Raw genomic sequence first — 72,089 nt, forward strand, 5'->3', positions numbered from 1 at the left:
TCCTTTCTTCTTTTGCCATTGGTATTTCTTGTTTAATGACTGCGCGACGATATGGAGGAGAAACTTCAATCTTAAATTTTACACTCTCTGCAGTGATTATATTATCGCCATTGAGATTTAGATGTTCGTAAACTTATATATTTCATCAAATAAGACAATTGCAGTGATTAATTGGGAGGCCAATTTTTAAGAGATCTCATATTTCATAACTGCGACAATCTACGTCCCAACTGTCGAACTATGGAAAGATAGTCATTTTTACAAGGTTTCGATACGTTTGAATATATTATGAATTTGTCAAAATGCAAAAGAGACCAAGTTATTATTATATTTGGCAGGGAATTTTACTTACGGAGAATGAGAATTTGTAAGATTACAATGAATCTCGATAGAACGAAGAGTCATTTCATATCCGAATAAAATCCATCGATCAATCTATAATTAACCAAATGTGTGCAATTAATTATACGATATTCTATTAAAACATGACTATTATAAGAACAAAATTATCATATTGTTATTTATCAAATTATATCCCATATAAGAAGAACAATCTGTCAAACATATCTGAAATCGAATATTCTACTACTTCGTCTGGCTTAATATTTAATTGAGTCTTTAAAGAGAAGTTTAATGTATTTTTATTAGCACCACTACATTTTTCATACATAGTTGCTGTGAAGAAAAAATAAATTTTATAACCAAAAATAGTTTATACTTATCAAGAAATAACTGCCAACTATTAATGGTTGAATACACTATAAATTATAAAAACTAGTAAAATAATATCTGACAATGAAACATTATATTTTCACTATTTTTTATATACGTATGTATATAAATAATTATTATTTTATTTATTGTTATTATTATTATTTTTTTTTTTATTATTATTATTTCACTGTATATCTCAAATCCTCTTTTAAATTAGAAAACTTAATCAACTGAGTAATAACAGTTTTTTTATACATACATAGGACGGGGCGAGATTAATTTCTAAAAGGAAATATTTTGATGAAATGCTGGCCGCAAACACGGTTATGTTACTACAAATATTAAATAACAAACAAGATCAATGATATTATACATGTTACATGAAATTGTAAACAAAAAATGAAACTTCAGTCACTGATTGAATTATGATTAAATCTATTCTGAAATATTAATTAACATAATGAAAAATTAATTAAAATATACCTAATATCGTGCAATAAAAAATTTGCATCAATTACAAACAAAAATATCAAAGTTATCGATGTTATCAAAGTATAAATGTATAAGCATTTCAGATGAATGTAATGGAAAAGATGAAAAATATAAAAAATACATGAACATTTATTTTGAAAATAGTTGTAATTTCATATTGTTAGTTAACAATATATATATATATATATATATGTGTGTATACGAAAAAGCAACAATTCACAAATAAATAACAAAATTAATCGATATTCTTTAAAATCAATAATATTAAATTTTCTATATCATTATTTAAATAATGCCTCAAAGTTAACAATACATAATACGTAATTTAATTTTTATAATTGTATATTTTTTAATTTCATATGATATTAATAATTTTCAAATTAACAGAAAAAGTACAGAAAAAAGTATTTTTATTTATATTTAATAAACTGAACAAATGTAAGTTGTCAATTTCATTATCAGAATTATAATAACTCATCCTTTATACGAATAAACTCCGAAGCTATCATATTTATATTAATATTTAAGTATTTGAAATAATGAAGTGATATGATTTTATTAGCGATAACTAGAAATATAAGACGTGCGAGTCTTGCTAACGAAGAAATAAGAAATAAATAAAGAATTGAAAACTTTCACATTATCGATTTTGCCATTAAATTTGTAATTTAAAAGAATATAAAATATTTTTTAGAAAATATTAATTTAATGTAAAATATTTAACCTACCTATATTTCTTCTAATCTCCCTTGTTTAAGCACGCGCGTGCGCAATACCAATAATTAATGACTATCTAACGTAATTTACTCTTATAAATATATTCACGCCGAAGTTTGCTAGTCGGTCTTCTTTCACTCTTTGCCGCGCACTCGTACCATGAAACGTTAAATCATAAACCCCGGGAGAGGATCCTTAATTTCACAACATCACAAGCCCGCACAGCCACCCTAGCCAAAGTCCTCGCCACTGCCTAGCCTACAAATCACTGCTCCACTGCTCCAATACAAGTGCCAATATCATATCAATACTCGCGCGCCTTGAAAATAACGATACCTACCGACACTACAAACCCCGGCCAATCAATTGTCGTGATGCTGCATCGCAGACGCCACCTGCAGCAACAGCTCATTCAAACAGCAGGATTATAAAAAGGACAGCACCGTAACAAGCGCCACACCACCTTATACTCGAGCGTAAGCAATTAATCGAGGCGAATTAGCTCGCCGTCCACGTAGACCATTTCCGCGCTTTAGAAACGAGCCCACAGAAGAGACGTTATCCGATATTCTCAACGCGCGTGCTGTCCGTCATCGGCATCTGTGCGCGACGCCTGCACGAGTCACGAACCCTTTCCGCCTGTCTAATGTACGCCTCAAAGGCTTTATTTACCTTAGTTCCTCAGCCGCATCTCGACCTCGACTACGCCACCCCACCCCATGCCACGACCTATGCCTGCGCCAGCCCCTATCACCCGGTAAAACAATGCACGCGTGGGCGCCCGATCTCCATTATCGCCCGAGAACCTGCGAGCTCAAAATTTGATTAGATAAAGCGGGAGTAGCACAACGTTAGCGTGGCGGCTTCGTTTGCCAGGAATAAGGGAGAACCAGGAAGAAGATGAGAACCTCGTCTCGGCAACGCCTAGGCTAAACAACCCGTCCACTTCAACTTCACTTCAGTCAGTACATTTGCTTTTCTTACACATTTTACTGGAATTCAGTTTAGATAAATTCTACTGCTAATACCTGCGCATTCAACATTGATTCTCTATCGATAAAAGTGTTCCCTGATCACGGAACTCACGGATGAGATTTTCCATTATCCTTATGCTTTATCGATATTAATGACCAAAGGAGTAGTGCGACAATATGTTTACAGCAAAAATTAACAAATTTTCATGCACGAGATGTTGCTTTTTCAAGTTAGCAATAGCAACAAGCAAGAGCCTCGGCAGTAGTTAATCGATGTAAGCGATAGAATTAGCACAACAAACACCTGATTGTGCGAGCTAGGCAAAACGTTGCCAGATGCACGTCTAACTTACACAAGCATAAGCACAATTGTGAAATCCCCTTAAAACTGTCTCTCCCGTCTGACGCGTCTAGTACTCGACCAGCCACCCACTCCCCCTTCCCACCGGTTTGTTAGTTCGCGGTCCCCCTTGGCTGAAGACCCGTCGTGTATAAGCGCATAGCTACGTGATTCGAGTACTATAACTTCCCTACTATATCCACTCCATGCTATACTGGTCCGTGCGTATGGGGGTATTATGCACACTCGTGTACAGAGAACAAACGTGTGCACTTCAAATTCAAAGCGTGTTAAAATACTTTCTTCTGCCTCGAAAAAAAAAAGGAAAAAAAAAAGAAAAAGAAAAAAAAGAAAAACCTACTTCACTCTTATGTAAAGTATTGCACGTTTCGCACGCGTTCGTCAATGTACGTGTGTTACTTAACTTTGTTATTCGGTTAATGAACGCAATTATTTCTGATATCGTTGAGATTCGGTTTGATTTATTTGATGATGAGAATGTTAAGTGGATCCTCTGATGATATTGCCCTTCAAACATATTGATTCATAGATAACAACGAAAAGAAAACCAAAGGAGAAAAAAAAGATTTATTCTTTTATATATGAGAATATTTTTCTAGCGATGAGACGAGTGTAAACACATTGAAGTACATTCATAAGCCAACAATAAGCGATAATTAACTTTATGGTCAAATAATATAATTGTCATTAAAGCTGACGTTCGGCAGCAACAATTTTGTATTAAAACTCCACGTTCCACGGCAATTATTACAACTTGGATACAACTAATGTTTCAACATTTCTTTCGATAAGCATTAAAGGCTTTTCCCTACCACGGGCATTCGCAAAACTTTAGGCGATGAATTTTTAATTTTCAGCGAACCAAGCACTACGTTCGAGTAGCACTCTTGAATATTTTACTAGACGTTGACTTTTTACGAGCCTTCGCGCAACAGTAATATTCCGAAAGCGACAGATAATATTCATATATATATATATATATATATATATATGTATATATATATATATATATATATAATACTGTCGAGTTCAGACTCACTCTTTCATTGATAGAATTGTAGTACAAAATGAGGGTATATTAGGAGACACTAAATTATTATATAAATACGATCATCAATGCGAGATTTGATTAACATTGAAAGTTTATTAATAATAATCAATCATACCAATAAAAATGCGTTCTCTATCTGTATTATAAAGAGCGTATTAATTCATATTGTAACAAACTTACGTACGTATCGTAATTTTATAGAAAAAAAGCACTGACTGAAAAAACTCATATGCACGTAAAATACAAGCATTTGTAATGAATTGGTAATAATATTTAAATCATTTCGTGAAATAAATTTATATTGCATTTGAAGGAATTTAATATTAAATAAAAAATATAACAAAAGCATATAATAAAACGCAAATATGTTGCTTTTACGTATTACTGTTCGGATAAACTAGAATGATGTTTACCTTTTTCCTATTCTATATTTTAATATTCCATTTCTAATATCAAATCTTTCAGCTAACAAATACTTAAAATTCAATTAAATGTAACAATAAAACATCGTTGTAATTACTCATACGTGTACAATACTACGATTAATTTTGAATTCTTTATTAAATAATGTCTGATACGAAAAACATGCTAGTTTATTTGCTTAGCATAGTTTGAAATAAAATTTAATATTTTGAGAATTAGAATATTTAACGGCATATAAAAATAAAGAAAAATGTCTTGAATAAATATATGATATTTATGTTTATATTCTTATATCTCAAAACATTTATAAATTTTAAAGCTTGTCATATAAAATTGTTTATATAATAGTTTATAATAATTTCAATTAATTTATTGACATATACACGATAATTTTCCAATAATCTAAACAAATATATCACCACTAGACATTATGTATTTAAAAAGTAATTATATTTTGTCGAAAGTCTCTGTAAGAAGTCTATAATTTAAAAATATTTTTGCATAACTCTCTATGGATTTTTATCTAACTACTGAATTCTCACTTCACTATTAGCGAGGTGAAGGTTATATACAGAAGGTTTACATAAACAAATTTTATTATGATTGTTTCTGATATAAGAAAAACCTGCATTTACATGATAAGATCATATAATCAAATTGTACAAGCATTACTAATATTCATTCCAATATAATAATCATATAATTTTTTTCTTTGTCAGATCTTCGATAAAACTCTAATTTATAAAAGTTGTGCTAAAATAATAAAATCTCGTGATTAAGTAATATAAATTAAATATAATTATGGAACTAGATAATCGATTCTAAAATGTAATTGACAATATCACCTTGACAAGTTTAATACAATTATTTATAACTATTTTCTAAACGAAAAAATTAACAAAAAGAACTTAATCAAAAGAAATTAATCGCGTTACGTTGTCATAGATTTCAAAATTACATAGTATATAATTTAATCATACTTTGTATTCATTTTATTGTTATGTTACAATATAATATGTTCAATTATTTGCTTCGTACAATTTTATTGTGTTCATAAATTGTTTTTTCTCTCTCTTTTTTTTTTCATAAAAATGATAAATCTATACACAATTATATATAATTCCCAGTATATGACAAACACACGTATTAACGCACAGACACATACATATATTAACAAAAGCACATACGTACAAACAAATATCTATAAGATTACAAACAAGAGATTTAGTAATTTCATATAGCATTCCAATAATTATACAACACTAATATTTTCTACAAAATTAAGTATGATACACAACACATGAAAATTTAAATGAAATATAGAAAATATATATAAAAAACAATCAATATAATACTGTATTTTAGAATTTAACGAAAAAAGAAAAAACATTATGACTAAATTAATATAATTCCCATAAAATAATATCTTTCTTAATTAAGAAAGCAATACAATAACTATTACTTAATTAATACCAGAGAATTTAATTAATCAATTCAATTAGAGTTAAAAATATTTTAGCAATGGCTAACAACGATTAAATATAGAATTTAGTTGATGGAATACGAAGAAAGAAAGATAGCCAACAGAGTTCTTAAATCATCGTTATTCGCGTTTTCATAAATTTTGCGCCCTTGCGACCCCTCTTTAACTAATTTTTTCGGTAAATAATCCCGCGACTTCGCCCTATTCTTATTCAAACTATGAGGATTATCACGTAACTTTGAAATTCTATCTTCATGGATCGAATTCTCTAAACAACAAATCTCATACTTTGATAATGGCAAATATAAGTAAGCCAATGCAATCACGAACGTGATACATTGGCGCAGATGTCGACAAAAATTGAAATGAATACATTGCTAAGAGGGGATCAATGTATACATAGTCTTTCTTTTCTTTTCTTTTTTTTTTATCACGCAATTTTCCTTTATATAAAATTTCTATTCTGATAGTTCACATTTCTCGCAATTACAATACTTCACTATTACACTTATATTATAATGTGAGATAGTAAAGAATATATTCATAAAAAGATGTTTCTATTATAAGTTAATCTCATTCATATTATCATTATCATCTTATTTTATATAAATTCTATAGGTAATAATACTGTTATATATATATATATATATAAATTTCGATTTTTAAGTAATGTGTAATAGGACGTATATTGAAAATCTAAAGATTAAAAAAATATTTAATTATACAATAGAACTACGAGAAAAATTATTATATTAATATTGAAATATATAGATAATTTTGTTTAATGAAATATAACTGTTGTTAAAAAAAAAAAAAAAAAAAAAAAAAAAAAAAAAAAAAAAAAAAAAACCTGACATGAAATATAACGTTAGTTAAGAATAATCCGCGACGAGATATTAAATAGAGGCTGTACGTTCATAGCAGCAGGGTCCGTCCGAATCGCCAGTAAAGCTCTTGAGGATTGATCCATGCATATTACGAAAGTGTATTCGTCCTTGGATATTACTAAGCTCCCTCCTTTCATACCACTTACAAGAGCATCGAGTATAAATCTAAAATAACGCGCAACAGCATAGTCACCTGGCAAGTCTGCCCCCATACTCTTTCCTAGGTTGCATGCACCGCCTCCTCGGATGAATACTGCCAACCTGGAAAATCTATCCGAGCCATCTATTCCTTGGCACCTGTAGTAGTACCTGATTACAAAGCCTTTCCACATGCACGACCTCGACACTTCTGGGGCTTCTGGTCAATCGCCAGACGACCTTTTCGTCTTTGCCTTTGTTTCTTTGAATGTCCCATCTCTGTCGTGCGCACGCCACTTTCCTCTGCTTCATTTTCATTGCAAATCTTGCCTTTCCCCTCTGCTTGGCAACCCCTTACTAAGCCCGCATCCCCAGCAAGTATCGACATCATTTTCCACCAACAACGCTTTTCCTTAAATCATTATAAAGAACAAAGTAATAGATCCAGGCTCCCGCAGGAACAGCCAATTACAGCGAGAAATTAAATATTTCAATGGGAATGGTAATTATAAGGAATTTTCCTTCTAAAATCAAATGGCCAAACAGAATGCTTAACTAAGCAAATTATCAAAAATTGTCCAAACTCATGGAGAATCATAGTGCTACGCATCATAAGTATGCGATTCATGAAATATTCAACGTTGATAAATCAATGCGCAAGAATTCTATTATAATTATAAACATTTACACATTCAGGTCTGTACATTTATATACAGAAATGCTTACACACACACACACACACACACACACAGGCATATATATATATATATATATATATATATATATATAAGGAAATAACAAAGAAAGCTTGAAAAGTTAAGTGGATATGTATTGATAAAACTCGGGAAGCGCCGTGATTAATTAAGTATATCGCATTAGGATATGTGATCGTTGCGAGAAAAATATAGGCAAAAGCACACGTTTAAACAAAGTAACTGGAAAATTTACAATGACGTGTCGCAGCTCCGAACAATAATTGTACAGCCGAATAATAAATGCCGATATAAATCATGGCAAAACACAACGTATTAATATAATCAATAGAATAAATCTAGTCGCCGCGCCAAAATCCCATCCCATCCGCACCGCGCACCACCGCCGCACAACCATCCGACGAGTTAAATTCTGCGACTATCAACTCTCGCATTATAGAGAAAGCGCGAGAGCATCGGACATGAGTTTTATTTTTCGGCGGCCATATAACAAAGCTACACCGCTTCCCTTTCTGCCCCAGAGTCATATTACAACTCCGACGGCGGCGGCACGGTGGAAGGCGAGCGTTGGAGGGGTGGAGGGGCGGAGGGGCAAGCCCGCGCATGTTCCACCAGTGCAAATTGCTATCATTTCGATCAGCCGGCTTAGCCGCCCACGCGTCACCCAGGTAGAAGCCTGTCACTGGCTAACCGCACACCTTCCCAATTGCAGTCGAGCCCTCCATCAACTGCCATGCCCATTGGACGCATCGCTTTTCACGCAACTCTGCATTTCCATTGCCTCGGTACTTTCATTTCAGCATTCAATTTTACGCTTAGGCTCAACACTCGTGTCTTCCGACTGCCTACGTGACTCGGGAAATTCCGCCGATGATTCGTAAATATGTTGAAAATCCCCGCTCTAACCCCACCCCATACTCCCATCGCATTCCGCTTGCCCCTGCTTGGAACAAAAATCAGAGCTGCAAGCGGTACATGGCCAGCGAGCATTTATATACATATAAACGATGAAGTGATTTTGTCGGTAATTGTGCTAAGCCGATTAAGCATTTTTCTATTCTTCAACAAATCCACCTGCTCTCGATAAATTAATGCTTAATTACGTGTCGCCCCCTTTTTCATTATTAATCTAATTTAATTTCAATACTATTTAGAATTAAATGCTAAAGGCACAAAGGCTTTATTAATCCAAGTTAATGTATGTAATGTATGTAATGTGATAGTGTGTACATTATTTCACAGGTCGGAATGAGCTTAGTAAATTGTAGAATCGAGGTTTCAGTCAAAAGGAGAAAAGTTGGAATTTTTTACAATGTTATTCTCATTGTGTTTTTTATAATTGGTAATATTGTGCCTCGATGCTTTATAAAACTGGCAATTAATGGGATTAATGGAAGCTCGACTAATCATAGCATCACATATATTATGAATAAAATTTAATCCATCAAAGTTATGTCCAACTAAATATATTTACGGAAAATACTTCAAGCAAAAAGCCTATTTTATCCGCGATAGGAATCTTTTTGCGCGTGGATAAAGTTTTTTCAGCTTTTTATCAGTGAAGGCGATATTTCAATGAAGTAAATGATGTCGTGGATGTTTAAATAAGTTTTTAAAAAATATAAAATAAAAAGGAAAAAAATACTTAATCGAGTGCCTAGGTAAAAGGAATTTCATTGCTCGGTTTTATTAACAAATTGTGAAATTATTTAACGAAAAGAGGTGGCAGCGGATAATCGAGAGCTTTTTCGAATATCAAGGCGATACGTAACTACGCCTTTCACCTTCAACGACATTTCAAATACTGAGACGGCGTCGCTTACTCTCTTGGCAATACGAAAGCATTACTTGCATTTCGCAATCTCTCCGCTTTGAGTAGCGGTAATTGTCTAAAAAATATACCCTACGTAAATACCACGGCATTGTCGAACTTTTTCCCTTACTATCCTCGCTAACAAACAAACAACTTTTTCAAACTATTCGAGAATTCCAGACCGTCATCTAGCCAACCCCGTGGCTTAATCTCCCGACATTGACGAGCGACGAAGAGCGAACAACGATGCTCCTATTGTTTCCATTTCGTAAGGACGCGTGCCCGAGTCTGGGCAAACACTGGCCAAACTACTCAAGCCTACCATCTAATGCGTCTATCGGAATATTTCGGCGCTTTATCGCACCGAGGCAGCCGGAAATAAAAACGTATCCCCGGCTTTAAAGCCTCGCAGACGTCCCCCTCCCCCTCACGCTCTACCAAAGACAAGAGCAGGGTAAGGCCATTCGAGGAATGACGAGGGGCCGGCACGAAGCGGGTAATTAAACAATTCCCCGCCCTTCTCGCGTGTAGGCTGGCATCGGTAGGGGTAAAACCTCCTTGGTGGCGACTTCAATCAGAGTCGGGGGAGAGAGAGAGAGAGAGAGAGAGAGAGAGAGAGAGAGAGAGAGAGAGTCGAGCTACGTGAGCACACTCGGGCGGAACGACCTTGCAGCACTGGCCCTAAGGAATCGCGGTCCTCGGGATTCCGGGAGCATTCGATGTATAGCGAGTAGTCGGTTCGTAATACCCGCGCAGCCTCAAACGAGCAGTAGCTCCGTGCTCTCGCTAATTCCAAGACGTCAGCGAGCTAGTTCGGCTAGAATGGAGCCGACGAGCAGCGAACCCGAGCTGCTGTCTCGGAGAAAAGCTGATGTAGCGTCGCCAGAAGGGATAGGACAGGATGGGAAACTCGAGTCGAATGCCAAAGAAAGGCCCTCGAGGGCACGCGCGCCCAAACACTGCACGTAAGGTGTATAAAAGTCCGACGCTCGTCTTTATTTACGAGAGAGAGAGAGAGAGAGAGAAGGATGCGGGCGCTCCTTCGACCGCTCGATTTAAGCCAGCAACGGCCACTAATTCCGAAAATTTATGTTGAAGCCGGAAAAGTAGGTAGCGGCATTGATCGCCTTACTTCTCCATTTATCATCCAGTAGTTTGATGGCGAGTTCCATTAATGCAAATGCTAGAGCATTTTGAAATTTTGAAAATTTTCATGCCCCAATGAGACGAGTCTGGTGCATAATATTTGTTATTTGACATCCTGCGTTCCTTGGGCTATTTAAAGTTACGCGATTCGTAATAAGTATGGGCTCCCGTAGCTTCTTAATTTAACTTTGCCACTTGATCGAAAATTTAAAAAAAGAAAAAAAGAAAGTAAATAAATGTCTTGGTGCATACAATGTGCCTCACTAACGAAACGCTTTCGTTTTATCTGTAATTTATAGCTGAGTAAAATATTAACAATTTCTACAAATCAGATTTATAGATTGAAAATCTTAATGTGATAAATTTAATGCCATAGCTTTGAGACAAATTCATACACGTGACTGTTGTTCAAGCAGACTTACAGGTGTTAATGCATCAAAATCTGTCATATCCACATACATATACATCTGTTTCGATATATCCGGGCATTGTCAATGAATAATTTAATACTCTTTATCATCTTTAAATCAATTCGATTCAATGAAATATGTAGCATCAGTTTATTAGTCGAATTCAATTTATTAGTCGAATCTACATGTTTATAATGCAAGGAATTAGAAATGGCTTATATTTTCCAAAAATTCCAAATCAATGCCGCGCGTATGTGATGGAGTGTTGGTGGTTAGGAGGAGGGTGGAGGATGAATGAAGGGGAAGAGATATTTTTAAATGAATAATATAATCTAAGCTTTATTCAAGTGTGCTTAAGCAATGCGGATGGGAGATTTATTATCGAATGCAAAACGCTCGCAAATACTTGATGGAATAATAAAAAAGTATTCGATAACAATCGTTTAATGATTATTCGGCTAACCGAATCGAGCCTCTGAATTTACATTAACCACGTCCATTAATATTATCTTCCCACGACTGGCCGAATAATCGATGTTAAAAATATATTCTAATCAAATTATGTATTTTCCGCAATAAGCAGCTTTGACATGCTCTTATAAATACAATGTACATTGAACGGCCAAGTACTCCTTCCTTCTCACATTAATAATACAATTCGCTCTCTCTCTCTCTCTCTCTCTCTCTCTCTCTCTCTCTCGTTGCACTTACCATGCGATCCCGCGTTACACAATCTCTCTCACTATGTGCATAGAGATAGATGCTTAGGTCTTAGGTTTGGCCCGGACGTAATACTCTCGACTGACGTGAAAAACGAGCGTGACAATGTACTTTTGTCCGCTTTGCCAGAGAAAGCGATTATTATCGTAAACAGGGAGGCAAATAATGCGACGAGTATCGTACGTCTTTTATTCCCTTAAAGGGTAGTTATATCAATTTTAAAAAGACTTACGCCTTCGATCCATTCAATTCTTTCTTATTATCTATAGCACACGTTTATCATATTCGACATTATTTTCTCACGGGGGTTCGCTATTTCAACTCGTCCTACATACTTTGACTTAAATATTCATAATATTGTTTGTATAATGTTGCAATAATTTTCCTTCTGCCACTAGCAATTGACATTGAAATTCTAATAATTATAAAATAATCTTTTATATATTTTTTTCGCTGACTATTGTATTATGCGTAAATAGAATTGTATTACGTAATAAGCGCGACAGAGATATAAGTCAGCATTCGAGTAGGTTACAACTCCAATGTGGTTTTATTTTAATATGAATATTTACTGACTTAATTATGCCACTCTCAACAGAGTTTAATTAATAAATTTATGTATTGATGTAACAAAGCAATGTGTTTAATCGTATATAATATATACGTTATATAATCGTATCCACCGACACTTCAATTAATAAATCAAAATAAAATGCATAATGTAACGACTGCAATTTAAAAATATTCTTTAATTTTTATAAATTCAATTTCCTCGATTATTATGGAAATAATTAGTTTGCCAATTTACTTTGAATGCTATCCCGAAAATTATTTAGCGTTTGGATGCATATCGTAGGTTAAAATTATTTTTGAAAAATGTTAGAATATCTTTCAATGGATAACAACCCTATTTTGAAAAATAATCACTTACTTTTATATTAATTATAAATTTCGATATTTATATTAAGCAGACGTTCGATATATTAAACAACAATAAATTATATATATAATTACATATTTAATACGCGAAACATGTAAAATTATTTGCTTATTATAAAACAATTTTTCATAAAATATAATAATAATAAAATATGTTAAAATTAATTATTTAAGATAATGTATATAGCATAATGTAATTATTTGTTTAATTATTCGTATAAAATGATTATGTCTTTCAAAAAGATAACGCAAACAGCCTCTTATATTCCAATTAGCTCTAGTTCATTAATAATTGTATATTTGTACGAAACTATAAAATCTACATTTTATCAATATTTGCTTACAATTAACAGAAGTACTTTGATGGGGACAAATTTTTAATAGCATTAAATCTATTTTAGAAAATGTCGGTTAGTAAATTTCAAGCAAAAAGATTTTATTACATAGATACTATACGCACCGCACACGCGTAAACACACGCGTACACAAACATGCACACGTAAACACACGCGTACACAAACATACACACGTAGACACGCACACGCACACGCGCACACGTACACATACATAAATTCAAAGGTCTTTGGAATATTAAAAGCAAATAACTATTCTTAAAAATATTTCAACTATTTATAATGCATTTACCAACATTTTGAAATGTAAAAGATAAAGTCTCGTAATGGTCACTTTATATGGTTTACAAGCATTCCTTTATTAATGCCAACTTTATATTTATTTACATTATTATCAATTTTAATTGTTTAGAATGCTAAATTATGAAAGACAATTAATATCAAATATTTTACATTATTTTATCGAATGAATTTCGCACGAGATCGACATTTTTAATATTACGTAACTTTTATGTTACTTATGATGCTCAAACTTTATTTAATAAATTCATCCTAACAATTGAGACAAAATTCCTTTCGTTAATTTACTTTTAACTCAATTTTGTGAAATACTAAACTTTTTATTTACTTCATATTTACATATATAACAAATTTATCTCAGTTTCAAATGCATTAATTTTATTCTACATGACTAGTAACTTTTAATATTATTAAACAAGCAAATAATATCACTGCTACACGATATATTTGCTCAACTTTTTTTATTCGTAATTTCGTAAACGTAATCCTTTAAAACTTTCTTGAAATTCACGTGAATTAACACAACGCTATTATAATGCTTGAGGAAAAAAATAAAGATAGAAACCGACTAGATAAAAACGAAATTCAAATACGTGTACATTATACGATCATTATTTATTAGTAAATGAGATTTTGAGAAAATACTCCGTGTTTTCCAAAAGTTTGTAATCGTATTGTTCGGAGAGGTGCGAGTCAACTAGTAGTAGTAGCAAATTACACTTGTAAAGCCATTGTTCTTAATTCCATAACGCCGATCTATAGAACAATACGAAGAGCCAGATTTGCCAGAGTCTCTCCACTCTTCTAACGCACCGACTAAATACGTGGGAAGCTTCAATAATCCACGGTGGTCCCTTAATAAATTTCACTATCCGGCAATATTCCGCGTCTCTACTATCAGATCATCATAGGCAAGCCAGCAGACTGCACAGAGGAATATATACAATCGAGAGTCGTGAGGGGCTGGAGGGAGGGAGGGCATTAATAATGCGCAGAGCAATTCGAGTCGAGATTCGCTGGAAAAAGTGACAGAGGGAAGAGGTACCGACGCCACGTATAAATCCATAAAAATTCTATGGAGTGCCGCGCGGAGCCAGAAAAGCCCTTTCGCTCCCGAAATTGTTGGCGGCACTCCAGATTTTGGTAAAACGTGGCCGCCGCGTCGACAGAGAGTTTGGCAACTTGGAGAGGGAGTCGAGCGCCGCGTCGCTCGATACTGAACATCGCGGCCGAATAATTGAACATTTTATAAACCATTATTGCGCGCGCGCCCTCCCCGACTTTCCTCTCCTTTTCCTCTCGGGCTAACGCAGCCGGCCGCTTTGTCTCCGCGCTCCTTCTGCCTCCCCTTATTTCTTTCAATCCTCATTTAGCGTACGCGAACACGGCGTTTGCCTGGGACTTGGTGCGCCAATCCTCTATTCTCATTAATGGATAAGCGGATAGTCGGCATAATAGCCTCGAATTTTCCCTGCGCCGACATTGTTTCCTAACCCCCGGCAGCACACTCGCAACGTCCCTCGTAATTGCTGGTCGTGCAACTGAGCTTCGAAGCAAATTGCTTCCTCGTAATATGATGCGGCCGCACTCTGATTGATTCGCAAGTGCATGAATATTCTATGGTTCGACTGATTATCCATAACGAGCAGGAGAACTTCGGGGGCGTGGGGTGGTCCGTGAGATTTAAAAAATTTAAAGCGTGCAATTGCTCGGCCGACAACAATTAACTAACTGCTGATTATTATTTCCTAACGATGCTAATTATTAGCGTCTCTGACGCAGGCCCTGAGCACCTCCTTGCCCATGCAGTCGCGAGATAAAAATCAGGCACTGACCGCTTCGTAGAATAGTTTGAAATAGCCGCGTTTAGCAATTCTCTCGCTTCCATGGCATTCCGTTTGACTATGCGCATATTTTGCCACGCTCCTGCCTTCTCACGCTAGTTACACGCATATTTGCCCTCTATCTCTCTATCTCTCCCGCATTGGAAATACCCAATGGCCGATAGGTAGCGAAATTCTAGTTCTTTGTATAGCGATAGATCAATCGGAGATCCATATACTCCATAAACATTGGATGTCGTTTTTGGAAAGATTAGGTGTTGCTCGAGTACGATCGCTAATGGAATTTATCGCTCAAATTGTGCAGTATCGCTAGAGTGGCAGAGGTAAAAAGAAATTAATTACTGTTGTACTGATAATGACATGATGAGAAAACGAGGGAAATTAACAGGAGGTGTGTAGGGAGGAGGAGAATAAGATCGATCCTGTGAAGGAAGAGTTCTAAATTCCCCGTTGCCCGCCAAGCCGAGGCACCTGCATTTTTCCTCACCTCATCCTTATTTTTCCGCACAAGTAAGGAATAACGGGCAAATTAGTATGGTAAACGTAGATAAAGGAGAATAGAAGGACTCTCAGAGAATATGTACCGATACATTCATCAAATAATGAGTGAACAAAAGATAAGATGAGGTAATCTCATGCTGATATCGATAAGTACATAATGAGATATTTATAAAAGGGTGAATTAAAAAATAATTTTTACAAAATTTATGATCAATTGATATTATGAATGAATGAAGTTCATGAAAATTTATTAATTCCAATAACGGCAAATTCGTATGGAAGTAGATTCATTTTCTAATTCACTGAATCACATTACTCACACTAGTATTGGCACGTTTTTATTCATTATACGTTTTAACGTCAAAAGTGCCTTTAAATGCATTGTAAATATTTTAGAATAAAATCGTTCGATATTATTTTAAGTAAACAAAAAGAACGATTTTATGTATTTAGTAGAATATAAAATTAATCATATATATATATATAAAAGATAAAAATTTTTTTTTGCAAAAATATTCCCTCTACAAAAACTAATCCAATCTAAAATTTCTTTGTATTTTTATTCTTATACGGTAAAATTAATAAGTTTAGATTAAATTTCACAATTCCGAGTTTTTCATTAATAAAAAATTTTAGTAATCAACATTTTTGCTTCACTTTTTTTCATTTTTAACCATTATACTCATCCATTAGCTTTAATCTTGCAATAATTCTTTTAACAAAAAAGTTGCTAATTTTATCTCTACCCTACCTTTTAAATGTTTTTTTTTTGTTTTTATTTTTTTTTTTCAAACACCTAAGATCGATGAATTTTCACCATGATTATTGCTAATCTTATAAAATTTTTATTTTATATACACTAATATAATGATCGTGATTAATAAGCTACTCGGTATTATAATCATTTAAATGAATATCATCAAAATATCCACTATAGTTGTATAAATACATAAGTTCTAATTAATAAACAATGATTAGAACATTATAATACAAATATAATACCAATTTTACTCATATCAAATCAGACTGAAATTACAATTAATTTGTTAAGTAAGCAAATCATCAAATTTGATAGATAATAATGTGCCTGGCATAAGTGATATTATATAATGAGAAATTATATTATATGCACTGACGTAAATAATTTTCACTGTCGATGTAGCTTTGTTCTCCTAGGATGAGAACAGGCCAGTTCAGAGACTACAAACAGATACAACAAACGTACAGTCATTTAACAGCTTCATCATAGTCCTATTGCAATTTCCTCGTATAATGCCCAAGCGACATTGTGGTCATTCTAATGACTTGCGACGTGAAAACGACGCAGAAATGAAGCTGCATTGCATCTCGTGAATTGCAGCTCGTGAATGAAAGACCACAATTTCAAGTTACCGACTCCACGGGCCAGGATCATCCTATCAACATGCAAACGAATAATCAGAGACACAGGGATAAGACTGGTTCTTGTGATAATTTACGTGCTGAAGAACCTGAAAGAGATTCAAAAATACGTAGATCTCGTGCTGAAAGGGGAAACTCGCTTTCTCAGAATGGATAAAGAGAAAAGTCGATGAAACATCGATGAGTGGATTTGTGCCTCGCGTCTGTAGCTTTAAAAGGAAAAGCCATCGGCTACTAATATCCATTACTAAGTCTTGTATCGGCGTAGGGGATAGGGAGGGGGGGGGAAGACAATTGCGCTGTGATAAATTAATTCTAAAGCTAATAAATAAAAAATTGTGTTAATCTAGTCCAGAACAATGTGCTGTATTATTACACAACAATAAACGATATGTTTCTGTTAACATTACAATCACTTTACAATGTCTATTTAGCTATTGAAATAATTAGTTGCAATCAACTGAAATTCAGGTGGGAAACAAATGAGAATTAAATACACCCAAGCGATAAATTGAAAGTGAAATAAAATATGTATAATTGTTAAATTCAATTAAATGAATAATCTTATATCGTAGTGATTTTATTCGAATGGTAAAAGAAATGATTATTTCCATTAATAAAACTGCTACGATAACGCTCATATTTTCCTAATTGATACGTTCACGTTAAAAAGCGCTTAAAAGAAAAAAGAAGAAGAAGAAGAAAAAAGGAAGAAAAATAAAATAGAAGATATTTAATAACGCTTAGGTAATAATTAATTTAACGAAATATAATAAGAATGTACTTGTATGAATTTTGCTTTTCCAAAGCATTTACAAGATTATTTGTAACGCTGAGAGCTGAGATGAAAATTCTCGTAATATGTTTAGCTGATTAATCAGGGAAAAATCTCCAAAGAATTTTTCTATGACAGCTAAAGCGTAAATAAATTTGCTTTTTTCGCCAGTAATCCCATGTGCACTTCACAGACCGTCAGCCGCTCGTAATCCTCGTTTTCCATAAGTCTTTTCTTGTGAACTATTCTCTCGTTTTCCATAATCTGCTACCTCGACATTTTGAGATTCGTAAAAGTATACAAAGAAGAAAAACATCTCGTATATTATCGTTTACATAAAATTCAATTGATACAACAGATGATAAAAATTAATTTGTATGATTTAATTCTTTAATCCCCTCAATAAATATTATTCGTTATTTAATGAAATTTTTATACACGCGGTAATTGCAATTATTTTTTTATTTAATAACAGCTATAAGAACGTGAATTATCCGTATATTATAATATCGATGTCATTTTACAGTAATAAAATGTATAATTTATTAACGAATTAATAAGTATTATTAATTATGAGCTTAATGATGAAACTACATTATGAATTAAACTAAGCGATATAAATTAAATAACTCGGTTAATAATTAATATCCAATAAGTGTATAAAAGATAAATATATATGATAGTGAATAAAATGCAAATATAATGTCATTATAATATTATGATTGTACAAATGAATTTAAGGATTTTCCGTATTATTTGATAATAATTCATCGAATGGGCAAGTATTAATAGAGAAAATATAAAACGATAAAAAGTAAATTTCAATGTAACGGTTAAAATCTAAAGTCTATAAACATTTATAATAATAATTCAAAAAATTATGAAAATGAAATTAGATATTAAAGAATATAATATTCGGCAACTCCATGTCAAATATCAAACTCATATTCCGCAATTTTTCTTGTAACGCCTCTTACGGAATATGTTTCTTAGAAAATCTACAATTCAGCGAATATGGAAATATAGCAAACAATATAACAATTCAAAAGCAAATAAAATAATTAGGAAAAATTCTTCCCTCGTCAAAAGATTGGTATCAGCCTCTGAACTTTGACGCTTACCTGTCAGAGGCTAGCGACAATGGAAAAATTAATGTTTTTTAATCCTCCGCCATATATATATATATATATATATTAATATCATACCCTTAAGGAAATAATGATTATTCAAAAAGTTCAATTCTTATAATATTTTGCCTCTTAATTAATTACTATTAGATTAACGATCCACTGATTTCTTAAACCTAATATATAAGATATTTATAAACGTTAAATAACCTTCAAAGAGATTATTAGTTTAATATGATATTAATTATAGACCTTTTTTTCTATAAATAAATAAATATTATACGAATATCGAAATCTTTAATAATCTCTCACGTTCAACTATTAACGAGGTTGATTATGTCAATTACATCAAAGTATTTTAATATCAAAGCAGACATTGTCAATTTCAAGCAATGAATGTGGATGGCTTGAAAACATAGTCCTAAGTACATTTTGCAAGAAGTTCATTTAGTTTAAGAGCTTCCTTATTCTACGTCTAACAACCTCAACTGAGAATATCCGTATGAAAGATAACATCGATCAAAGATCCTGAGGAAGCTATTTTTCTATTTAAAGTAAGTTAAGACGCCTTTGATAGAAATTAAGCTATAAAGATACAAAATATGAAGATAATTATTATTTCAATAGTATTTTATTGATTGGTTTATGGGCAGAGAAGCTAAAGGCCTCTTAATACAAAATACATATTTTCCATTAACATTAAAAAAAAAAAAAGGAAGTTTAATGACATTTGTAATGCTTTGTAATTTGGATTACATTTATATGTCCTCGGCTTGTCCTTAAAGATATAAAAGATGCAATGCTTGAATTAACCACGTATAGGTAATTTTCATTATCGTATCAATAGATATTCGACTAAGTGATAATAAATTTCAATCTGTTTGCGCGCATATATAAGCATCGCGTTTAGTTGATTTTGTCATCGCCATCGTGTTAGAATGAACTAAAATACGAGAATCTCCATTTGGTTTATTAACAACAGACAGATGAAATATTGAAATAAAAACTCAACAAATCTCAACTTTCTTTTTTTTTCCCCATTTTTTTTTTTTCATTTTTTTTTGTTTTGTTTTTTTGTTTTGTTTTTTTGTTTTGTTTTTTTTTTTTTTGTTTTAATGAATCATAAAATATTCTTGATAATTCATGTTCTATAAACGACATATCAATAAAAATATGAAAAAAAGAGGGCTTTTACAGTCTAATGCCATAGAAGCACATGTTGCTTTTAAAGCATTGGTAGGTAAAAAAAGGAAGAAAAAAAAAGAAAAAACCAAAATCAATAGTCTGTCCGTATTTTTTAATATCATAAGAATTTTATTGTTACTTCATGTAAATAAAAGACTATTTCACTGTTTTAGTACTAAAATATGTCCATCTAGAACGACATTTTTACACATATTTTATTCAGAAAAAATTCTCTAGCTTCTCTCGATTCAGAAAGAATCTTTTAAAATACTAAAGCCATATAATAATATTCTATGTTCTTATAATACATGATAGTTATTCTATATGCGACATCTCAATAGAAATATGAAAGAGAACTATATAACATCTCAAATAAATTATTATGGAGTAATTCCTTTTATTGCATCCTACGAATGTATTATAACGTACTTTAGGACTTCTTTAGTGCGTATATTTTTCAGGGTCAAATGCGTCAAATTTCAATTTCAAGAAATAAGTATATATATTTTATAAACCTATCACTTTCCACTTCAAGGGTCAATCAAATTGTAAAGGAAAATGAACTTTGAAAGATGCCACTAAGACATTTTCTAAAGAGATTTGAAAGACAAACTTTTCTTTTTAATTTAAATTGAATAATGCATTAAAATATATGTGTGATTCGTCAATGTATTAACCATCCTCACAACTTATATCTTCTAACGAATGACAAATCCATAATTTTAAGGATTATAATATACATGATTGACAATAATACAATTTACATTTAAATAATACCAAAATTGCAGTAGAAAATTAAAACGTAGCATACGCAACAACAATAGCGCATTATAATTTGCCTTAGAATTTTAATGTCCAAGTAAGTGAAAAAGCAGGTTAAATAAAATTCGTTGCCATTTTACTATAAAAATAGTGCGATTATATTTCAGAGTAATATGAACGCGATATTAAAAATAAGTTAAAAGAAAAAAGTTTAAAATAAAATGTATTTTAAATTTAATTGCAAAAGGGAATTAATTCATAAAAAAAAAAAAAAATTGTAAGCCCGCAAATTTAATAGAAATTTATAAATCATAGTCACTGCTGGATAATTACAATGTAAGACTTTATAATTACTAACATTATTACTATACCTAACTCCTTCCTATAAACTTACCGCTGAGTTTTTAGCCATATTACCCCTACTTTCCTACTCCGATATCAATAATTTTACAGGCATCACTTACTACATCACTTACTCATATCGGCATAAGGCTGAAACGACATTTCCGACACACCAAAGTCACCGAAAAGGACACTCGACGAGTATTCAGCAGTAAGATCAGAATAATATTCGTCGAATCAAAGCCACTTGCGTCTACCAAAAGTGCAAGAGATAATAATCATTGAAGCATCGAAAAGCGCAAACTCCCAGAATTTTCGGGTCGCTCCACAAGGGAGAATATAATATATCCGGGCCATTGGCCAAATCGTTAGTCGTTTATAGGAAACGGAATAAGATGCTGGAGCGAGAACGAGCTCGGCCGAGGCCTTATCACCGCATCGGTTCACTTTGGCTCCCGTCGCTTCTTCTCCTCATCTTCCCTGCTCCCTTAGCAGTTACCCAAGAAGCAACAGCGACCGTTCGTATCTCCGTAAGCTCCCTTTATTCCGACTATGCTGTGCTCCGAGCGCAGAGAATCAAGCGAACAGTCCTATTCCCCGTTCCCCACGTGCGATTTATTGATCCACGCACAATTCTGGCTCGCTCGTTCTCTCTCCTTCTCCCCGTCGCTTTGTCTATCTTGGTCTCCCGTCCTCTCTGCTCGCTATCCCGCCCGCCGACCCACCACCATTATCGCGCCATCACCCACCACCACCTCTCACACGCACCCACACGCACACACAATCTCTCTCTCTCTCTCTCTCTCTCTCTCTCTCTCTCTCTCTCTCTAGTCTCGTCTCGCCTCGTCTCGCTTCGTCTCGTCTCGTCTCGTCTCGTCTCGTCTCGTCTCGTCTCGTCGCGTCTCGTCTCGTCTCCGTTCCTCTCCTCTCCTCTCCTCTCGTCTCATCTACTCGTTTCTCTCACGTCCTAGAGTCGATGCTGCTTAAACTCCCGTCACTCTTCGTCTTTTACAATACCGACTTATATAATTATTTTACAAGGATTTATATTAACGAATACTTATGTACAACAAATAATCTGTCAATTACAAACATCCGGATAATATTTACTATTTAATTATTCCACGCACATATAGCATATAACATTAACTATTTATAAAATTATTCTATTGAATAATTGATAATACGTTTTTTCTTTGCACATTTAAACAGCCGAGTTCTTGCAATTATTTCCAAAATTCTGCGATGAAATTAAAAATTAAACCCAAAACAAAGTAATAATTCATGCTAATTCTATGACGATTTCGAACAATATTTATAAAAACAGCACGAGAAATTCTATGAAAAATAATTCATGTAAAATAAAATGGGGAATAAACGAAATTCGCCACAGTTAAATGAATAAATATAAAATCTACTTTGAAATATTAAGTCGGCATGGTGATTTTTTAAATCATTTACATTCTAGTTTATTCAATTAATTATATGCATACAATTATACTCGATGATTATGCCGGATAATATATTCATTATTTATTCTTTTTAATTTTGTATGAAATTTAATTTATGTTCTTATTTAAAATTCGACATTATTATAAGATTTCGTTGCTAAATCTATTTAATTAAAGTTGTAGCATATAAATTACTTGTATACAAATGAGATAATAAATTTAACATAATATGAAATCTATTGTAGTGCAACGCGTCTAATCAAGAGTATATGATTTTATTGTATATTTTCATTATAAATGACAATCATATATAAGAAAAAAAACGTTGACCTGTCAAGGAATCTCCATACATATAACAACATAAGCTAAATAAAACTGAGCTTTTTCATTCATGTCAACGATATTGTGCAACGTCAGAATCATCCAGCTCGGAATGCTCAATAGATCTGTACACACATAATCTCTATCTCTCTCTATATATATATATATCTCTCTCTCTATCACTCTCTCTCTCTCTCTCTGTGCATCTCTATCTGTCTTTCTGGTTATCTCGTTTTTCTATTTTATCAATCTCTTTACAAAACTACACATAGGCTTAGTTTAAAGATAAATCTGATCGATCTAACGCGTGGTCTAATCGGATTGGCTCTTATTTTCTCTTTTTCTGTATCATTTGTTACCTTTATTTCTCCTTACCTTTTCTCTCTAACTTACTTTCACTCTTTTATTCCCTTCTCCCCCCCCCCGCCACCACACTCATTCTGTCCTTATGACCTACCATTATCTCGAATTTTCTTATCTTTATCTTCATCTGTTCACGTATTCTCTCTCTTTTTTTAACGGAACTGCGCATGTATGCCAATGGTTCATAAAAAGGAGGAACCTATCATTGTCGCAACGATCAGATAAGAATCGCAAGCAAAGGAGTCGCGGAAACGGATCGGTCTTTGCCAGGAGAGACCTACCGTCTCTATCGCGCTAGTGATACGCAAGCGTCCCAAGACCCATTATCGATTTCTTACTCGACATACGCCCCCCCCCCTTTCCACCCAACCGCCATCACCCATCACCCATTCCCCTTCGCCCCACTACACCAACCCACCTACTCAATCTCATTTCTGTCCTTTCTTTAATGTTGATTGTATGCGCAAGGGTAATGAAATTTATACAATAGCGAAAATAGCGAAAAACCGAGTTCGGCAATGGTAATTAAGAGCGAGTACACTGAAAATTTGTCTCTATTATTAGAAAATTGTAATTAATAGCTAAGCTTGATTGTAATTTACAACTGTAATTACTAAGCGGTAATTTTAATTCCAAGTTGAAAAATAGATAATTCAGTTTATTTTTTATTTTTTTAAATTTTTTTAACAAAACGAGATAACTTCAATTACGAAACTCTACAACATACTGGAATATTGATAGAATTCATAACATCTTTTAGGTAAACAAATTGATTGATTGTTTTATACGAAGGCATGACATGTCTATAAAAAGAATTTATATAGAATGAATAGGAGAATAACAATTAATTCTAAAATTGTTATAATTTTCTTTTTTAAAATAATGCAAATATAAATGAAAAAAAAAAATAGAGAAACAGATTTATTATAAACTACTGTGCTAAGCAAACATTTTCATCAATGTAAGCATGAAGTACATACACGCAGTCGCGTTAAATTCTTATTATAAATATAGAATTTTATAATGACACATTTGAAACTGTATATTTAACTAGTAATTACGATACTTGTCGTTTGTCTCTTAAATAAAGCAGAAGCTACGCGAATAATGCAATATGGAAATGAATTTTCAAGCAAGTTTCGATTGAAGAATGCGAGATAGAGAACCTTGGTTTTAAAATAAAAGAGAGACAGATAGAGACAGAGAGAGAGAGAGAGAGAGAGAGAGAGAAGAAAAAAGAAAAAAGAAAAAATAATAAGCTCGAGGATGAAAATCGGACATGCAAGCTTACGCTCTTGGCTAAAAAATTTCAATACAAAAAATTTAAGAGCTTGGCTTATATTAAAAAAAAAAAAACAAAAGGACCTTCAGCGTCAAGTTATGGCCGAGACGAGAATGTCGGAAGGGGGGCGGTTAAAGGCCCGTCATTATTACTGTACGCACTACTCGGGTAACAAACGTCGCGTTGGAGAACGAAGACAGAGTCTGTCTGCTTTTAAAAATTCGCCAGTCTTAATGAAAGCACGATTTCCAATTTATTCAAATCTATGCTAACCAATATTGTAGCTACGGCGCTTTAAAATCTCCAACCATCGGAACCAACGGAAGCGGGGAGATGCTTCACTGTTGAAGCAATTCGCCATCTCCTCCATTATCGACCCTTTCTCTTCTTTTCGTTAATATTGCAACCTAGAAAAGGAGGAAAAGAAGCTGGTTTGGCGAATCTCATTCAACTACATATTTCTGTTTGTTTACTTTTCCTTTTTCCACGTCCGACTTGCCGTCCGTACATATACATTTACATACGTACGAATGCATATTATTCGTTGCTTCTAACTTCATCTTTTTCAATACACATGCATACGGTCTCTTGCGTAAGGTCATATAGGCGCATATATGCACGTGTGTTTATGTCTGCGTGCATGCGTGCATGCATGCATGCATGGTTGAGCGTAGACAAAAAGCAAATAAAATGAACTGTAAGTTCGTTTTAGCTTGTGTTCGTAGTAATAACATATAATGTATGTCAGTTCCTTATTGTTCACTCAACCATTACGATTTACAAATAAACCCTCTAAATTATTATTACATGTTTCCTTTCGTTTTTCTCATCATGTAAATTATATTTAAAAATTTCTAAAAAAAAACAAAAAACAAAAAAAGGATAAAAGAAACATTATGCTCTTCATTACTTGAAATTGAAATTGTAAAAAGAAAATACTTGGACTTAACCATAATTAATCTACAAAGCAGTTATAATACAAGATTATTAATATGTTGGTCGAGAAAAAAAAAACCGCGATAAAATTAAAAATAAAAAACGCGTAATAACATGCGGAATTATAGGATAATTGTTGAGAGGTGGCATTTTTTTGTATACGCTGTCCTTTCCATTCGTTATCGATAATATCGTCCATCGTCCTACTGATAATACAATATATAACTTGAAAGCCTTATGTAATAACCCGTAACTTTGTACTAAATAAAAAAACAACAACCCTTTGCCAATATCCACACTCACGAAATCGGAATTCTCGAATGGCAAAAAATGTTTTGTTTGAATCTGCGCAAATATTACATTAAAATTGTGTTATTATTTATTTGATTTATGACCCGCGCTGAAACAGTATACAAACACCGAGAGTTTATTATCGTCGCTGCGAGCGACGGTACAAAATCTTCTCATGCGTTGAGAAAACATAGCGCTTCCAGCGAAATAAGCTTATGAAAATTTCTGCAAAGCTTCGAATACTCCAATCGCTCTCTCCCTTCAATCAATGCGCCATCTAAATTCTCGGCTTAACAAAAAACAAAAAACAAAAAACAACAACAACAAACTATCAGCCCCAAATGGAGCACTCACTGGGGTACGCGTCGGGACTCAAGGACGACAACGATTCGAGCTCGAGGTCACGCTCAAGAGCCGTCCCACTTTCCAAAACATCGCCCGCTCAATCTGGCCGAATATCTCGGCAGCGGAATTATCTCCCGCGCGGTGTCCATTAAAAGACCGAACCTCGGCGCTCTCGCTCAGCCGCTAGGAAGAACTTAATCGAGATGGAGATGCGAGCACTGCGTATATTAAATGGACCTGTGGTTCAACGCTCGACGAAGCGCAACCGAGACTCCGCTGAGAACTCGGGACTCCATTACGGATTTAAATATTGATCGGTGGCTTGGGCCACGCGAAGCACGCGGCTGCATAAATAGAGCACGACTCGGGGACGACGGCGATAATGGGATGTCGAAGGTACCGAACGCTGGCGAAGAGGCCTAACGGCGACTCGCACCAACCGGATCTGCACCGGATCTGCACAGTAGCGAACCGAGCGGTCGCGCACTTGCCACGTCGATTCGCCGATCGAGGCTGCCCGGTTAAGCACCATTACCACCACCACCACCACCACCAGCCAACTTGCGCTATGAGCGAGCGACAATCCATGGCCCCGTGTGTGTCTTTATAAGCGAGGTTAGTGTGCCGAGATTAACGAGGGCTTCGTTGCTGGAAGACCGTATGTGGCGCGCGTCCCTCCTCCTGCCCCGAGACTTGAATATTTAACGCCGGAAACTTATTATATTTAAGATTCATTAATCAGGCGTGCGAATGGCCCTGCCGAGAGGTTAATGCCTTAATAATTAGTTTATGGATGTGAAATTTGCCTATGATTTGCAGTTTTCGGAAAATCGTGTGATGGATGGTGAAATCGAATGGATTATTTAACTAGAATGCGTATTAACATGGGATAAAAAAAATTCCTCGCGGGCATAAATGCCAGAATAATTTTGTGAAAAATTAATCACCGTGTGATTCGGCAATGGGTTTTCATCCTCTATGGCTTGGGCAATAATTTTTTATAGCTTTGAGCCGACACAGTTTCAACGCGTGGTAATATGCCATTGTGGAAAATTATACTTAAACTACGAGATCATTGAACAGGAGTGGATTGTGTATTGAATGGACATTGAACTTGTTGCGTGAAATTACTGCGTTATTTCTTTAAATGTAATTGTAATAAATCGTCGTTATTTTCTAAATTTTCGTTAATCAATATCTTCGCATTGTAAACGTGAATGTACGGATAACGTTATATTCGTTGGATACAGTCGAAAACGAGAAATTAATAGATTCCAATATTCTTTAAAGCGAACTCTCTATCCGTGCGATTAAAACACTTTTAATATATTACCTTTGCGTATTCACGCATAAAACAACAGATTTTTGTTATCATCGATTATCGGTAATTAAGTACAACTTTGACTACTAATACGCTGCCATTTTATGTATGACTTTCGATTTTCAAAAAGCTGATTTAGTATCGGTAAATATAAAATACATATTCCGTTCTTTGCTTCCATTAATTTTACATTTCACGCGACACGCTGCAGTGTAAAAGCTGCAATAACATATTATAACAGAGCGGATATTACACTTAAACTGTAAAGATTTTAATTCATAGAAAGCGATAAAGGCCACACGAATCAAATTTTGTGTGTACGTTTATTTTTTTTTTTTTTTTTTTTTTTTTTTTTAAAAGCACATACAATACGCTACAATACTCATTCCAGCGAATCGACAATTTAAGGTCAAAACGATCGGTTCCTGTAGACTGTAATTTTTCCCAAATGAATACCGGATGAGACTCGTCGGAAATCAGAGTTCCGTTGGGGAAATAATTATGCGAACCTCTTCTGTTCATAGGAAATGCCTAAATAACAAAAAACGAAAACAAAAGAAGGGCAGAAAAATGGGGCGGGAGGGAGGGAAACATTTCTTAGTTTAACGAACGAATGGCTCGGTTTTCTTTGTGTGCCGTCGTCGCCTCCAATCTAAACATAAGCAGAAGAATATTTCATGAAATAACCAATACAGAAGTAAATAGAGGAATATTGGAATTTTATCTTTACTTAAATTACACAAAGCTTAATATTACATTTTTGAATGAACGAAACAAAAAACTGCAGCATTAATTTCGAATAAACTACACGGAGAAACTAGTCGGTGGCGGAGCAATTTCGGTCTATAAAAAATTTGAATGCTCGCTATAAAGGAAAAATAACTTCGACATGATAAAATAAAAGATAAACCAGAGAAACTAATTTTCCACCAATTCCTTGAAAAGAAGCGAAAGTAAAACAACTAATTTCTCCATAAGCAAGTGAAATTTAATAAATGGAGTGAGAAAGACAACTGCGACGTAAAAAATACAGCTCGACTATGAGCAAACGAGTAGACGACGTTAAAACATCGAAAACAGGGCTGAGATCATTGGGGTTGGACGGTCGGGCCCGGAGGGGGGGGGGTGGAAACACGTCCTGCCAGATCGCCGGTACCTATGCCTCGATATCCTGTCAACGAGGACGATCGAAATATCGACGGCACTGGAAATCAAACTGTCGAGAAAGGGAATCGGAAGGTCGATTTGTATCGATGCCCATCAACCATGAGAGCTTGTTTTGTTTCTTTTATACATAACGAGCTCATCTCGCCAAGAGTCTCGTGTTAACACGAACGGAAAGTCCGCAATTTCCCCGAAGCAACTATCCGAGTACGTACGCGAGTGACAACTTCATGGAAAACAACAAAATGCAAATACCCAAACTACAAATGGATAAATAATAATAATACGCGTATTTGGGCTTTTTCAGCGCACAGCCTTCGAATGTATTTGTTATTGTAGCAAACACTTTTCCCTTTCTACATTTTTTCTTTCGCCCTATAAGATAGACTGAAAATGAGAAAATTTATTTAAGATCGGTAACTATATTTCGATGGTTGAGTTATTGCTTGTTTATGAGTAAGCGCAAGAAAGGCTTACTTTTCATAAATTCAGTGCATTCATCCGCGTAGATTAATTCGGCACTTCAATTCGTTAAAAAAACCTTGATATACTACCGGTATTATTAAATACGAATGAATTAGTATAATTAATTCATAGTACATAATGCAGTATAATTAAATCAATGTGAATATTTACTCTTGGCGGTCCATTGTTGCAAGAGTGAGTTGTTGCGAGTCTAATTCTTGCATTCCATCGGATATTAAACTAATATAAATTAAATTATAAACTTTAATATAATTTGAATGACAATAACCCGAATGGCGAAACAATTTTATTATTATTATTATACATATATATATATATATATATTATTGTTATTATTACACGCGATCCTATTGATCCTTGCGACAAAGATGAGACAAACGGCAACTTCCGACGAATTCAAAACCCAACCCGGTTATTTGATTCATATCTTTACAGAAGCAACAGAATATGGTCATGAATAACCACACATTGCTAAAAATAAAATGAATGTCAAGTAAACAGATTTTTATTCTTCTAAAAATCGTAAAATCCAATAGATTTATGTGCATCGCCGTTATAGAATAAATCATGTACGCGCTTCGAAGTTCTGCTCAATTCGCACCTTCCTGATTTAGAATAATTTTTTTATTTATTATTTTTGTTACTGTAAGAAAGATATGTCCATATATATATATATATATATATATATATATAGATTGTTATAAATATTCGTATTTCATTATGATTGTTTTCGTTAACTAAACTTATTTACAAAAGTAATTAATTCAATGTTTCTAATGTTTTTGCTCATTTTTCTTATTCTTTTTTTTTTAACCTTAGATAGTAGAATTTCTTTTAATCGAGCGTAATTTTATCCAAAACTGAAATATAAATAATATTTATTCCAGATCATAAATATCTTTCTGTAATATATTATTAATAAGCTTAAACATTACATTGTTTGTATATTTAGTTATATAATTTGCCTGAAAGCTTAATCGAAGATAAAACTTTCTAGTTTCATATAGTAATGGTTTCTTTCTTTAACTTTTCGACATTGAGTAAAAAAAATTTTTTACAAGAAAATAAAATGTATCTTATATTTTCTATTAATCATATTTATAACTTGCGTGTATATACTAATTCTTTATATTCGAATGTATCTAATAATTATCATTATTACTTGATATCTTATATTTTACGACGCTAGATTAAGTACCTAAAATTGATTTTATATGTAAAAAAATATTATAAGTTTAAACAAGGAAATCAATGGATAATTTAATGAGATGAACATTGTCCTACACATTTATGATATTCGCATATTACTCCTACGATCTCTTATATTATTGACGAATTTTCTTTTTACAATTTACCTTACAAATACAGTTTTACATAAATTCTCACAACCGTAGCTTTTTCGCACAACATCCCACTGGACTCTATTTCTCATTTTCAAATATTTCAATGTTTTTACCTACATATCGTCATATCATATTCAAAATCCTACTTTCTCTTCTATAAAGAAAATATTCGAATTTTCCATCGCACAGAATAAATATATCATGATATCGCAGCGACTCATGCATAGAGTATCAAATTTATCTTTAACAACTTCTCTCGTATGTATTTTCCAATTCTACAACAATCTCATGTAATTTATTTACATATTTACATACACGCACCACTAAAACTTCCATTTATTAATAAATTAATCAAAGCAACAATTTCTTTAACCTTATCCACTTTTAATTCTTAAGTTATTATCCGGCTCCTCTACTTTATTTAATAATTTTTTTTTCCTTAGTTTTCATATTATTGTATTTTAATATTAATAGCATTTTTTACTACTCCTACTATCATTCAAGATCTCATCAACTATAACTGTTATTGAATATTTACTAATTAAACACGCATAGAAATTTGCCAATCAAACATACTTATTAATTTCATTAAAATGGACATGAGAAAGTTAATTAATTCGTTAAATTTGTAATTACAAAAGAATTGATAGCATTTAATAATAGATTATGATCAAAACGAATTGTTTATGAATTTTTCATAATACAAAATAACGTGTGAATATTGAATATCAAGAGAATGACAGTAGCTCTTAATCATCATTTTAATATGAATATGAAAATATTTTAATTATAATTATATAATTAATTATAGCGAAATAATCTTAATGCACTTAAAATATATAATTTTCAATTAATTAAATCATTTCTGAAATACATTAGATTCTGTTAGTATTCTAACGATAATTTATTCACCAAACTAAGCCAAGTGATAGGTGTAGTTGACACGATATTGATGTATACATTTAACAGTAAAAATTGTCAGTTTAAATTTGCAAATAATCCGATTGCCCTTCAAATTGTAATCAATCAAACACTAAAAGTGAAATCTTGTTTATATAAAATTGAATGAGTAAAACATAGATATAACTTGAAAAATAGTCTGAATTTTCGATTATTAACACTGCATATTGTAAGAACCGATATTGTAAGAAAATATTGTACAATTTCCAAATAAAATACAATAATGTACTAAGAGATTAGATAATTGAATCAGAGAATACGATGAAATCAAAATTTAATGCGGATGAAAAGTTAAGTAAAGAACTAAATATCAAATTACGTTTTAAAAGATATTTAAAAGATGATGTGAAAAATAAATTAAAATTTTTTAAAAATTATAAAAAATACTAGTTTCTCGACCTTATTTCAACTCTTGATATCTCTATCCATTTATTTTTTTTTTTTTTTTATTTTTCAACACATTATTCATACTATTATTTTCAGGATTCCCCATGTTTTATAAACACACGTATATCACTATAAAACATTATAGAATAATATCTATTTTTCTTCATAAACTAATATTATCTTTTAGTATTATAGTAAACTATTTTTAAATAATAATAAAACTATATATTTTTAAAATATAGAATCACTTTTTCGTATTTATTTATGACTTCAATTTTATCATTGCAACTCTATATTTATTCTAGGTACTCAATTGAATTTTTTCATATTTCTTCAAATTTTGTAATAGAATAAATATATTTAAAAATGTATTTTTATTCAACCGAAATTTTTCTGTTAACAATATTTTTCACATATTTAAACAAAAAAAATTAAATATATTTCATAACGTTATGCTTCATAAAGACTTTTATAAAATAATTTAATTAATACATTTCTATCAATACTCAACTGGATTATGTTGCAACAATAAATATAATTGTTGAATACTCATGAACCCATAAAAATTATTTTTATTTATAAAAGATTCTTATTTATATTATATTTAAATTTTTATTTATATACGTTCACCTTAAGTAATAATTAAAAGTAATAAAAATATTAATAATGTTGAATAAAAATTTCCTCATATTATTATAATCAATATAACTTTTTTTTTTCTTGCGCGATAACGAATTTTTACTACCACAGAGGTACGGATCCTCTACATAATCCTGCATACAAGAAGAGTGTGAAATTTTTTAAAACGCAACGAAACTCAAAATCATACATTTAAAAAGAAAATTAGAGACGAATACGGAAAAGAAACTTATTAAAAGTACAATTGAAGCCTCCATTAAAATTGAATACTTTAATAGTAATTTAAATTGTAGGAAAATAAGTAATAAGTATCGATTTCGAACTTTAAAAGAATATCGATTCGTAATATAAAAAAAATTTTAATATAATTAAATGCGTTACATTTTTCATTAAATATATATTTACAGTAAATATATATATATATATATATATATATATGTGTGTGTCGCTCGTCCTCTCGAAAGGCTAATAATGTATAATATTAAATTTGAGAGAAAAAAATTGATCGTTCATTAATAATGCATAGATATAGACGAAAAAATAAACCGAAAAAATTTCGTTTAATTGAAATTACTTGTTTTAAAAAAAGTATCGAATGTTTTGTTACGAATAAAAAGGTTGATTTTTAAATTTAATATCCTTTATATTACACTAAGTTTGCACTAATTCTCCTAATTTGATGCATAGCAACTATTGATATGTTAACCGTCATTCATGATTTAGTAAAAAATATGTAAATTTTTTTTTAATTACTTTCCGTATAAATATATATATATGTATATATAGTCAGTAATACATGTAAATGTAATTAAAAATTAATTCAAATTTATATTACAGTTATATTTAATTATAAAACTTACGCTGCACGTGAATTCTTTCATCTATTTAAAATTATTATATTAATTTTCAATACCTTCTTACGTTTATTTGATAAAAAATTAATTTGATTAAAAATTTGATATTGAAACGCAATAACCATTTTTAATAAAACATCGTTTAATATGATATAAAAGACTTAAATTATTATATTAATTCTTTAATTAATTTACAATGGAATATTGTTAATAGTATTGTAATTTTTATCAATATTTTTTGTTGAAATTGAATCGATTATTTAATAATATTCAAACGTTAATGAGAATGAACCTATTAGATGTAAAAAAAAACGTTATGTTTAGACTAATTATTACAATGTGGAGAGTAATTTTTCAAATTCGAACAAGTAGGAAAGGAATAAAGTTAATTATAGTAAAACTGTAAGTAAATAATAGAAAAGATTTCAGATGAGAAATTAAAAAAAGTTGCTGATAGAGAATTTTCACAGCAATGAGAAAAGTAGATATTTATCAATTATTTTTTTTTTTTTTTGCATTATTATTAAGCAAAATATAATTTTAATTATATTTGACAGCTTACTATTAAGCGTATAATTTAAAAATAATTATTTTACTCTTCTGAAATAAAGTGTTTATTACACAGTACATAGTTATTAATCTATAAAATATGATTGAGTCACTTTAAAAATTATTAAAGCTACTATTATATAAATAATATTTATTACGATAGTTAAATTTAATTGTATAAATATGTATAATTTACAAATTTTTTGACAAAATTCAAATATGAAATAAATGAAAGTGAAATGTAAATGTCAATTAAATAATAAGAACATAAGAGAAAAAAAATTGTCGGCAATATAAGTATTATAAATTCACGAGAAATATTTAAAAATAAATATCTTCAGAAAAGTTCATTTTTCATTAATTTTTTACTAAAAATAATAGTATGCACTTGACAGAAAATATTTCTTGTGCTTTGCTTTGCACAAACTAATTTAAAAAGCTGCAAGATAAAAGAGCAGTAGAGGATAGATTTTAGAACGATATATTTTGCAATGTAGAAATGATATTAAATGCAAGAAATTTTAATTCCAACCCCACAAAAATGCATGTCGGCTGTATTAAATTTATTAGTGATTTATAATTATGTGACTCAACGTATTTTTTTTCTTCTTCTTTTTTTTTTATATATATATATATATATATATATTTTCTTAAAAAAAATTTCATTTTAATTCCTACGAAATTTTACGAAAAGTCAAATATTATCATTAACTATTATTAATGAAATGTTTTTCCTTTTCACATGTTTAACCAAAAAATCGTATTATAAATAAACTAACTAATTTAAGAAGCAAAAACGCATTATTTTCTGAATTAAATATTTGTCAAAATTCTGCTTAATCTTTTATGTTCGTATATATGCATATATATTTATTAATTTATCATATACCATATATTTTATAAATATTAATTGAATAATATGTGCATGAAAGCAATTAGTTTATTAAAATATAATGCATTAATGAGATTCAATACTATCGCCCAACTTATGTTATATTAAATTTAGGCAAAATTTGATTTTTACAGTTAAAATGTAACTTGTATTTGTTCGATAGTTCATTTTAATTTGCCACCCGCCCTAGCGGATGCTTGGGAAGGACTCGAGTGGAAGGACTGTAGAGATATACAGTGTGTGCATTGTCTTTATTGTGTTTATGATGAGTTGAATTTACTTCTTAAAGGAAAGTGCGCCTATGCCATGTTCAATCACAATGATGCGGATGCATTGAACCAATCCTGTGATAATCCTTGTTTATGATGACGATGTTGTTGCAGATCTTGTAAGAATCAGCAATGATTATGCACACTCGTTGGTAAGGAGTCTGGCTTATGCTATTTTTACTCACAGCAATAGAGTTGCCTTGACCTGATCCTGTGACGAATGGTTCACCATCGCGAGAGAGTCCTGTGGTATATCTTTCGTGATAAGGAGTACTTCGATACTATGTTTCTTGTAGACTAATATTTTTTTTTTTAATGGAGGAGATGGTGTCAGCACCTTTCATTGCTCGTTCATTAATACGCACGGGAGAATGATGCGTTTTCCTTCAATGATGGCCTCACACTAAGACAGAGAGAGAGAGAGAGAGAGAGAGAGAGAGAGAGAGAGAGAGAGCTTTCTCGAAGCGTGCTTGCTTTAAATATGCACGCGACAGCCTAGTTAGAGCTGGCAACAATGGATGCAATTGGTGTTGCTTAAACATTGTAAAATGTTCGAGAACTATAAAGCTTTAGAAAGCTTGGAGAATTTCGAGAATCATAAAGCTTTAGGAATTCCGAGAACCAGGAGGGTTATAAATTGCCGAGAGCCAGTAGGCATGGAAAGTTCTCGAAATCCCGAACGCCATTCTTCTACTGCAATATTTTATTTTAATTCTTAGTAGTAATTAGATTAACATTCTATAAAATTATATGCATTTTTTATAAATTAATTAATTTTCAACTTCTACAAAATCTTTGAATCAGTATATAAGGAGAATTATAAAATATTAATTGTATTGGAAATTTACATTGTGATAAATTGATGTAATAATGGAAAAATAATTTTAATATTTAAATAATCAATAATATAACTGTATTGTACGATATAATATGAATTGATCTCCCTAAAAAAAGAAGAAAAAAATTAAGCATAGATCCAGTAGAATGTTGTTATTATCTATGAATTAGAAGTCGATTCAATTAAATATTATTATAACTCTTAATTTTCCTATAATCTATTTGTTAAATCTCCTTGATACTATGAGTAATTTTGAAAATTTTCTTCTTTAAGTGATTTATTTTTAATAAAAACATATATAATGATTTATATTAATTTTATGAAAGTAATAGTGATTTATGTATAAATTAATTCATTTTATTTTATTTTAATTTAATTTAGAACTTTTACCTTCATATAATTTTTTTCATTTTTTACGGTAACGATTTCTACCTACGTTATGTCTCATCGTATTTCACATTGCAATTATATTTGAAAAATACATTAATTTACACAAAAACTTTAAGTAATATTCATGAAGCTTTTATCGCCAAAATAATATGCTTGTTTTAATATTCGATTAATAGTTTTAAACATACATTTGTTGAAAACGCTGCATTATTAGTCTTTAATTTTCAAAAAATTATCAAAACAGGACACATTGATGTTTATTAATATATTGATATCCAATAAATTTATCTATAACAATTATTAGCAACATATTATATTGATATTTCAATATGTAATTACAGATCAATCTTGAATCTGTTAAATCTATTAAAAAATATTGCAGATATAAGAGACACGAGTCAGCTGATATTAAAAATATAAGTAAAACAAAACAACCGTAAATAATAACTATTTATAAATATTGAAGAATTAATATGTAATGAGATATTTTATGTATAATATTTTTTAAATACTATGTATTTTTAAGAAATGTGCAAAATTATAGCTTATATTTTATTTCAAAAAGTTAATTTATATATAAGTGAAGAATGGAGAATAAAAAATTTTATATGAAACATACCTAAAATACAATTATTTATGCATGTAAATATGCACATGTAAGCACTTGTAGGTACATTTGAATTCTTTGTCATTATTTTCTTATCCTTTATAGTTAAAATGCTTCTAAATTTTACAGTTTAGCAAGTTATCAGAGAAAAGCAGCCATTGTATAATTGATTGCATTCGTTAGTTTACCGCACGGTAATTTCTTTTTCCTTTTTTTTTTTTTTTTTTTTTTTTTTTTTTTTTTTTTTTCATTCATTATTAATAGCCTGTACTACTTTTCCACAATGAGCTCTGTATGTAATTTAAAATGCAAGGAGAAAATGTGAAAAGAAATTCAATTTTAATTCATTTCAATTTGAGTCTATCTTCACGATCCTCACATAAATTTAATATTAATGATTGAAATAAATAGTTTGGTTGGCGGCAGATAAAATAATAAAATTCAAACTAGTGGCTCGGATATCTGCAATGAAAGAATAAATAATTTCGAACGAAGGAAGGTTTTCTTTATACATTCAATTCTTAGTTGCACTATACGCTATATTAGACCAATTGAAACATTTATTTATGAGCAGAGATATATCTAAACGATGTTTTTTTTTTTTTAAGTATACGAGTCATTATAATTGGAAAGAAATGAAATTTAATTAAATTATACTTTAATAAATTAGATATTATTAATATTTATATTATTGGATAATATTAATACTTTTTCTGGGAATTAAATGTGAAAGCATTATAAACATTATTTAATCTAAATAATTTACTAAATTATCATGAATTAACAACATTTGTATAGAAAATGATATGATATGATATATAATCTAAATATTAAAACACTAATAGGCCATATGATTGTATTATTATGCTTAAAATTTTTTGCTTTTATTAAACTTACAATTAATATTCATTGCAATATTAAAATATTATTTACGTGGATCTAAATTCATGTAAATGAACAAAAATTTTCTAAACATTGTAATCATAATGATATAAGCAAGTGTTATTAACAATTTTTAACCTTAAATATATATTGATGATAAGCTATTGAAGATTGCTTGTTTATGTATAATAAATAATATGTAATTCCAGGGTATTATTCAAGAGGAATATCTACGGAATTTGTCCCCATAATCTTTTATAGGTAAAAACTGCAACTATCAACAGTACGTTGGCTAAAGCAGGTAACACAAAATCTTTCCTTCCCAGCTAATGTTAAAGCGACAAATAATGACGAATTCAAAAGCTTTGCAGCTTACAATATTTGTATATATTGAGGGTCGACGTATAATACGGGAGATTATATGCCACCTGTAGCATTATAAATCGATGTATCGCGCGTGCCACTCACACCCCAACCCCTGCGCCCTAAATTCAACAAGACCTTAGCAAAGAAATGAGAAAATGTCTCCGTTTCTTAAAATAAATGTACCCCAAAGGACTTGCGGACGACACAGTAAAACAAAACAGCAGTAACGAATTTATTGGGCTTACGAAATCGGTAGTAGACTTTTCACTGCAATCCTTAACTCGATCCTTGACTTCAAGTCTCCGGAGACATAAAGACGTGAATGTTTCACAATGTTCGACTTTCTTAAAATGATTCGAGCAAACAATGCGTTGTACATGTTCCAACGTTTCTCCAAATTTCCAGCCTCTAGGAGTCAACGAGAACTTATAGGTGTATAATTCTCATATATCTATCTACACAATACCAATTTAGGTTCTCTTGAATTCCGACAAGTTAGAACTTTAACCATCTTTTCCACTGCATCCTGCATCAGACGAATATTTTTTCTTGCCGATATAATATGCATTTTTCCTATGAGAGATGCATAGAGTATAACCTAAAAATTCAAAGTGAATCGATGTATGAATCTTTGGTAAAATTCCCAGAAACTTATAGAACTTTCGAGTAGACAACACATCGGCAAAGTATGAAATCTTTTCACTACTTTACAATGAAATAAATGTAAGAAATAGAATATTTCCATTTATTTTTATCGATTGCGAAATATAAATATATTCACTTAATATATAAGGCTTTTATCTTGAATGTACACAACTGATCTTGGCAATTTAAAAAGTGTATTTTATAGAATAAGTTTAGAAGCTTATTTGTTAAATAATCAGGAATTCATTAAGCACACGGCATTGCAAGAGATTTTTTTTTTATAAAAAGTAGGTAATATAAATCAATGAGGGTGTGTATTAACCTATTTATATCTCTTCAACAAACTTCAGTACTTTCCTATGGATTAATTAATCTATCAAAAGAGCTTCTATAATTTTGCAATTGAATGGAAAAATAATAGAAAACTTTATATAATATAATAAAAGGATTATTTTTCGAATACACACAAACTTCATAAATAATTAAAACGAAGTCTTTATATAAATGACATAAAACAGTTTTTCTTTTAACCTATATTGTTTAATATGTTTAATATTGAATTTAACAATGACGAAGATAATGATTAAAATATCGACTACTATGCTAAAATGGCTTTCTTTAACTTTTATTTTACAGTATCGCAGCTAACAATAACATTGAGGAAATAACAATAATGTTTAAGAAAACAAAGTTTCATCATTGTAACAGAACATATATTTACGTATTACAAAGATTTTAAAAAGCTTTTTTAATTCATAATAAATTTCGTAATAAAAACTCCATTTTATTGAATACCCACTGCAATTTGCAGAAAGTAGATAAGTCTATTTTGTAAAATGCTTGCGCTATATCAGAAAAACATTGACTTTAACAATATACGAAAATATTGCTAGGAAATTAAAGCTGTCTGAGTAAACGTGAACTAAACATATCCTTATAGGGTGCCGTACAAAATGTCTGCCAGAGCCTTAGAATAGTTACCAACAAGGCATAATAAAAACAACAAAAGCTTTATAGATATTTGATGCTCATAGAATATACAGACGAGAAGCTCTTGAGTGCGTTTACGTGTGAGGAGATTTTCGCTTATCAGTAATAGAGGAAGAGGTATAGATATCACAAACACTTCTGCTGATACTCTCCCGGGATTATCAGCTTGTATGTTATCTCCCTTTATTTGGCTTTATCTCGCTTTATTATAGACCTACCAACCGATACTAAATTACCATGCACACCCACGTAAGGATGTGCACTAGATGCGCTTGATGTTTCTACTTTCTATTTTCGCCGATTCTATATAATTTCTCTCTCGCTTCTAACGCTCTGGATTTGTGAGGTTAAAGCCTGATGGAATACTTTTTAAAAATTTCTCTGCATTAATATTATTATTATTCACCACTACAATATATTTTAAAGGGGGTTGAGGGAATTTTAGCTTATGCTTTATAAACACTTAGGAGGTAGTTTTCGTTACATTCTAAACTAATATACGCGTTGACTTGTGTGTAGTAGAACATCAAAGAAACCTTGGAATAATTAAATTAAATTGATTTTTCATATTATTTGAGGGCTCTGATCGAGACCTACGAAATAGAATATTCAAGTGAATAATAAAAAATAAATAGATTGTAACATTCGAATTTGCGTTAATCGTAGGTACGCGTATGTGACGTATAAAGAGAAGAGAATTATCAGTCATATTTTTTAATTGATATATATGAAATTTTTACAGATACTATTAATAATTCATTTAAAATTTATTAAAATATTGAACATAGATTTATTCTTCGCTAACATAGTATTTCCTATGACTAATATCCTTGTGCTATTGTAATTAAATAAACCAATTGTAAATAAAAAATTTAAAAAACTATTGTATTTTAAAATATTTTTGAAATCAAAATACACAGATAAATATATATATATATATATATATATATATATATATATATATATATATATATATATATGTATTTTTTAAAATATCTATTTCCTTGATAAGTACATGAAATTTTCTTATATTATGAAAAACCTGTAAGAATTTATTAATAAATTATTAATAAAAAAAAAAATATGGATGAAATGATCATATAATAATAAATGGAATTATTTAACATCTCATATATGCAAATATATAAATTTTTAATCGTAATTTTTGTTAATTACATATTAACTTAATATTTTTTTACATAATGCCTAGTTTAATATATTATATCTGTAAATCAGAACTTTATTAAAAGATCAAACTTGTAAATATTTTTAAACTATATGATATTTTATAATTAATAAATTCAATCGTGTATATATTATTTGCAAGGTATATTTTTTTGCATTGCCTCAGTGTGTGCATGTATATTATTAAAAAGAACTAATAAAAAAAAATATATGTAATGTAAATTCGAAAATTGTAAGTATCGAAAATACCATTAATGTAGCTATTTAAACTGAATCTGATAAAATATTTTATAAACATATTAAATAAATATATAAGATTGTTAGCAAATAAGATACATTAGACAAAAATTTTATTTTATATACTTAATAGCTTTATCAAAAGTAAAACTAAAATATGTAAAAATATATATTTTAAATAGTCAAAGATCAAGAAAAGATTTTTAATTCATATATCTGATTATATAAAATAAAATATTCTGAATTTAAAAGAAAATTCAGTAAATATGAAATAATAAAAGATCGGAAATAAATGAGATTAAATTGACTTGTATTAATTAATTATTTACTCATGAATGTTGATTCGTGTTTTAAATTCAAATATTAATTTAAATATAGAATTTAATCAATGAAAAATATCTAATATTATTGTATCACGGGAACATCTATGGCGCCCAATATTTTCAAGTTAATATATATCGCAATCTACTATCATTTAAAAATGATGATATCGAAATAAAAAATTGCAAAATTTTTTGAAAATTAATGTACATATATTTTGTTGCGAACCATATGTTTGGCACAAAAAAATCATAAGGTATTTTAATGAAATGAAAAAAAAAAAAAAAAAAAGAATGATTGGGTGTAATAATAATCCTGACAGCAAAACTGCACGAAAACCTTAATTGGTGCTACACAAATGGGGAGTAGAGAAGAAATTTGCCAAAAATTGATTGAAAAGGGAGTAAAAGGGGGTCATACAAGTATAAAATAAAAAATAAATAATTGGAGATAAATTTTGTTGTAAAATATTTTATTGTAAATATTGTAAATCGGCTTATTTAAGGTGAAATTACATAATATAATTTAAATTTGAATTAATAACAATTGATTAAATTAAAGTATAGTCTAAAATTATATAAAATATTGTCAGAATAATTGTACAGTAAATATTAATCTAATAAATTGATAATTGTCAAACTTTTCATAAAAATATTTACTTAAAATAAACAAATGAAACGAATGAAACAATGAAACTTATAATACAAACAAATTAAAGCAGATTAAATTATTGTACTCGTATCTAAATCTGTGAATTATCAGATATAAATGTGGAAATAGACGAAGTAAAGGAAAAAGTTTTTGAATAAATGATTAAAGTAATGTATTTCAATTCCTAAATTGCGATTGCAATGAACTTTTAATAGTTGTTAGAATTTGAAAATAGTAGAATACATTTTATACAAGTCCAAAGCAATTATAGCAAAACCTATCTAAAATATTTTCTTGAATAATCGTGTATTAAACAAAATCTCTGTAATATATACTAATCATTATTTTATCAATGTATTAATGTAATAATGTAACAATAAATATTCTTCATAATAATTTCTTCAAATTAGAATAAAACTAATATCCGTTTATGTTTAATTGAAAAATTTTAATTACGCATAAATAATTTATGATTTTTAATTTAGAATATTTAATAAATTTTGCTTAAAACTAAAAATAAATGTGAATCATAATTGTACAAATACGATTGCAACCTAAAATAGATACTCTATGTATTTTCATAAAAATTTTGTATTTAATTATTAACAATAATTATAAAGTTAATTGTAAAGTTAAAAATTATATAAATATTTTTAAACAAAATTTATCTATACTTTTAATGATTTTTATGAAATTTTTATGTAATTTTTACATTCTTTTTTATTTATTTTTTTTTTTTATTTTATCGATGACAGGAGGCGGATACATGAAAAAATTTTTATTTTAGATAAATTAGAAAAGCTTCAAAATTTGTGTAACCAAAGGTTACGTAGTTAGATTATGTCCCGAACATTTTACAAAAATTATATTTAAAAAGGCTTTTTTGTGTTCCTCTATAAATCCATATATTAAAATATATCGAAAGTCTCACCTTTTAAACGCTCTAAATCAAATGACATAAGAATTTGATTAACTATGAAATTTTTAATTGTTACATAATATAATTATGTTATTATGCGTAAAACGTGAGGCCTTTAAACTTATGTGTCAAAATTTTATAAAAAATTTTAATAATCGATAAAATTCTTGAATATTGTCTTGAACAATTTAAAACTATTTTTATAATTATTGAATGTAAATACATAAATATATGATGGACGTATTTATATTTAAAACCTTCCAATTACCGTCATAATTACGACTTCAAATAGAATTGCCGGAAAAACATTTGGAAATATTCATATATATTTATTAAAAAATTAATTGTTTAATTCACTCTACGACATTCGTGGTGCATAAGCGCAACATACTTAAGTAAACATGCATTGTTATAATGTTTACACAATTTTTATATTTGAATTTATGAAAATATATTCTCAATTTCCTTCTATATACAAGTACAAAGTATAGTATAGATCCTTCATAATTTTCAACTATTTTCGCATAAAATTTTATCGAATAATAATAAATTAGAATTAGAATTTTCAACAAAATACATGAAACTATTACTGCTCACAAACTCCATATAATTACATGTAAGTTATAGTAGTTATTTTATAAATGTAAATAAAGAAAGTGAAATTATTACCACACACAAGATTCATGATCGGAAAGTTGAGAGGAAAAAAAGTATCGATTGTCAATGGCGGTGGTTAATGGCGTCAAATTGCCAGAAAAAACGAACTTTCGATGATATCTTTTATTAACTTGAGAATGTTTTATTTATCTTCTTGTTTGTCGTGAAAGTGACTAACGTGAAATTGTTTCATCTCAGTTCGCTCGCAATAAGATGAAGAGAAGAAAAACGCCAAGTTAAGCAAAATTACTTCTTCCTACTATGTACTCCTTCTTAGTTAAGCCACGTAATAGAGGTTCGTGAAAACTCCATCGATAAAGAATTTAGCCTCGAGTCGCCTTCATTGTTCTGTTGCCAATAGAGCAAACCGAAAAAGTCGAAAGATATACTGAGGGAAAAACTTAGTACTGCAACTAAATAGATATGAATGCAATAGATATTTTAAATGGGAATTTGTTATTTATTATGAACGATTATCACTTAGAACTCATAAGTAATATTTTATTTGATTGAGAACTACATGTGCGTTAAATAGTAATCAATGCGTATGTAAAATAAATCTTACTTTCTTATAACGAACATTACAAGACTGTATTAATAAATTAATTAATGTATTTGTTATCTATTACTTACTTATTTATAAGCAAACGAACTGATAATATAAAAATCGAACACAAATACATTTATCGTAGCATATGGTTATTTAAATATCAATACTTTGTCTATATTTTGTAAAATTAAAGTCCATACTTTTAAGATATTCAATTGAATCGGGAAATTTAAAAATATTGTACAGCATTTTCAACGTGATATAATTTTTTACGATATCGCAACTTTCTTTACAATAATAATGAATTTCTGATATATAATTTACTTTAATTAGAATTCTATTTAAAAATTCGATTATTCTTATATTAACAATTGATAGTTACAAATTTTATAAATAAAAAATTGAAATTTCAATAACCATTAATGTAAAAAGACTATAATCGACAAAAAATGAAAATTTTAAATTCTTTTCCTTTATGGATTCAAATAATATCTGTTATAACGAATAACGAATAACAAATAATTCAATGACATAAATGATAATACATTGGCTTACAAACTGTTTTTATCTTGCATATACAGTAATTGAAATAATTAACTTTTTTATTTTAAAATAAGTAATGTTTTATTAATATAATTCAAGCGATACAGTTGAAAAATATCATTTCGATAATTCCATTTCAAAATTATTCGAAATAATGTATAATCCCAATATCATAAAGATACGTTACATTAATGCATTAAAAATTCAATAATATTCTATAAATGAATACTTCATCTTTTTATTGGACAAAGTATTAATTCAACATGTTATTATGTATATAAATGTATCGGAATATAATCCGATTTTATAAACAAAAAAAAAAAGAAAGAAAGAAAGTTAATAAACAGAATAAATTTAATTTCAAATTAAATATTAAAAAATAATCATGAATCTAGAAAACAAAGCAGTATTTAAAAATTATTTTTTTCTACGTGTTTAATTTTTTTCATCATTATTTACGTTTTTAATTTTATTTAAAATAATTTTATATCGGACAACTTTTATATCAAGTGCCTGACTATCTTAATCCCTAACTACTTATTCGATTTATTAAATTTGGTTATTCACTTGATTAATTTATTATTTCTATATTTCCATTATATTTATAATAAAATGTATGCAATATTTATAATTGCTTTATATTATACGTTTATACATTTATTCTATTTTGTTTAACATTATATTAAATTTTTATTTACTTTATGTTTTCGTTTTATCTTGACATGCAATCATAATATGAACATAAACTTCAATTAAAATAACTATTATATCTGACATGATTTTTTCATGTCAAACCATAATTTTTTCAACTAGACATATTGAAGTGTCGATAATCAAGGATAAAATCTTGACAACGGGATAATTACTAGACATATTTTTAACTCGAATAATTTTGACAAAATTATTATAAATATATATTAATACTATGATTACGACTATTTTTTTAAAAATTTATTTCTCTTACACTGTAATTCGTTGACATTGATTAACTTTAATTACCTCTGTGTTTAGGGATACTTGCATCGATACCGAATTCATCACTTACGTGTATAAAGACTTTTTAAAATTTAGCAATATTATACAAAATATTATTAATATGTGAGAAGTTTCTCTTAATTAACAACTGATTATCATGATCGTAGTCAGTTCTACTGCAGTTCCATTAAAATAATTTACTTTTGAAGAATCACAAAAACTCCACTTTCGTGCATTATATTCAATTCAATTACCACTACTCGTATCATCTACATATAACATTCTTATATATAAATATATATATATATATATATATATATATATATATATATATATATATATATAATACAGAGATAAGTGTGTATAATTATATAATTTTATAAATATTATAATAGAATATTTAATAGTAGATGAAGACAATTCATTAATTTTTCATCATATCAATTCACAATAGTTTTCGTTGAAAGGATAAATTGAAAACATAAATATCCAAGCCACGATAATTTTTCATTTAATTTAATAAATTATAATTTAATTTAAAAAAAATTCATGTGAAATAGTCGGTCAGTTCAAATGCACCAACACCATGTTGCCATATACATGATTTTACATTATTAATTGTTGAACACAAATGACGAAGAATCGAATACATTATCAACTACATTGGGAATGATGAATGCGATGTTTCAGAGATAGAGTAAGATGGAGAGACGCCGAAATAACAGATCGAATAGCTTCGACTACGTCAGCGAGAACGAGATTGGTTGATGAGCTTTTCCCTAACGAAATTGGTAGTCACACAAAATACGCTCTTCGTCTCCTCACAATCCGATGATCGTCGCGAGACTTAACGTCTATGTGAGTATGTGAGTGGGCTATAAGCGATGAGAACAAGGCAACCGGGATAATCGCTTTACAAAGCCTATTGCGCACACTTCTTGTCCCACTAAATCCCACTCCTTCGGCTCTTTATAGGAAGCCTTGAATTTCGATACTCGAGGGATTTCTGTCTTACTCCCTTGCTATTTCAGACCACTGTATACTTAAAGATGCCTTGATGCTCAACTTATTTTTTCATTTTAATCTAAAGTGTGAAGAGGAACTTGATTTCATGTCGATTGAAAATATGGAATTACAAATTCTTTCCGACTTTTTGCCGTCATTTTCCAGCGAATTTATTATGGGCAAATGGCAGCAGGATTATGCACGTTTTATTTAAATTCGTCAAATATATATAACCATTCGTTAAATATTGATTAGTTATATAGCAGAAATTTAGGTCAACAACAAAATATTAAACAAATAATTATGGCAAACAATAATGTCGTAGATGTAATCAATAAAGATAACATTGGTGAAACTTTTATTGAATAAAAGGGCTAGAAATTACATTGACTTGTTTAATTTTATTTATTGATTTTTTGCAATTTTTAGTATTAATACAAATTTACCAACTTCCAGTTCCAGTCTGCTAAATAGCAATTTTAATACTTCCAATGCGCCAATTGAATTCAAAATTTCTCGACTCTTCTCGGCTCTGCCCTCGAAAAACGATAAATAAACAATAAAAAAAAAAAAAAAAAACATATCTCACGCTTTACAAAGTCCCATCTAACAACGTAAAACCAAAGTCGATATAGATTAGATAATACAGTAAAAATTTATCGAAAATAAGTGTCTAAGGAATAGGCAGCAGCTTATTTGCTTATTGTATTTACGCACGAATGGAACAAACATCCTCGATTGCAGTCAAAGAATCACTGACCCTATCGCTCATAAGGCCATTCTTGAGAAAGTAAATTGTCGAGACGGCGGCAATAAGCAAAAAGTGAAATGAAAATCTCTAGAAGCGCGAATCGAGGATAGAGATGAATACCGAACACGAGCGACGGTTAAACTTTTACGAGCCACCCACGTCGTCTGGCGCCACGGCGACGATCTAACTCAGCTTGATACAAGAGGGCTGGAAAAAGCTCGACGTTCGCAAGCTTCGAACAGCGGCGGGGCGCAACGAGCCGCTTGTTTTTAACCGTCAAGAAAGTACGAGCGCAGATTTGTCAGCGCGGGTAAGAGCAATAAACCACCCGCCGCGAGTCCCCCAACTGTCGAATCGACGAACTATTTGACTTTCGGGAGAATTCGGGTCAGGAAGGCTTATCGCGAGCTCCAGCTTCCTTTCTTTATCCGAGCAAAATGAGGATTATTTGTGTGGCTCTGTGCCGGCTTTTATTATTTTTCTAAGCGTATCGGGATACACGACAACACTTATTGCATAAATAATTGCCAAAGCCCTTTTTTTATAGCTCTAGGTAAGCGAGAGATACAAATTAAGCGTTCATCTTTGGGAATATAGGGATCGATGGCAATTAACGGGGATGCCAAAATAATGTTCATGAACTAGTTAAGACGAACTAACGGACGTTCTATTTATTTTATTGAATAAAGTTTTTGATAATTATTTCATGATATGTGTTTGTTCACGGGCTTATCCAACTTACGATCAATACAGTCAATTTACGATATAATAACGTTCCATTAACTGAATAAAGTTCATCATTGTTGCACTCGTTTTTCCTTTAATTTTTACGAGAAATGACTCGTAATTTTTTATTTCGAAACAAGCTATTAGTAAAAATGGCTGAGAGGTATACGCTTTTAAAGTGAATAACTTGATAAATTTATAATTGATTTATTTTTTATTGTACTGAAAAAATATACGACTTACATTTATAATATAAGGCCTATTTTTTCTCTTTTTTGTTTTATTATAAAATATATAAAATTTTTAAACCTATTACATTAACCGAGTAGCTTTTCCTAAGAAGCTCATTCGGTGTTCAAAATAATTTCCTGCCACCTAAATCCCAGTCCTTAATTAAACGTTAACGTAAACGTTAATACAAGCATGTAAAGTGAGAGAAAACTAAAGGATATTTTAAGGGAGAAATACAGAGAGTGAGAGAGAGAGAGAGAGAGAGAGAGTGAGAGAGAGTGAGAGTGAGTGAGTGAGAGCGAGTGAGTCAGTGAGAGTGAGTGAGTCAGTGAGAGTGAGACTGAGAGATGGGGGAGGGGCGAAGGGGTTGGGGGGGAGGGGAGACAATGGGACGCGTAATTTTGATAATAAAGATCTGGAAAAAGGAAATGGAAAACCATGGGAAAAGATAAAACAGAGATTGAAAGAGGAATGAGTCGGAAAACACTTTGATATACGTATACTTTATTCGTTGACTTGTCTCTCCAGCGCTTTGCGGCGTATAATTTAAGAGTCATATTTCTCCCGTGGACGACGGGTTATCGTGTCATCATGTACAGAACGGGCCGAGACTGGCGAAGAGGTGCCTTGGGGATTTTGTGGCTTCTCTTGCCGCATGAAGGTGTTGTGCTTGAAGGTAAAACGTAGAGAGGGAGAGAGAGAGAGAGAGAGAGAGAGAGAGAGAGAGAGAGAGAGAAAGTGGGAACAACGCACGCTTGGTAATTTAACTGTGAAGAGCGGCGAAAATAGAGAAATAAAAAAATTCGCGAGAAGAGCGAACAGCCTGTAAAATAGGAGAAAGACCGAGTGCTAACGAATGACGCGCTTGGCACTTGCTGTTGTTCGCAGATTTATCCGTCGGATTTTTTATTTTCCCATTCCCGTGTCATACAGAGGATGCAGAAAATATTATAATTCTTCCCAAGAAGATATTGTCATGGTAAATTTACAAAGGGCAGAGGACATTTGTGCAACATTTCTCATGTGTTAGAGACATTTTTTTTATATTTTGGATAAACTTTTCTTTATACGCGCCGTAGCTACATGCATATGTCATGTGTTCGAAGCAAATGATTAATGATGATTGTAATCGGGTAGTATTACTTCTATTACACCTATGCAAAGAGAATGAAGAAAATTTGCCATTTTATTAAAAGTCCGACGGATTATTAATAACAAACTAATATTCGAGCAACAAAAAATTTTCAAAAATACAAGTTAACCATACAAGCAGCATATTTAAAATTCAGTAATATTTATCATATATTTAAATATATGTTTGTATAGTAAATTGAATAAAAAATAATTCATAAAGTCAAATTAATAACATTAATAATCATTTCGAACATCTAAATTATGAATATAATAATTACAAGCCTTCTTAATTCGTATGAATTTATTTTGCGTATTTAAAATTACAACCGTATTAATAATTTTAAGCCTTCTGCGTTATTGATTAGATTCGTCTGCCTGTTTACTCAATTTGCGAAATTTAGATATGAAATGAAAGCTACTTCTCAACGTCAATATTGCTTTTCCCATTTACAATCATAATTATAATAGATATTTGCATAAATTTTCTAAGAAAATCTTTCCCTTATCGTGAGAGAGGACTAATAAATATCCTTGTAACTCTAGGTCATTATATTTTAACATACAAATAATGTTCCTTTCTGTAATTATACAGTTCGAAAAATGAATAAGTAATTAATTACTTAATCTTTAATACATAATTTAAATCTTAAAGCTTTGACTTATCATCAAGAGGATGAAAAAAGAAGGGAAAAAACCAATATACATAATTAACATTATAATTGATAGTTTTTATATTTTTGATTGCATTTACATAAAGAATTGATGCAAATTTAAAATTCATTATTAATAACTAAAAATTTTAGGTACATTAAAGAAAGATAAATTTAATTAAATCAACTTCGTGAACTTATTTTTAGGATAACAAAGACCTTTAAATCCGAAACTCGTATTAAATAACATTTAAATTTTGTTCTTTCAATTGAAATTTATTCCTTTGATTCTTATAATATTTCATAACTTACCCTCCTCAAATTTCAGCCATGTCCTTTCACCTTTCTAACAATTCCTGTATCTCTTACATTAAACAGCCAAGTGCTTATAATCTCGGTTTTTTAGATACATTAATGTAGCGTACATGAATGACATTGATCGACACCGTCTTCTGCTTCTTCAATGAATATTCCGAAAATAGAGATAGATAGAGATAGATAGAGATAGATAGAGATAGATAGAAAGCCACGTAAATATCAAGGAATTTGTTGTTTAAAAATAACAATTTCATAAAGTAAGGAGCATATAAAAAATATGAAATATTTGAGGCAGCTTCGATTGTTTTCACACGAGATTCGAGAAAATGCGTATCGTAATGAAACATTGAATGGAAATTAAATTTAATTACATCAGGCGCTATTTAGAAGAACTGATTCGTCGTTGCACTTAGAGTAAGAAAGGGCTCGAAAAATTAAACTTACTTCAACAGAATTTTCTATTACAAGATAATAATAACATTAATAATAAAATGTGATAAAATTAATGTATTTGAACAAACTATAGTAATCATTTGCGGTAGAAAAGTCATAAAAGATTTCGTATTGGAAACATTAGAGAATAAAAGAAAAAAAAGGATGAAAAAAAAAAAAGAAACAAACAAAAAGTCATGCGTCTAGACAAGCAGTAAATCTAATTCACAGAAATAAAATGAATGGTATTGAACTAAAGCTATTCAAATAATCTCGACGGTTCAAATTCCGTTTCGTGTATCTACACATGTCGGCGTACATATTTTCCATACTCATGTTACAACCTAATACTTTATGGATTTTGTTAACAACAATATTTATGCCATTGTGGATACAGTATCATACATATGGCATTGCTTGTGATAATCCAAAGCCAAATAATATAAATTGCATGAAAAATAATTTAAACTTGGTTACCTGTAAATGTGTAAATTTACTTTTTAATTGTGCTAATGCGTTGCGAAAATCGAAAACAACTGCATATTTTGATGAAAAACAAAAATTTATTATCTTTATAATAACCATTTCTGTGATTCAGATGATATAAAATTATACATTTATTCAAAAAATACTATAACAGCCACATATAATTAACCAGCTTATACACAGTTACACGTAATAGAATTTTGTTGAACAATACCATCCTCTTTTAGTTCTATTTATTAGAAAATCTGGTATTTATGTCATAAATTATAAGGGTATTTTCTCTCACTCTCAACCTTATATTATTGTAGGTAGAAAGAAAATTTAAAATAAATAAAAACGAATTTCTTTATTATACGAGAAAAAGAAAGTGTTAAATATTTTTATACGAATTATACCATATGAACTTTATACCATATGAGAACTCGCATATAAATATAAATAAATATACAAAAATTTACAAAAACTCTTACAAATACGATTGATACGGTTTTTTCTCAACCACACTAGGCCCATCAAATAAAAACATAAAACAAAGAAAGTAAAACTCTCCGCTCAAACAAATATAATAGAAGTATCATTACAAGCTGAATACTTACCGAGGCCTTGATAATTAAAATAATATATCAAAGTGAATATCGCAATAAGTAAACGCGTGTTTAATGTTTATTAAAACGATATTGCGAGGTATCGTAAAATATTCCATTTGAAAAATTCCATGTAAAATAAAATGAAAAATATTTGCTAATTAAATTGTAAAATAATGGAAAGATAATAATTTATCATTATAAATGTTGAAGTAATATTGAAAATTATTAAAAATGTATATATAATAAGAGCTAGTCTTTGATAATTTTTCAAATTATATTACAATAACTTCAATGATTTTATTCAAACTTGAATTAGATAAATAAATTAAGACATGTGTAAAATTCCAACAACAACAAAAAATAATTGCATTATACATGAATTGTAAATAATATTTACATAATTAAACGTATATTTAAAGGTTTATCCTATTTCATTGGAATGAAGTAATACAAATCCCCGTACACTCTATTGTTAATATATGACATGTTACTCGTAAATACATTGTACCAATTAACTGGGGAATAATTATTATGGACGTTAAATTGAACTTCATAAGAAAGAAAGAAAAATAAAAAATACCGTCTATTACGAAGATGCAGTATAAAAATTAATCCTAACACATTTATTCGATAAATATTCTTAAATTTTTAGCATCCACCCCAATTAAGGCGAGGCGGACAAAAAAATAATTAATTTCAAATACAATGGGATTACGAAAGCAGTTGATTGCGAGTTTTAATGCATCATTATTATATTAAATAAAAAATAAGCTACAATGAACTGAAAGAAGTTTTATTAACGAAAGAATTCACAATTCCGTGTGTTATATCTTATTATATTGTTCTAGAGGCTGAAAATAAGGTTGTAATGTCTTTTAAAGGAACATCATTTTCTCTTAAAATAATTGCAACAAAGGCCATTTTGTTTTCGTACTAGACGCAATTGAATTAGTTACATTCACTAAATTAAGCTACGCATCAAGCTTATTTAGAAGCACAAGCACACGAGGAAAATGGCGGATACGCAAGTTCGTTACACGCCAATGGATTTTCGGTAAAATTACCTGCGTTGTGTCTCGTGGAGCTGATGAATCAAAGGCCGCTTATATTGGACTCTGAATTTTCGATATTTACAAGTGTTAGAGTGCCATGCCATACGTAGGTGTGCGCCTTCCGACACAGACTCGACTCTTCATATTATTTTCCTTTTCCACTCCCAAGCTTTATATTACATTCCATCTGTAATGATGCTGTAAGAGATTGCCTGGTACTTCAGCAGTTCGCAAAATTAGTGATTTGTCAATTAGTCAGCTAATTTATTTATTGGCAAAGATGAGAGCGGAAAGTCATTTCTTTTCCGACCAACGACGACGGGGACGACGACGGGGACGACGACGACGACGACGACGACGACGACGACGACGACGACGACGATAACGGCGGTCGCGGCGGTGGCCGCTACGATGCCAACCAATGACAAACAGAGTAAGATAGAATCACAGAGAAGGCGGACCTTGCCAATTTTCGAAATGTCGCGAACCAGAACGACTAATTCAGATTTAGTGAAGTAATAAGAGAGCACTAAAGAGAGCTGGTGAGAAGGAGAGGAGGATTGAACGCAAATGAGTAAGTTAGAGATACTAAGACTGTTCGGTGCCTATATTCGCATGCGGCGATATATGCTCCTTCAATAATTAAGATATACATGTTCAAGGATCCTATATAGGATACTTTGATTATCACGCCTTTATTTATTACTTTTGGAACTCAATTGGTTCTACTAGATAAAAGAGCCGCTTAATCCTTCATTAAATGGTAATGGGAATTCTTGAGAATATACCTTGTATAGAAATATCTCGAATGAAAGCAATTGTTTATATGTAGATAATTATTCATTTTAAAAAATAATCTACTTAAATGTATAACGCACATATAGTGTTAACGATAGTTTTTTTTTTTTTTTTTGTTTTTTTTTTTATTTATACATTTTATAAATAGTACATAAGTTGTACGCAAATAGTTTTCGATTGAGACATTATGAATTTACTATTAGAAAGGTCTAATCGTTATTTTAAGTGCCATATCGAATGGATTTTCAATAAACTCGAAGCCAATTCATTTAACAATGAAATTTCAGCATATATATATCGTTTTTAAAATGAAAATTTTATTTTATTTATTGCATGATCTATTTTTAAGAACGTAATATTTACAACAATATGTAATGTTTAAAAACGTAATAATTCTTCAAATATTAATTTGAGATAATTTATTTCATTTTATAAAACAGATTTATTTTAAATTCTTATACTTCACATGGTTACTAGAAATAAACGTCACTGAAATGAAAATAATGTTCTTATTTTTAATTTATTTCGTGCACTTGTGTGTTTTAAATTGAAAATAAACAAAGTTTTTTAACATCGCAACATGCTTTTCCGTATTAAATGTTGACCTTTTTTTTCATTTGTATCATATTTTAGAAATGCATGTTTGAAACATTCGTTATTTCATTGTTACTTTTCTCACGTATCTATTGATAAATCACGGAGAAATAATAATTACAGTAAATGATATAAAGGTTAACTCTTAGAAAATCTATTGGATTTTTGTTTTGTTTTTCAACATATCGTCATTTAGAACTATATGTCGCGCATACTTTTTAAGCACATTTTTAGAGAAAGAGAAATACAAAGGTGCCATTGAAAAGTGCAAAGTAACGAGAACAAGCATCCGAAGAGTTTGCGTCTTAGAAGAGATAGTCAGGAGCTTTAAAGGCGCCGGAATCTTTGGACAGTTCCGCAGCCCGATTAGCTGCCACTCCACAGCTTCCTCCAAGTTGGTTTAATTGATCTACAAGCGTAAGAGAAAGTACGGCAGTAATTCGCCCCACACACAAGTAACACAGACGCATACGTATACGCGTGCGAGCGCGCGCGCCTGTATATATATATATATATATATATATATATATGATAGAATGTGATGGAAGAAGATCAAGAGGGCGTTTGGCCGTGCACACGAGAGAGGAGCCTCGGGGAAAATTTTTACCGCTTCGTTGGAGGAAAATTTGTTGCTTCGGTTTCCCCTTCGAGCCACCTTGGAGCCGGCTTTCCTTCCTTCGTTCTCCTTACTATCGGTTTTATTATGTTCCGCGGAATATTGCGCGGTCATGACAGTGCGGCAACGCAAGGGAAAACCCGTTCATCAAACTGACTTATCGAAGCGGCAAATATTCCGTCAACGACGAAGACGACGCATCCGGCCTGATTTTTCAAAGGATCCCTTACCGCTTGCAATAGCCATCCTCAAATACTTTTATTTTCAGCCCTGCAGGAAGCCTTCCTTTTTTTCTTTTCTTAGCGGCTACGCCTCTATCCTTCTCCCTTGAGTGCCCAACAAAAAAAGGGAGAAGAATCCTTGCACCGAAGTGAGTAACTTCGTGTATATTGGCTTGCGACGCCCTTATTTATATATATATATATATCTGTTCTCTCTCTCTCTCTCTCACACACACTCTCTCTCTCTCTCTCACTCACTCTCTTGAACTAACCGACAATTTCTAGCTATCTTATTCTCGGCGACCTAACGTCTTCTCTTTATTTCCTTGCTTGCTTGCTTGCTCCCATCCTTCCTTACTTCCTTCCTTCCTTCCTTCCTTCCGTCCTTCCTTCCTTCCTACCTCCCTACCTTTCCTTCATCCTTCTATCTTTCCATCCGAGACTCGAGAAATCAAAGAGGGTCGAAGCTGTATTGATATTTCGTTGGTGGTCCTAAGACTGCGCGCTTCCTGCTCAATCGCCACTTTCAACCCATACATGTACGCTTTACCAGCCGCTCCATTCCTCCGTCTCTTTTGCTCGCAATAATATTTCCTTTTTCGCGACTGAGCGAACAATGTAGTTGAGGAGGCAAGGAAAAAATTGAATTTATCTTCATAATATTTATGAAAGAGCGAGGAAGAGGGAAAAAATGAGGAATTCGTGGGCTTCGTTCTTGGAAGATCCGTAAGGGCACGTAAGGGTAAATAGTCGATTCGAAAGGAAAGCCGTTCGATCGAAAATTGTGTGAACTTTATTACGTGCCTTCGTTTTTTCCCTCTCGTTCCCTCTGACCGCCCCGGCCTTTGTGAATAAGCCAATGTATGCACAGGAGAGCGCGGAAAATACAAACGAGCACTCCGACGGGGTCAAAAACAAAGGGACGAATTACACTGCTTCGGCTTTAGCGCACACAAGCGTCTCCTTTGGCAAAAAGTGCTTTTCGCGACGAGGAAAGTGGACACACGGGTACAATAGGTGCAAGGAAAGACAAATAATAATCGACGGCGATCATGAGTTCCGCGATGGCACAATGGGTTCGCGCATTTCTTGCCAGCGCCTCGTTTCACCTGCCGCCCATGTATTTTCATTAAAAATAAAATTCCGCCCCAGAGCATCTACCGCGTTAATACCGCGCATTCCCGCGAATTTATTACACGCACGACTATCTTCGAAATTGAGCACGATTTTCGTATACGTGATGCGAATGACGATGCACTGCACCAAATATGTTTCGCCACGGACTACCGCTGCGTGCAAGTATTGCACATAATTACGGAATTTTAAATGCTACAAAAAAGAAAAGAAAAAAAAGAACATATGTCATTTTCCGTGCCTTTACGCGCTATCGTATGAATACGAGAGACGAGAGACTAATTAGATCGTACAAGATATTCCGAAAATAATGAATAATTTAACGATAATGCGCGATTGCGCCTTTCTCTACACGACAAATTCTCTTAATTTATTCAGCACGATGCTAAAATATTGCACGAGGCTTATGAAATTATCGATTAGCCTGGCTCTAAACTTAAAAGTATATGACAATTATTTGTTAATTTCAACATTAATAGCCTCACTAACTGCATTATGAGGGGACTTTTGTATCGATGATTGTTATTATCGAGCTAAGTACAACGATTTAATGTTAACTCGATATAACGAACATTTCAATGGAAAATCTTCCGAAATGGTGATACAGAATTCTACGACATGTAGAGGAAAATCAATTAGTTGAACTAACAATGCTCTTAATTAGTTTCTGATTAATGCCGACTTATTTTTGCCGCACATAGCATTTAAAAAGGAAAACTCAATATTAGTAAATAACAACTAAATAACATAAAGACTGATAGTTTAGAAATAAAATTTCCCTAGTATATTCTTACATGATCTGATCTATAAATGAAATATATTTTTTTCTTCCCTTATGATATTATATAATTTTTCTTAATTTGTTAATATAATTACCTAGAAGCTCGTTTTAATTGGTGATTTCTTAATTTTCGTTACAGAGGCTGCGTAAAAAATTAAAAATTCATAGCAAATTTTATGAAGTTTTTTTACTTTATGAAGTAACTTTTAGAATAATTAATTAACATTATAATTCTTAAGCACTTCAGTAATCGAACTTATATATATATATTATAAATGAATAAGTCATTGTCAACACAATTAATAAACAATTAAATTCAAGAAAATAATACATTGCAGCTTCAGTTTAAAATTAATTATTTCAACTAAGCGTTAACTACATTACTTAATGTATAGTAAATTTCTATAACGAAAAATGTTTTTGAATTCCAAAAAACTGTATTTATATATTTATCCTTTTTTTTTTTAATTTAACCTTATTATACCATAAATAAATGACCTCATCTATATATATATATATATATATATATATATATATATATATATTTTCGATCTAAAATTCACATTTTCGTGTAGAATTCGTGTATTGCAAAAGTGCTCCGAATGATTTAGTTACATCGCTTGAATATTACAATTTCAAGTAAACAATATTATATAATAATAATAATAATAATAAATATGCATATTATATAAAAAAAAAAAAAGTAAAATGTTGCAGTTTTAATCCATTTACGTTAGCTTTATAAGATTTAACTATTTATGATGAAAAACACTTTTCACTTATTTCCTCATAATTTCAGAAGTTCAAACTATAAAATTAAAAATGTAATTCATTTACATTTGAAGATAATAAAATTATATTTTCATTTTATGTTGAGGCAAACATTTTCATGTTCTCCAAAAAATATATGGTCGGAAAAATATTAATCACGAAATAATAATTATAATATTATATATTAGATAGAATGTAGTATTGACTGTGATATTTACAATAGAATAAGACAAAACGATTTAATATTTTATATGTAGCCAAAGTGCTTTTACTTAACGAGTGCATAAGCTCTATTATAATTAAACATAACATAAAGAAAATTGTTATATTTAAACAATTTAATTCAAATGCTGTATAAAGTATAAGCGATTTAAATAGGGAAATTCTATGCGTAAATTAAATTAATACTAATGTTGAAAGAATTATGGATGCATCTTACGGAATTATTATTAAAATAAATAATAATGATGATGAGAGCATAATGTCTAGAAATATAGTCAGTTTTGAAATGGAAAATACATGAATAATGAAATTCTGTTTAGCTTTGAATAATATTAAAGCATATTTCTACAACAACGAAAAACCTTTCATTCAATAAGGGCATATCCATTACCACCAATTTGAAAAGGGTCTTGCACATACACTCGAATGTATTTGAAAAATGGTTTGCTTTAATTAAAAAATTGTAATACATTCTTGTAGGCATTCTAACAGTATATAAAATAATTAATAGTTAATTTTCTTAAAATAATAATTTTCATTTAATTACAATTGAATACCACTGCGTTATCGTTGATTTATTACAGAAACATTTGAAGAAAAACAATCAATAAATATAATGATAGAGAGTATGTGATAAATATGAATAATACATCGATTAATGTACTGCTGGACGAATAAGACAAAGGCTGACAATATTGATGCTTTGCAGCATGTATTAAAATATTAAAATATTAATAATTACGTAACATACGATAGACGAAGTAAGGCAATCGATTGTTTTTTTTTTTTTTTTTTTTTTTTTTTTTTAAAAATCAGCTGCCGCCAGAGTGAGCGAATCGTGCCTCGTATTACACGCGGCCGCGTGCATTTTTCAATAATACCGAGAGACAATCTGAAAAAGCAACTTATATTTAAAATAATCCATTAGAGGTGCTCTGCTCGACGAATTACGTCTGGAGGACTTAAAAATATAAACGCTACCATTTGTCCTTTTTACGAGCACAATCTTGAGATACGATAGTGTGAAAGAAGGCGACTGTGTTACTCGTGCTTAGCTTTATATGAGACTTGCGCCCAAGAATTTCCAACTGAATTGGGTCAGGTAGAAATGTTTGAGGCGTGCTTTGATGTCAAATGCATTTCTCGCGTCAAACTTTATTCCGGTGTATTTTAGCATCAAATATCCCGAATGATAACAAAGAAATTTTTTAAGCCTCAAGGGTTGTGCTATCAAATTAAATGGGGCTGGGGCGGGGGCGTGGCAAGGGGCGTCGGAGAGAAGATAGAAGAAGAAACAGAACAAGAATAAGAAAGTGAATAGTGTATAGAAGTGACTTAAAGTAGTTAGTATTAAAATTCATAAACATTGAATGTAGCTGAGTGTTAAGTGGCGGTCGTAGGTTAGCCATTTATCTGCTTGAATATAACTGGAATTTATTAATCTGCGAGAGTTTCACAAACGCAGGATAATTTGCGTAATAATAAAAGCATAATAGGATGACGGAAAAGTTCGGACTATTATTTTGTAAGATTGTGTTATAGAATAATTTCGCGCACGATATTGAAGGGAAAAAATAACATCAGCTCCTAACGACGAATACTTAAGCAAAATAATTGGAGGACTAATCCATTAAAATTTTACAAAAGCAAAAACGTCAGACAAGTAGATTGTAAAATAATGACCACTATAATTTAAGTGGAATATCTTGAGAAATTTTCACAGACTATTGATTAGAATGGCATAATTGTAATTAATAATTGAAATGCTTGTTAAAATGCAAATACAAAGTGGAAGAAGAAAGTCCGTTTCCGCAAAAGAGGTGGTCGATAAATGTCAAAGTATCGATTTCCGGAAAAAGACGTATTTTTATTGTTAGATGAAGATTAGCCGACAAAGTGTCAGAGTAATTTGTTATATTTGTTTATGGTTGGTTGAAAGAGCTCGAATGAGATAGTGCCGCTGAGGTTTATCGATGCTCGAGCCGTGTGAATAATAATGCGGTATCTCTCATGATCTTTTGCTAAATCTTCCGACACATCTGTCGCGCATAAGTTCGCCAAGTCTTGGAATTAAATGCGAAAAAGAGTTGGAGGAGCCGAGGTAACGAACGGACTTGGGGTACTCATAAAACGTCGGTGTTTTAAAGCGCGTATGTGTGCCAAAAGCGCGAACACCAAGCGTGCGATTTGCCATGAAATTTGGCGATAAAGACGGAAGATAAAAGAATTGGTGGAGGGGGGGTTGGGGGGGGGGGGGGGGGAGGGAAGTTGAAGAAACGTAAATGAGGCTACCGATGAAAAGACAAGCGCCGGGGAAACAAGAGTGAAGAGCGGGTTATTCACTCTTAACAACACAACGACTGTTAAAATTCCCAGGCGTGCGCGCCACTAATTCAGCATTACGTTGAAAATTGCCATAAATCCTCGAATCCCCAAGCCTCCTGCCCCCGTTTCCAAATACGCAGCACCACGTTGCATAAGGAAGTTATACAATGGCGCGGGAAAACGTATAGATATCGCAATCGCGAGTAAGCAGCGCACGTATACACGAGTGCGCGCAAGAGGCCAAGAAGGTAATCTGGAGGTTTGCGAATTGCGAAGATACAAGCCAACCGACGTAAGGGGTACAGGCGGAGAGGGCGATGGGGCGAGGTGGGAGGGCAATTTGTCTTGGAGCCGCTGCCGGCGGCGCTCGTAGATCCCGGGAGGGCGCGGTGATGAACGATGCGGGCCGGCGCTAAATTAACCGAAAACTATCAACACCCACGAGAAGCTTTTTAGTAATGAATGATTTGCGCGCGGAATGACGCGGACTCGGTTACGATTAGAGGGGGGCCTCGAGAGTGCACCAAGAGAAAGAGAAGATCGATACATCGCGGGAGATATTCGCCGGTTTTTGCCCTCGCAATGACAAAGGTCTTTTATCTCATCCGCCAAGGCGAGAGGAGAGAGCAGTTGAAGATGGCTTGATTGATGAAGTTGTCACGGCTAAAATAAAGAAGTGCCATTTTACCGTGAAGAAATGAAATTGCATTATTCGATGTCTCGAGTTGGATTCGCGGAGAAGGTACCTCTTATTTTTCCTAAGTGGGCCTTCCCTTGCAGCCCAGCAACTTTTGTTGCTCCTCTATAAAAGTACGTTATTCCAGGCTGACTTGTAACTACTTTATTTTATGTCACTGTCAGAATTTATAGAAAGTACATTCCATTGTAAAATTCTTTGCGTATTTCGTAAAAGCATGACATGAAAAATGAAATATATTAACTATAAGTTGACTTGATACTGCTATCTTGAGACCCTCAGCCTCTACAATAATATGGTATTTAACAGGGGAAAATGAGAGTGTTTGTTTGAATTTACATCAACCCGTTGCTTGGCATCAACTCGAACTCCCGACTACATGATATTCAACATATGACTGCATTATTGTTTGAACTACAATTCCATCAATGTCGAGTTTTTCTCTTGTTTACTTCTGCCCTTACGAAGGCACGAGCGAATGCATGTTTTGTTTTTCTCAATATGAATAATAAGTGGTGTTCTCGGCCAATACAAACTGCCAAACGAAACCCTTCTTAGCTTTAAACATTATTAAACATTATATTAATTCGAGCGTATGTAAACATTGTTTAATTTGGCCCAAGACTTATATATTAAACTTACGAGTGCATATTAAATATTCATATAAGCGCTCATACGATATCATACGTTCACATTTTTGAGATAAAATTAAAACACAAATGAAATCCAAATTCAAATTATACAAAATACTAGAGAGCATGTTGGTAAACGGAAATTAATATCTCATTCGTTTTACATTTTCTATTGGAAATTGTGAAAATAAACGAACCCATTTATCCCATATTTATTTTATAATAAATCCAACGAGACGGCGGCAAAAGTTTTATTCAACGTAAAAGATTGTTATTTATCAGGGAAAAGATATTTTACGTATAATCGGGGTAGGATGCTCCAACTGCGCGTACTGTAACAACAAATCGAGGCTAAAGTATTCATCTCCATCCTCCACACATTTATGCATACTTTTGTGGTCGTTGATAAAGCCGCGAAACCAATTGAAACGTAAAACGCAAGCAATTGCATTGAGCACAAAGGAATTATAAAAAATCATCGACTCGAGAGTCTTGTTATCCGCAAAGAACAGAAAGAACGAAAGATTAAATTGCAGCCTAATCAAAGCGCGCGGCAACTCTTTCACCCTCTAATCAAAATCGGTTAATTGACAATAATTAAAAAATTATTCCACTTAGATTTACCGGGCCCCGAGGACTCAATGGAGCCAAGGATACGATGGCTAAATTATTTTTCACCTCATCCAATAAACTGACAAGGGATATTCAAAGTCGACGGAGCGTCACGTCGCGGGGCGTGGAGCGCGCGAATCGAGGGACTTTTGGAAAGAGGGACTTTTTGAAATTATTCGCGCGAGGAATTTAATTAGAGAGTAGGCGAGAGCTGCAGCAACTTACTTTTTGCTTCTAAGCGTATTACTTCTGGACACTTGAGCCTTGGAAAGTTTTGCATCCGCGACGCCCTCCGAACCTCCCATCCCGTCAACCACTCGCTTCACCCCTCCTTTTCGCGGCACCACTCGCTCTCCGCGAACTACGGGGCTCCCAAGTAGACAAGCGAAATTGAAAGTTTGAGCGACGGAATGTCGTGCCGAAATCGCGCATTTAAATAACGGCAAATAACAATTATGAGGGACGAATAGAGGGAACGGGAGCGGAAGGGGCAGGAATCGGCGCCATAAATGACCCCGTGGTAGTGGCGACGCGTCGTCGCGATGCGATATCGCGGACCGCGTCGCGACTTTATTGATTAGCGGCGTCCAACGTCAAGCTGATCACACATGTAACCGGCGAAATGTATTTCCGAAAATCGTAAACGGAGCCGAACGGGATGCGACCTCGTAAAGTCGATACGTGCGCGTGTGCGCGAAACCTCAGGATTTTTCTCCCTCTCGCTTTTACTTTGTACGAATACTTTGATGATCTGCGAAATTCGTCACATATCCGCGCTCCATAGTTTATATGCAGGCTTTGTACTTTCGACACACATGCACGTGCGCGCGTGCACGCAGGTGTCACATCGTACATTGTGATCTTTAAGGTTCTTTTTGACCCTTAGCATCTCTCATTATTGTATTTCAATCTTAAACCTTATGATTTGTATGATTTGTATGAGAAATTTTACTATCCAAGGCCATAAGCCAATCAAAATTGTCTATTACTGTAATTCATATATTTATTGAATATTTATAGCAAATTAAAGAATGTAAAAAATATTTGTACATACTTAAGAGTGTATTATTGATTTAGTAATAGCGAGTCTTCAAGTTGTATAAATGACTCACACATGTAACCCGGTTTGTCAGTTATGAGACTCAGGTGTGCCGCTTGTGAACACATAAGACAAAATAGTAAGAGAGATTTTTCGAACGATAAGAATACAAGAATCTCGAAGATGAGGTGGATAGAAAGGAAGAGAGATCATTCTGTGGCCCAAGGGCTCTCTTTCCAGGATATGAACTTTCCTTTACCGGTGCTCTCTCTCCCTCTCTCTCTCTCTCTCTCTCTCTCTCTCTCTCTCTCTCTCTCTCTTTCGCTCTCGCTCGCTCACTCACTCGCTCACATCTCTTTCGCATCGATTCTTTCACTCTCTCACGCTTTCTTTATCTCCGACTCTCTATCTCTCTACGCGCTTCCATATTTTCTTCTCTTCTGCTCGCTGCTTCTTTAATCTGCCGTTATTCCGGAGCACATCCTAGTTTATGGCAAAAAGCGAGTGCAAAGCTCTTACTTGAACTTCTTCAAGGAAACTAGACAGTCAAACTATTGCTAAATTATTGTTTCTCAAACAAAAAACAAAAAAAAAAAAAACAAAGAAAAAGAAAAGAAAAAGATAGGAAACGCTGTTGTTATGTCATACCAAGCTCCAGTGATTTCTTCTATGGAACTATAAGACTCAAAAATCATATGACCTGCACTTTCAATTTACATAATGAAAGATTAAAAATAATAATATTTGCACTTTTATTTTTCTTAATGCATAAATCAAAATGATATTAAAAAATATATATATAATTCATTAAATTATTATGAGATAATTTTTTTAACAATTTATGTTGCAAATGTATAAATTGTAAAATTAGAACCGCACTATTACTTGTGCATAATACAATTTTTTCTTTATTCACTTGCATAAATAGTCGGCTATAGTTCCAATTAAACTTTGCGAATCCTTCATAGTATTATAAAAATGAAAATTGTAAAAGTAATATTTATTTTATGGTGAAAAATTTATTATTACGATAAATTATTGCAATACGAATGTTAATCTTAATGTGTAAGTTTTTCAAATAAAAGTGAATAAATTTTACTATACATGTGCGAAAAAAATGAAGATTTTTTGATACTAAAGTACCTAACGATTGATTAACAATTTTAATTATATCTTTATTTGCATTATTATTATTATTTAGTAGATAAAACGCTACGCTAAAATAAAAATAATCCGATGCTCTTTATCATCTTTTTTATCAAATAACATTTAGGGATAAATATTAATCTTGAAATGAAAAGCAAATATTTTGCACTAATATAGACGCGCGTCACAAAGCTTTTGTACGCTTGAATCAACAATGTATAATATCATTCGGTATGTTAGATAGGAACTATTAAAATATTTAAATGCATTACCATAAATTAACGTTTAATTATTACGAAAAGCACATTCGTTAAATATTAATTGATCACGCGAATATTTAAATTTCTTTTGTTTACATTCATTAATTAAACGGCACAATCCATAAAGATTGCATAAGAAATGAAAATTTCAGTCTCTTTAAAGTAGAATTGCATAAAAAATAAAAAAAAAGTTGCCTCGCATCATCTATTAAAAACGAGGCGTAGAGCACAAGTTCATTCGTGCAATCGATCGATATAAAAACCTTGTGCTGCCGCAGTAAAATTTAAATTAGAATCTGCCCGGAAAACAAAATAACGTTTTGCATTCGCCAGTCGGATTTTAATTATATTGTATAGTCTAACAAAAACAACAACAACAAAAGAAAAAAAAAACAAAATTGCCATGCGAAATAAAAGACTAACGTTACATATGAAAAAAAAAATCACAAGTTTCAGGAAAATAATGAAAAAGTCTCCTATGCTCCGAGTGTTGAAATTACAGAATTGCAAATACACGTTGAGTGCCGAGTGTACATATGCTACCTCGGACGTACCGAGAGAGAGAGAGAGAGAGAGAGAGAGAGAGAGAGAGTGAGAGTGAGAGTGAGTGAGTGAGTAAGAGATTATCGAGTAGTTCCAGAGACGAAAGAAAGGGTAGTAGACATGCTCGGAGTTGCAAATTAGGGATGGGATCCTACAGGAATTCTATAGGATTGATAGAATAGGCCGATTGAAAAGTGGAAAATAGGATAAGAGAGGATGAGCGATTGGAAATCGAGTACAAATACAAGTGTGAAGCCCGTATAACATTTTTCTTAGTAATGCATACGCTGTTGTGGACATGCGAACGCTTGCGAATAGACGGTTGAGATCGGCAATTTCACCTTTCGCAATTCTTATACACCTCGCATACAACAGGATGGTATTTTTATTCAAATCTCGAGCACTGATGACCAGTGGAAGTATCGGATATATAAAGCCAAAGTCCGATTTTCGAGGCGCCCACTGATCGCATTATTGCGCACAACGAAATTGACTCGATGCCCCCACGCCACCAAATCCTAGCCAATGGCAAGAGTAATTTAAAAAATTCTATTTGCGCCTTGCGCATTTATGCATGACTTTACGATATCTTCTACCGCTGAAGAATACGGCTGGGAGGGGGACAGAATTGTTATTTGGGACGGCATAGGCCACATAATTCTTCGATAGAAAGTTTAAATCATGACAGAGTGCGTAAAGGGAAGAAGTTTGTATAGTCTGAAATCTCGAGAAATTGCGGAAGTTGAACGTTAGCCATTTTCTATGTGCCACGGTATATAGCAGAGCGATCTTGAATGTTAAAAGATGACGATTCTTAAGCTATGATAAATAGTGCAATAAATGTTTTAAAGGACAGATGTATGTGAACGACTGGGAGTAAAAATTTACGTTACCGTCTTGCTGGCATTTTGTAAATTTAGTACCATTATTTTAGAAATAGAATCCAGCGTTGTTTAAATTATAGTTTATCCATTAAAGAGTACATTGAAGGAAGCCCAGTAAAATTATTATCCAACGCGTGGGTGATATGAGCGATTGTAGACCCTCGAGTAATATAATCGATTAAGACATCGTTCCAAGAATTTCAAATTTAAAAGATATATTATCATAAAACCAGCAGGTGTGTTGCCATAAATTTCATTCGATCATTATACCAATATTAAATCAAATATCCCAAATAACATGCTATAAAGGTATAAAGGAAGATTTATGGTAAGTTTAGTAAGTTTAGTCATTCTTAAATTACGCGCGAAGAAGGACTACTAGTCTTTTTTACCATTTATTTCACTATTCTCTCAAATATATATATATATATATATATATATATATATATGTATGTGTGTGTGTAGAGAGAGAGAGAGAGAGAGAGAGAGAGAGAGAGAGAGAGAGAGAGAGAGCGCTCCATATAAAGCTCTACCCCACTTGACCTTCTGATTTCATGGATCTTGAGTGGATTTGCAATATCGTCCGATGTTCTTTCGGCTTTCTACATTTATCAGTAACAAAAATCCGACTTTTTTTATTTTTATCTCAACCACATCGATGGACGATCAATTTTAATATACAAACTTGCATAACAACTGGGAAATAATAACTTTGCAATATGATCACTAAATTATACGAATAATATATTGAAATATTGACCACATTTTGTAAAAAGTGATATATCACTTATCCGAAATAGGGTTAAATGTATGTTTTATACACTTGTAAATTGTGAAATAATAATTAAAGGAATTCCATGCACGAAATCATTCTAGTTGTTTTCTCGCAAGTTTCCTTTAAAGAAAGAAGTCTGATCAAGTCACACAATATACAATCATATACAAAATATGTATTTTATTATAATAATAATAAAACTTAAATATAATATGTAGAATAATATTTGCTAAATAGGCTAAACGAGTTTGAATAAAATCTAGATTTTGTATGCTTGCAGTCAATTATGAGACGGAAAATTATCATCTTAACCTTACTTGTAAAAGCTATATATCGTTATTTTCCATAAAGAATTGTCTATAATATTTCTCTTCCATCTTCAATTCCTAAAGATATGAAAGATTTATTATTGTCCGCGCGAATGATAATTAGAGGATGATAAGACAGTCATGCGATACGTTTATTCGAATATTATTTGAGGAAAAGTCATTGCTTTTAATTCTGGTGATCTCCATCTATGATAGGAATCTAATCTGTCATTGTATTGCTCTTCGGATCTCACTCGAATACAAAATTGGAAAGAATATTAAATTTCTGATATGACGAGTACACGATATATAATAATAGCACTTTATGATCTCATTATTGACTTACCACGACACCAAGCCCCTTGCCTATCGATACACAATCTTCATTACCAAAACTCATATTGGCATATGAGATAATATCAATGCCCTAACTCAGAATTTTAAATAAAAGAATATCGATAATCGGGGACAAATGGCTTATCTTAAATTCAATTCAGAAAATCAATGCAAAAACTTCATGATTAAGTTAACATTTATTTATGAAAATATTCATCCACTCTTATGCATAACCCACATTCTCTAATAATGCTGGAGCGGATGTAAAGTGGCTTAGGCAACTGACAGATAGAAGTGCACAAGCCACCACTAGGTGGCTATATCACCATGCGGTATATAATAGGCGAAACCCGCAAGCTATGACAAATGACAGTGGTTAACAATGCACAACAGTAGATCCCCTTAATTTCTTTACAATTTGTGTGCGTGTGCGTGAGCGTGGGAGGGGGGAGGGGAGAGGAGGGGGGGGGGTGTTTGCGTATGTACATATGTATTCGAATAATAGGATCGATCTACGATAGTCTTATTAACCAGTTTAACAAACCGCTAGGCAATTAAATGCGTTACGCCTTTATTGTATATCCCTTACGGGACCCTCGTTACATCATCGTGCTCACAACAATTGTGAATTGATAAATTTATTTTATCTATATTTTATCTTTAATACGATATAATAAAACTAATAGCTGAATGACCAATTGAAATGAAAATATCGATATTGAATAGTTCCAAAAAGACACTTTTAAAAAGAAAAACTAATTTTACAAAAAGTTAACAATATTCGTGTCAGTCAGTCAGTCATCATTAAACATAAGTTTAGCATATAATAAATATTAAAATGATTAAATTTAATTGAAAATCGTATTGAGAGTTAATCTTATGGAATTATTTCAGCTTAAAATTGCAATTTATTTAAATGAAAATGTTTTAGCGACACCAATTACACTTTAAATTTCACGAAAGGCCCAATAAGAATAATCTTCATCGTCGTGTACACACTCGTATTACAAAATGTTCGATTATTAATTAAATTGCTCGAAGAGTCTGTTGCCGAAAGCCAAGTGGTTTTCCTATAATCTAAAAATGTATAACGGCTCTTGCATTATTAGACTTATGACAAGCTAAAGTTCTCAAAGCTAAACTGCAAATAAAAGTTGAGTAATATTTTACAAGAACCAACAACTTTTCCAAAATAGCATGAACGCTAATTTGTTTTGCATTCGCAAAAAGCTCTCTGTATGAAAATTACTCGTGTAAAGCGTTAAAAATTAGCGGCGACACTACATAGTTCCGAAGATGAATTTGCATGACAGTTTCGTGGTGAACTATTTTGAAGAAGTAGAACGTCTCGCTTGTAAATGTATTAGGAGACGCTCGTCTGTTTTGGTCTCGCTATACGACTTTTAAGTACGCTCATCTCCGTATAATAATACGCTGTAAAAGCTTACGGCTTTTAGCAATGAAGTCTTGCCGAGTACCGCAGATGCAATTTTTTCTCATTCTAGTATTTCTTTAAATTGCAAATGATACTACTATTTGTTTGAGGATAAGCGAATTTTTTTTCTAAAATTGCCACGACTTTTACGTAATTTTACATAATTCCAGTAAAATTGTCCTTGTTCTCATTTATACCTCCTGATCAAATTGTCGTGGCAATTTTGCCGAATGCCAAATTTTCAATATCTTCGATACGTTATTTGATCCATTTCGAAATATCAAATACAAGGCTCGAGAAAAAAATGCTTATTTTCATTAAAAATTGCCTGAATGAGTATCCCTCGTAAAAGCATGTGACAATTCGTTCTAACGTCTATTTGTATGAGTAAGGTTTTTGTAAATTGGCGAATAATTATTAATAATAGAAAAGTATAAAACACGTGCTCGATAATTGTCATTTACACGTGCTATTAATTAATCTACCAATATTTTATAAATAGCCATATCAGGTGAATGTTGCTAGCAAACATATGTTTGAATAAAACATCGATTTGGTAATTATTTGGCCGGAAAAGTTCAGTTAGAATTCTAATCTAAGCAACTAAATAACATTCGCAACAACTCAAACTTAATAAACTGTCCTTCGCAATTCGCATCGCCGAATATTCTGTTGAGAAGAGGATAGCAATTGAGAGCGTTCAAAGGAAAATTTTTCATGCATAAAAGGACAAGTTTCCATGACGACTACTCAAACGCTGGCGAACCCGCAAAATCATTGCAATTGCCGACAAGCGATAGCGCCGAGTTTCCACACCAGAATCTCTTGCAAATAAGAAAATACCTACGCACGCATGCATCCATAGAGGTGGGGGGAGGGGGGGGGATGGGGGAAGGCGGAACGGGAACGCACGCATATTTGAAATAAAGATGTATACATACTCGGCAATAAGCCCAGAAATGACTTTCCTCTATTAGACGGCTTTAGAGTCACAAGCAATATACACTGGCATATATGGCAAACGCTGCTGACTCGCAATTAGCCAAGCCGTCATGTGTTTCATGTTCGAAGTCAGGAGGAGAAGCGCGTGCACTTGAATCTTCTAGGTGGATGCGCAGGATGGAGGATGGAACGCGAGGATGCTGCTTGGCTTCAATTTCTGTTTGAGGAGAGATGGAATCTTGTAGCTCGTGGTTGCTCGAACAAACATCATTAGCGAGAATATAGCCCAATCTAGAAGACAGGTCGATCTTTTGATTGGATTTGATCTACGGGACCAGAGTCGAATCTATCTCAACTCAATCGTGTGGATCGAGTGAATCGTAGCGAGCAAATTATATTATTCGTGTCGTCTAAATACTTTATGAAAATAAATATAAGAAGATATTTAAAGTCGAAGAATGAAGAATACTGGCTCTTATGTTTCCCTCGGGAGTTTAATTATTCAAATTCAAAATTCAGCTTCACTTTTCATCCAGATATTTTCATGCAGAAAATATTTTGCTCGTCCCCAGCCCAACCCCACCCCGCAACACTATCTTATGATAAACAATTTCATAATTTAATATACAATGTCAAACTAGCCACCTCGCACGCCATATTAAAATGCCGTGTAATTATCAATATATATATATATATATATATTTTTTTTTTTATGACATTTACACGTAATCACACGCATTAACGTTTGTTTTTGTTTTTCCTTTCATAATTCCACTTTTACATTTTCGTCATCTCGATATCATCGTTAAAACTCAAGGTTTTGATATTCATAAACTTCTCAAACTTTGCCGCTTATCTCACTCAATATACAAATAAAATTTCACGTAATACTTTGGCTCGTCAACTTTATCTCACTGAGATAGCTCGGTAATATAAAATGCGAAATTATTGGTACATTTCGAGGTAAACTTTATAAAAATCCTGACATCCTCGATCGCACTCCCAACGACTTCCTTCTTTTAATCGAAGTAATTATTGGCCTTCGGCACGATTCCTGTATAAAATTCAGCATCGATACAGAAATTTCGATACATTTTAATCGAATAGATAAGGCGAGCTATTGAAATTTTTGCCCCAGAATTATAAAAGTAAAAATTATAAAAAAAAAAAAAAACAAAAACAAAAGTCGATGAACAATTGGACGGAAAATGAGAAAAAAAGACCCTTCGACATAGGTAATAGAGTAGAATGCTAGACATCGTAAATTCTGTATGATCTAGGAAGAATGACTTGGATCCAGTAGATTTTACTCGATGAGTGAGAAGAAGGTATGCGAGCGGGATATCAAGGAAGGATGCAAAGTAAGACAAAGACGACACCAGAGTAGAATTGCCGCTGCAGAGTGCATATCGCTCCCGCCGCGGCAATTTCTCCCCTAGCCGACGCCATCGCGTTATCTCTATCTA

The sequence above is a fragment of the Ceratosolen solmsi genome, unplaced genomic scaffold (assembly GCF_000503995.2).
Source record: "Ceratosolen solmsi marchali unplaced genomic scaffold, CerSol_1.0 scaffold1, whole genome shotgun sequence".
NCBI lineage: Eukaryota > Metazoa > Arthropoda > Insecta > Hymenoptera > Agaonidae > Ceratosolen > Ceratosolen solmsi.